This window comes from Scardinius erythrophthalmus (assembly GCF_964197995.2).
Source record: "Scardinius erythrophthalmus genome assembly, chromosome: 3".
NCBI classification, from domain to species: domain Eukaryota; kingdom Metazoa; phylum Chordata; class Actinopteri; order Cypriniformes; family Leuciscidae; genus Scardinius; species Scardinius erythrophthalmus.
Genome location: NC_138223.1, coordinates 8,716,154 through 8,788,242, shown reverse-complemented (window position 1 = coordinate 8,788,242; position 72,089 = coordinate 8,716,154). Strand labels below are relative to the sequence as shown.

Sequence of the window (72,089 nt, the reverse complement as noted above, 5' to 3'; positions counted from 1 at the left end):
AAGTAGAACAAATTTCTGTGTGATCCTATAGAACTGCCGTGATTATGTGATGGATAAGCTGTGATGTGGCTAGTCTTGCTCTACAGATTGTACCTTATATTGCCAGTGTACTACATGTTGCTTAAATGGGCCAACCTGATGATGACAAACATTTTTCTCCCTTTAAATCCTAGTATAATTACAGTATATGTCTGGGCTTCAAAGTCCTGGTGCTCTAAATGGCCAGTCTGTGTGTGTATGTGCGTGTTTGCAGGCCCATTTCATATGGATGCTGTCTGGTTGGCTTTTGACAGTTTACAAAGTGTTCATTTCACAAGAGCTTTGTATACAGTTGAAGAGGCGGGTAGGAGTAGAGACGGGGTGAAAAGAGGGTTCTGTGGCGTGAATCTTTCATAGCGTTCAAACTGTTGAATGTGCTCTCACTGTCACAGTACGCTGTGTACCTCGTCTGCAAACAAATCACTTTTCCAATACGTACCCTTCTCATACCAGCTATTTAAGTAGAGAGAATAAGTCTCACATGTTGTGTTTTACTTTGCTAGGTATTGTGTGAACACACTTAAGCACATATCGACACATTCAAAGCTGTATCTGTTATATCATTGTTTGACTTTTTTTTTTTTTGAATAATGGCGAAATGTATACAAATAAGATATAAATATCCCACATTTCTTTAGATTACAAAATAGCAAACCAAATGGCATTTGCAAAGAATTTCTAAACAATTTTGAACAGTACACTGTTATAAAATTATAGGTTTTTGTGGCAGCAATGCCACAGAATTACTATTTTGGGTTTCCCACCAAAAAACTTTCATAGAACAATTCTTAAAAGAACTATTTTCTTCTTGATGTGAAGAACAATTTAATTATCTAAAAAAAAAGATTTTTTTTTTTTTTTTTTTTACAAAATAATGTGCTTTCCCTTTGTTTCTTTAAAATAAATGCCATTTGGTTCAATGATATTCATATATTTGTAAGTGTATGGTGTAAGTTTTTTGTGGCCACTGCAGCTGTCTAGGACACACACAATTTAATCCATAGAGACATTTATACTATAAATGTGTCTGTACTTGATAAACTGGGCATTCGGCAAATGCATAATGCATTTCAGGATGAATAGTTCGAGGCGGCATTTTTTTAAAATGCATGCTAAATATGTAATCTGAAATATTTGTTGTGAATGTTTCAGACAGCTTTATTACTGATACACCATGTTTGAATCACATTAAACTGTTTTAACAGTGCAGTAGTCATGAGAACAAGACTTTGACTCAGTCAGTTGCCCCAAAACACTTAACCTGCATGTCAAACTGTTCATAAACTTCAAAGGAAATTGCTTATTGCTTTATGAACCAACTTGATGCACTTCTGCACAGCAAAAGAGCATTCAAGCAGTCAGACTAACATTCAGTACTGTATGCGAGAGGAAGGGATTTGTGTGTGTGTGTGTGTGTGTGTGTGTGTGTGTGTGTGTGTGTGTGTGTGTGTGTGTGTGTGTGTGTGTGTGTGTGTGGTTGAATGTAGTTGCTTGTGGCTTAAAATAACACTCCCTTTTTATGATCAATAAACAACTGTGTGACTCTGTGACATTAGATTAAGCCACTAGCTCTGGGCAAACATAAGAGAAGCAGTTATCCCCATAAATTTTCTTTCTCTCTCCCTAGCTTCTACTTTTCTAAACAGAAATCCCGGAATCTCAGGTTTCTGGATGCAGTTTGTGATATTGGAGACATTAATCTTCTAAAAGTAAACAGACTGGAAACATGTCAAGATGCATCAAAGTGACATGAAGTGATTAATGTAATATGACATTCATTTACACATTAATGAATTACGGCATCAGATATGGAATAGAGGATAAGCGTATAAAACATAAGATTATATATCTTAGTTTACATATCAGATATATGCACTGCTTATTCAGAAGGTTTTTTATATTTAGTGGTGCTTGCTAAGGCAAATTTCATTACTAATTTTTGCTCAATCATTAACATGTATTAATATTTAATGTATTTTTTTAATACATGTAACTCAATAAATGATATCTGAAGCCATGCAGCTTGTTAAGTAGACTGTGCTTCTATTTTTCTGTTATTAGAGTGATAAGACTACGATTGGACATACAATTTTTAGTGCCACTTAAAAATAAGATTCAATTAATTTTGAGTGTATTCATTAAAAAATTAAAATGTAAATAAATAAATAATTGCCAAAATAAAGATGATCTTTTTTTTTTTTTTTTTTTTTGTAATGCTATAGCTCAGTTTTACTTGTCCCAAACTATAGAGTGCAACAATCAGGTTCCGTAAGTAAAAACATTAATTAGTTAATTTATGATATTTACGTCAGCTGAAGCTGTCAGCCTGCATTATTTCAGCTTATTTTAGCTTATTTTTAAAAGAATCGTATTTAACAGCGCCATTTTGTCGCTTAATTTTTTTTGCTTCTAATCAAAGTTTGTAAGCTTATAACTCTTTAACAACGACTATTTTAAAATCCCTATAGGAAAAAAATAATGGAAAAAATACTTCCGGAACCTGTGCCTCTGAAAAGGGGGGCACTGTGATGTCAGCAACGCAATGCATTCTGGGACTTTAGGACATAGACACTACAGCACAGACTGAGTAGTAGTGGTAGGTAGATGTTAAAAGTTATATTATACAGGTTAAAATAAATTAGAACTGTGAACGCTTGCTGTGAACTGCCATAGCCGCTCTCACAAATATGGCAACCACTAATGATGTAGATTCCCACTCTTTATTGGTCTGATTAAAAACACAACATGGTCATGTTCCATTAGGCAAGATGTTACTGTGGCTTTCAAGGGATGCAAAACACAATTCTCCAGAGGAAAAAAACAAAACAAAGGACAGGAACAAACAGCACTAATACAATTCTTTACAGTATAAGCACTCAGGAAATAACTTAAAACATCTTCCTCTGTGGCCTCATATGGGTGCTCTGATTGATCGGGCCAATCGTTATCGGCCGATTATAGATTTATATAGTTTGATCAGGGGTCTCTTTAAAGGCAGATCAGATGACGCAAAACTCGCAGCTAAAACTGCTTCACTACATTCACCGGTCTGGCAGTTCTACCAGGTGTCTGAAAAGGACGATACATTTGCAACTTCTTTGCGGAGAGCGGAGTGATTTCACTGATGGCAACCCTACAGCAATGACAGAAAGACACTGGACTGTGATCCTTCACCTTCCTTCACAGCAGTGCACTTTCTTTTCTCAATAAAAGCCAAAACTTGATGTCCAATCAGCTAGATCAGTGATTGTCGTAAAATAAAGTCTGTTGCTAAACGATAATAAAAAGAGTTATTAAAACTGCATTAAGCGGCGAAAGTGATACTCTTCCCCAATCGGCTTTCTGTGCGTGTGTATTCCGAGACCGAAACGAACAAGCAAAGTGAACTTTGAGCTTCGGGTTTGCGCCTAAATGGTTAAAAACACAGAAATGTGTAAAAAAAAAAAAAAAAAAACGGCTAGGTGAGTATTCACTTAAATACCATCGGTTATGTCTAAAGTGAACATAAACAGTGGGCAAATATGTTGCATGTGTATCGGTATATTAGATCTGTGCTTTCTGTCTTAAAGTGACAGCATCCTAATATTCCAACGCATTCTCATCCTTGGGCGTCAGAGCTTTGTTCGGTTATGGGTAGGTTTAGGTCTGGGGTAGGGTTAGGGTTAGACCGCTAGGAGGCGCCTTCTGGCCCATATCTATCTGTGTCTCATATTGATGCTAAAGGGTGCCATGTGCGTTCGATGTAGACGAAATGTCAAAAGCGTCAGTATATGACGCCTTGGGATGAGAACGGGCTGAATATTCCTGCTGCCGTCTGTGTCATTAAAAGTTGTATCAGCGATTTCAGGCCCAAACATAAATGATCACATTCATCGAATCTTTCCTAACGATCCGCTGGCTGCCCGCCTCATAAGCAAGCGGTCAAAAAAACGCGTCTCTGTATGCAGCCTAAGCTCTGTGATCTGCACACAAAAACAATTGGTTTTACCACCACTCAAAACCAAAATAAATTCAGGTGCTGGTCATATAATTAGAATATCATCAAAAAGTTGATTTATTTCAGTAATTCCGTTAAAAAAGTGAAACTTGTATATTATATAGACTCATTACATGCACAGTGAGATATCTCAAGCCTTTATTTGTTATAATTTTGATGATTATGGCTTACAGCTTGTGAAAACCACAAAATCTAAATCTCAGAAAATTAGAATATTACATGAAATCACACAGTAATTACACAGTAATCCCATGGTCATTGAACCATGATTTGGTTATTTTGGCAGTGTGGGCAGGTGCAAATCCTGCTGGAAAATGAAGGAAGCATGAAGTGCTCTGAAAATGTCCTGGTAGATGGCTGCGTTGACTGTGGATTTAATAAAGCACAGTGGACCAAAGTCCTCTTTTCTGATGAGAGCAAATTTTGCATCTCATTTGGAAACCAAGGTCCCAGAGTCTGGAGGGAGAATGGAGAGGCACACAATCCAAGATGCTGGAAGTCCAGTGTGAAGTTTCCACAGTCTGTGTTGGTTTGGGAAGCCATGTCATCGGCTGGTGTTGGTCCACTGTGCTGTCCACTCAACGCAGCCATCTACCAGGACATTTCCAGAGCACTTCATGCTTCCTTCAGCAGACAAGCTTTATGGAGATGCTTCCTTCATTTTCCAGCAGGATTTTGCACCTGCCCACACTGCCAAAATAACCAAAACCTGGTTCAATGACCATGGTGTCATTGTGTAATTACTGTGTGATTTCATGTAATATTCTAATTTTCTGAGATTTTGATTTTGTGGTTTTCACAAGCTGTAAGCCATAATCATCAAAATTATAACAAATAAAGGCTTGAAATATCTCACTTTGCATGTGAGAATGTCAGTCTATATAATATACAAGTTTCACTTTTTGAACGGAAGAACTGAAATAAATCAACTTTTTGATGATATTCTAATTATATGACCAGCACCTGTAGTGTTCCAACCAATCACCGACAGGGGGAGGGTGTTGTGAGGTTTTGCGCTCATGCATGGCTGCCTATGACGGCTGCACGCTTATAGCAGATCGTTAGGAAAGATTAGATGAATGTGATCATTTATGTTTGGCCCTGAAATCGCTGATACAACCTTTTAATGTTAATCAAACAACAAAAGACAAAGAGAAAATCACTCACTGCTTTTTAGTAGATTTAGTAGGATTAATCTCTATTTAATTTATACAGTGAAGACAATGCAGTGTTATTTAACATTTAATTACTTCCTGTTGATAAAGACTTTTTACTTATTTACATCACAGGAATGCTTTATTTGTTGCTTGCCAATAAATAGAGTTGTCAGTACTTTCTCATCTCTTATTTTTTTATGCTTAAAGGTGCCCTAGAATTTGAAATTGAATTTATCTTGGCATAGTTAAATAACAAGAGTTCAGTACATGGACATGACATACAGTGAGTCTCAAACACCATTGGTTTCTCCTTCTTATTTAAATCTCGTTTTGAAAAACGCCCCTGAAAAATAGGCGAATCTCCACATTACACCGACTGTGACGTAACAGTCGGGATCATTAATATATACGCCTTCAAAAATTTGCATATGCCAGCCCATGTTCAAGGCCAGGCAGAACTGCGCAGCCGAATCATCGTCCGAGTCATTTTTCTTCGAGAGACATCATGGCTTGCAAACGAGCGAAGCATGGCATTTTTTTAGTTCCTTCATCCGAGCCTCTGAAGAACCAGTGGGTTATGTGAATGTCTGATGTGTAATTGTTCAAGTTCAGACAGATAATTTTTCTCTCAAAGTCGTTCAATACTGTTTATGCATCAGTAAATCAAGCCAGCGACTAAACGATCAACTTCACGTCGTTTCTCTTAGTAGGATGAAAATAATCTTACTTAAACTGTGATTAATATACAGATAGCGATCAAAGAACAATCCCTTTCCAGTCGCCCAAGCTGTCAATCACACAGCGCGAGTTTATCTGGACACTTGCCAAAACTCTTTATGAAATCAATGACGCTGTTACACTGCACAACGAAGCTCTTACTGTACGTACATCATGTTTGCATTGGTGAAATCATTAGTGAGAGTGCAGAAACTACGTTGCAATGATAAGATCTTCATTCATGTGATCGACAGGTTTACACTGAAGTCTCACAGCAGCCAATCACAGCAGTGGGCGTTTACACTGAAGTCTCACACAGACACGCCCCTTCAAACAGAGCGTTCAAATCAGAGGCTAAAATCAGGCTAGGAAAAATGCCTTTTATTTCTAAATTATAACAAATTTTGATCTAAAAAACATACTAACATTATAAGGGCACCCCAGGAAACATTCTAAAATAATAAAATAATCCATGCAATGGCACCTTTAAAACACATTGCTGTTAAGAATAGATCAGGGCACCCTTACTCAAAGGTCGGATAAACACTACAGGGTGCGGCACAAACGGGCAGTGGCTAATTTGTTTTTGTGTAGATGTGCACTGGAGTGTGTTTGTAGAGCTGAAATAATTGTGTAATGGCCGTTGTTTAGTGAGTGGGTGTTCAGTGACACATAATTGGACAGGGTTCAGGTCGCACAGTAAACACACACACTGTGGTTCACATCTGCTGAGCTATCGAAACACCCAAGGGGAAGCCTTTTTTGTGTGCCAATTCATCTCTGTCCTTATCTGATTAAGAAAACAAGAGAAATCCGAATGTTTCAGTGAATCAGGGAATGCTTTTGAAAGACATGGTATAGGGGCCTACTTGTCCACGGGGACCGTCTCCATGGTTACCCTGCTTCTGGTGACAGGCGGTGCTACCCATAGGGCTATCTGATTTGCACAGTTATGATTAGACTGAAACTACAGATGGCACGGAACTTCCTACCTAGTCAACAATGGAGACAGAAGACGAACGTGAAGCAGTGGCGCGTTGTAGACGTGATTGGGCATGCATGTATGTAGCATGCATGAACCGTGGGAAGGAAGAACAGGTTTATGGACTGGTGTGGCTTGTTCGCACCTCACAATACAAGCGCTCTCTTTGACCTCCACATGGATGGGTGATTTTACAAGGTTGCTAGGTAGCAAGAAAGTAGGAATTATACACAATGGTAAAAGCACACAAGAAAGGTAAGACATTTGAGCTTAGAACAGAACAAGGTTTTCAGAACAAGATTTTTTCTCATAAAAAGCTAGTTTTCTGTTTGTTCTTAGAGTTGTCTTTTCATGCAGTAGGCTAGATTTATCTTCATCTCATTGTGTCCGAGAAATTAAATCTTTACAATGATTACCCAAAAAGAGAGGAGATACACTTCGGTTGCGATCCCTCTGGTAAAACTTCATGAATCTACCCAAGCATAAGATCAGTCTCTCTTCCATCTTTTGATTTTTAAGCAACACCACCCATTTAATGATGCTTGTCTGATATTTATTTGCTTGCTTTCAGGGTGGGAAAAACCCCTTGACCTGCGCACAACACTGCATTGAGGGTTGCTTCGCTCCATATAGTTTGCTGCTTAGGAATTGTTGACCTGCATGCTGTTCTCATGCACTTCATGCTGCAGATGAAGAACGTAATTACTTGTGAGAATAACCGCCATCACTTGGGTGTGAATGTTTTTCTTCTTCTTCTATGCTTTCTTCTGTATGCCGTGTGTGGTGTGGTTATGCACTCATACTAGGAGATTAGACTGTACATTGGCTCAGAGTAAAAGTGTCAGGTCTTTTCACTGCCAACTTTGAGAAAGCTGCATAAATTTGCACGTCTTTCCACAGCATGGAGCTATTTTTGAACTTGGCAGCCATTGATATAGAGTTTATCCTTAAACAAGAGAGGGGGGAAAACAGAAGACATGACATACAAAGTGCAGATTGTGCAAGACCAAACATCTTTCCTGATGAGACCACCAAGGATTCACTGAAGCCTAGCCATATAACTTTAAAGAGAGAGTTCACCCCAAACTGAAATATGCCATCATGTACTATAAATGCGTGTTGTAATCTTTTGCAATTTTCAGTACATGCAACGTGCAATGTCATTTATTTATGAATTTGCATTAATTAACACGGATGATTTACTATGTAGGGCATATTCTTTCACTTCATGTGAAGTCAAATATTGTGTAAATGTTGTCTGTTTTATTAATATGTAGCATGAACTGCCTCGCAGATTAGAGATGTGAAGCGCACTGGATTAAAGCGTCACTTTATTGTAGATGTCGAGTGAGGGTGATAAGCATATGAATATGGCCCTGGGAAATTTTGATGCTTAATGGTGTTTCTACACACTCCAGAAATCTGTTCCATTGCTTTTGCAGAGCACAGATCATGAACACAGGAAAAAACTAATATTACATTTCAAAAACATCCTGTTACAAATGGGCAACTGAAGCTGCAAGGAAAGGGAATCTGATGATTATTTGGGGACATGTGAAACCGAGCTAGTATTTTATTAACATAATTTATATATACAATTTTTAATCATATGCACTTTTATAGGTTCATTTAGTTTGTTCTAGTAATTTTATTTAATTTTTATTCATTTCAGCTCATGTTTTTTAATTAAAAAAATACTTTTTATTTCAGTTTTAGCAGTTTTACTACTTCAGCTTAAACTTATTTCAGTTAGTTGCCAAGGCAAATTTTCGTTGAAGTTTTTAAAGTTTGTTTTTCATTTAATATAAATTTATATATTTTTTACAATTACTGAAAACTATTTTTAATAGTTTTAGTTAACAATAACAACAGTCATGTACAGTGTCCTTTACTAATATTGGTACTCTGGGTAAATATGAGCAAAGGCATCAGTGAAAAAAAATCTGCACTGTTTATCCTTTGATCTTTCATTCAAAAAATTCACAAAAGTCTATTCTTTCATTGAATTAAAACAAGGGGGATATCACATTATGAAATAAATGTTTTCTTCAATGCATGCTGGCCACAATTATTGGCACCCCAAGGAATTATAATGAGCAAAATATCTTTGAAGCATTCCCATTCATATTTACATTGTTTAGCACACCAGGGTGACTAGGAACATGAAATTGTCCAGCCATGACTTCCTGTTTCACTGGAGTATAAATATGAGAAACACAAAAGCCAGATGGTGGAGGTCCTGGACATCTTGTTCAGATATATGGTTTCATAGATTCTAGCAAATACCAACAGATAAAAACCGGACAGCTTCTGCTAGAAATCTCATAATGGGCCATGGTTGGATCTTCCATCAGGACAAGGATCCAAAATCAACACAAAAAAGGGTCACTGAGCAAAAAATGAAGCTTCTGCCATGGCCGCCCCGGTCCCCAAAACCCTATAGGAAATGAGTGAGTGAACTGAAGAGAAGAAGTGCCAACATGGAACTGGGAATCTGAAGGATCTGGAGATTCTGTATGAAGGAATGGTCTCTGATTGTCAGGTGTTCTCCAAACTCATCAGGCATTATAGGAGAAAACTCTGAGCTGTTATCTCGGCAAAAGTAAGTTGCAATAATTGGGTGCCAATAATTGTGGCCAACATGAACTAGTGAAAAACATGTATTTCATAATGCGAGTTTCCCCCCACTTTCAATTCTTTAATGAAGGGCTAGAATTTTTTGAATGAAGGATCAAAAGATCCAATTTATTTTCACAGCCGCCTTTGCTCATATTTACCAAGGGTGCCAATATTAGTGGAGGGCACTGTATGTAGTAGCTATGCAGCTAGGGTGTTCTGGTGGTTATCAAGGTGTTTTCAGTGGTTTGGTATTTTTTACATATCGGCATCAGCTAATATGTTTTTCTGTTTGGCCAATGTGACGGAAGCAGGACTTATTTTGACGACGTTGTGGTTGACACAAACTTACCCGATTACAGAGTGCCCTTTATGTTACAGTGCTCACTTCCTTTTTTTAATAATATCTTTATTTGTAAAAAAGATTACACAATCAAGAGGTTGCCATCTGAAGTACAAGTCTGTTTATTTATTATTTTTAAATTGATTTTCAAATTCATTATTTATAATTTTTGGTCAAGATCTTTGATTGAGAATGCAAGAGTCCAGCACTCTGTAAAGTCTCCTCCAGAACATCCCAAAGACTTTCAATGAATTTAAGATCTGGACTCAGAGATGCCAATTCATGTGTGAAAATGATTCTTCATGCTCCCTCAACCATTCTCTCACAGTTTGAGCCTGATTAATCTTGACATTGTCATCCTGGAATATGGCCATGATGTGTCTTCCTACGTGGTTGTTTAAGAAATGAAAAGCCACACACTCCATCAATTAGGGTTAGAAGAACTCTGGACAAACATATAACATGATAGAAACATGATAATCACTGCAATAATAATCCAATCATAGACTCTTAAGCATTTGCCTATTTAAATCCAATATATATCAGCCGCCATGCTCTCTAAGATATCGGCATCGTCCATCAATCAATCAATATCGGTTAACCACTAGTTGTGATGTGATTGATTGGTAGTGTTCTGAGTGGTTGTGATCGCTAGGATGTGCTTTGCTAAGGTGTTCTGGTTACAAGCTGCTTGCTGTGGTATTCTGAGTGGGTTTTGGGTAGTTGCATACTGTGGCCCAAGTCAAAAAGCTTATATTCTCTATGTTTTTTTGGTTTGTATGGCTTGATCCGCTTTAACAGTAGTAGCACCACCTCTCCTCAACAAGCCACATTATGGATTCCACTGTTTTTAAAATACATCTCAGGGAGAATTGAAAGAAAACTTTGTTGCACTTGGTATGTCGCTAATAAACACGGCAAACAATCATACTGAATAAACCCTCAATTTCTCTCAGCACTTTCAGTCGGAATGGAGAGCTGGAACGGTGCGTTTTATAATGTTGAGTGGAGTGTGTTTAGGGTGCTGCGTAATACCTGAAGTAAAGTTTTCTTGGTGTGTGCTGATATTGCATGCTGATGCTGTTTAGATTCCCCACTGACTCTTTCTCAGCTGGACCTCACAGTGATGGCAGCTTCCCCCCCGCCAGCATCTCATTAAAGCAGAATACATTACCTATAATGAGTAAGAAAGTGTGTGTGTGTGTTATCATGGAAGATTTAGACTGCATGCATAAGTGTATATTAAAAGTTTGTGTTTGACTGTTCAAGGATGTGTATAAGGATGCTGTCTCAGAATACAGTGTATCAGTGTTTGAAGAAGATAATCAGTAGGAAACGAGTTAAACTGTGTGCGATCGCGTGCAGGAGAGGGTAGCGGGGCTCAACACTCGATATTTTGGCAGTGTGGATATATTTACTGAAGGATATGAATGCTTGCTGTAATTTGGCTTTTGTGTAAATCTCAACTGTTGTTACAAGCTGACTGCATTTGCTGTCTGTTAATACTGTCTGTATTCTTGTTGCCTGCATTGAAAGACCCAGATGGATTTTCTTCATATTTGCTGTGCTGTTTTGGGGAGAAAATCTGTGTAATTCTGCAGAATCATTATTTAAACACAAAACATAATGTGTTGAACTGATTAGTCTTTTCGGTATCTGAGAACATCAAATTAACCAAGGTATTTAATAAACAAACACACACGGGTTGTACTGTAAATGCATGTTGGATGCTCATTGTCTCTGAATACTATTTTTTTTCTTCTCTCTTTTAAAAAGTGGGATGTGAATTACACGGATAATGTGTTCGCTCGCTGCCTGATAAAAATGTGTTAAAGTTACATTGCACTCAAATGGGTTTTTTTCTTCTCTCCACCAGCTTAGAAAGTTTAATATGATATAAGTGTAATCATTTGTTATTAACAATAAATATTTTTTCCCTGTGTTCAGGATATTTACAGAGCAAAATATGACAGTGTAAAGGTAAGATTTTTGGGAAAAGTATTTAATGATCACCAAGGCTGCATTTATTTGATCAAAAATAGAGTAAAACAGTAATATTGTGAAATGTTATTACAATTTAAAATGTAATTTATTCCTGTGATCAAAGCTGAATTTTCAGCATCATTACTCCAGTCTTCAGTGTCACATGATCCTTCAGAAATCATTCTAATATGATGATTTGCAGCTCAGGAAACATTTCTTATTATTAGCATGAATATTGTGCTGCTTATTATAAAAAAATTGGAAACGGTTATACATTTCTTTCCTTTTTTAATTCTTTAATTAAAGGAGACATATCATGCTTTTAAATCGTTCCTTTTTACATGTAAATCATACATTTGTAGTCTATATAAAGCGGAACTGCAATGCTTGGGTCTGAATTCCTCATTATTATATAGCTCCACAGGCCCCTTTTCTACCCCTTTTCTGATGTGCGTCTGAGAGCAACTCGTTTTGGTGCGGTCTCTTTAAATACAACTGAGACACTTCATACCCCGCCCCCTCTCCAGGATGCAGAGGTTCAACTCCACCCCGTTCGGCCATTTTTGTAGTTTGATAGCAGAGATACGATTATCTAGCGGCACAGAAACTTTTTATTAACACGTTGTTAACAAAATGTCAACAACGGAAGACTTGTCCAGCCAGCCTTACATGTTCAAGCCAGAGTCGGAGCCGGAGCGAGATGAAAATGAAGACGACGAACCTGCAGAACAACGTCTTCATATGGATGTATCGCAATGGTGTGTTACTGTATTTACACAAGAAACTTTGGTCTTCCGACCTTTTACCACCGTGTCGATTTATTTTGATTAATATGTGCGAGGGAGAGAGAGCAAGACAGCGTCTAGTTTGGAGACGGTGTCTTGTTTACATTTTCGCCTGGCTCCGAAGAGAGAGAGTGCGCGCGCGCGCGAACGGGTCTCTCTCTCTGCTCGTTCTTTCAGTTCATCTACATTAGACGGTGTAATGAAGCGTGTGGGTTACTACATACAACAACCGAGCATTTTAACTTACCCTCTCGTAACTTCTGCATCTTTTAGCTTGGACTACAAAATTCCAGCGAGAAATAAAAATGGCGGATTGCTCGAAGTGTTGGGCTGGAAGTCAACGTCCTTATTTGGCAGTTCCGCTGCAAATACTGTGACGTAATAGTTCACAAAACGTCATAGATAACAGAAAAATCGGAACAGGTTGAAAAATAAGGCCAAAACAGAATATAAAGATATCAACGAAGCACCTGAAGAGAATAATTTCAACTTTTCTGTACTTCTAAACACTCCAAATATACAACAAAATGCATTTAAGGGCTAAAAAAGTGGATTTAGCATGATATGTCCCCTTTAATAAAAAAGTTCAAAAGAACAGCATTTATTTGAAATAGAAATCTTTTCTGATATAATGTGTCTTTCTTTTTTAATCTTACTGACCCCAATTTTTTTTAACGGTAGTGTATGAAAAATGTCTTATAAATGTGCAAAAAAATATAAACAAAAACTATCATTTAAAATTATAATGTTATATTACACATAAAATTACACATTTTAAAGATTTTCAATCAGCGTTAATTTCCTAATTCAAATAGACCTGACTTTTCATGAAGCCACCCAAACATGTTATAATTCATTTGGCTTTGCAGCAAGTTTTGCTCAAGCAAAAGCCACTCACATTTATTTCAGAACGTCTATTTAAACCCTTTCAGCAAGACATCCATTCTATCATTTAAGTAAGATGGAGGAACATGTATGTTATTTAAGAACCCTATTAAGAAAAAGAAAAAAAAACATGGTATTTTATCCTCAGCTGCCTAATGAATCCATTATGTGTACCGTGAGACTGAGCAATACTGCTATTAGGAACAAGGACCAAACATGGTCTAAAAAGAAAAGTGCAAGATTTTAAGGTTTTAGAAGTACTCAAACATCTTCCTCTTTCCCTTTTTATACTCAAAGACACACATCTAAAGCATAAGAGCTGACAGCATCTCTCTTTATAAACACGCACAAAACCTGCAAACGAAAAGATTTCTCATATCCTCTTCCCCTGGGGTCTGCAGGGCTCTTGACACCTGGGCAATGGGCATCATGACATTAGCCATTTAGCTGCTCAGCAGCACAAGCCAGATGAGAATGTGTTTAAAAGACCAGAGACTAACTGACAAGATAATAGAGAATAGATGAGGGTTTTGTAAAATCATAAGCACAAACACACACACTCTGTCTCTGTCTCTTTAATGCCCTTCGCTTCAGCTCTCTGCTGTGTTAGACTTTTTAAAGCTTATAGAAGTTTTAAGAGGACGTGTTTTAATAAAGAAAAATGCAGAGACAGCTCAGGGGGACATTTAAATGAAACTTCAAACCTCTTTTATTTTTTCAATTGAACAAAAAAAGGAATTTTTAAAGAATATTCGCGTCTTTTCCTTATAACTGCACATAGTGACCAAGGTCTGCCAAATGAAAAGTAATATCTGAACATGCAATAGGCTATATCAAAAGAAGGACCAGAACCTCTGCTTAAAAATATTCTATCTTCATGCATTCTTTTTTTTAATCAACTCTTGAATGTGGGTATTAGAGTTCATAAAAACAAAACAATAAAGTAATACTTTTAAGCAAGGATGCATTAAATTGATTAAAAATACAGACCTTTCACATTGTTACAAAAAATGCATTCTAATATTCATCAAATAATCCTGAAAATAATGTACCATGGTTTCCCCCAAAATAGTAAGCAGCACAACTGTTTTCAACATTAATAGTTAATGCTTCCGAAGCAGCAAATCAGCATATTAGAGTGATTTCTGAAGGATCATGTGACACTGAAGACTGGAGGAATGATGCTGAAAATTCAGCTTTAACATCATAGGAATAAATTACATTTTAAAATACAGTATGTTACAACAGAAAGCTGTAACTTTAAATTGTGATAATATTTGAAACAGTATTGCTGTTTTTATTGTATTATCATCAGATAAATGCAGCTTCTTTCAAAAACATCAACAAAAAAAATAATGAACTAAACCTAAACATAGTGTAAATATCATGTATATGAATAATATAATGAATAATCTCAGCTGAACATTACTTTTTTTTTTTTTTTTTTTACATTTTAAAAGAATTTCATACTATTTGAATATAGCATTGATTGATCCAGTAATGATAAGCAGCAGTGTGAATGAGGAGGAGGATGAAGCTCAGTGTTCTGTGTTAAACAGCAGAGAGAATGTTGTTGTCAGGCTATGATCTCCTCTTGATCTTCTGCCTGTTAGTTTCTTTTCTTTCTTTTATTTATTTAGTTTTCTTGTTGAGTGTAATTTGACTCCTCACTGGCTGTTGTGGTTTCGGTGTTCTTATTGGATTCCTTTATCTTCTCTTATTATTATAGCCTGCTTGAGCAACCACAAGCAGGCTATAACAATGCTATTATTTATTTTTGCTTTTATTGTTATAGTGCTCTAGGCAGAAACCTCATGGCTTAACCTTCCTGTTAGTCTCAATATGTAATATTCCCCATCCTAATGCTGCGCTCCAAACTACACCCGTGACCTCACTGCCAACATGGAGAGAACATAATTACAGCAAATTCAGCAGTAAAGACATGAGCTGAATAGATGAGAAGAGATGCCGTCCGCTGTGCAGTGCTCAAGGCTTTCATACAGCACAATCAACCTGTTAGGAAAGCAGGGAATAAGCTCATTTTAATATTTGATTCTCTGCTCAGAGGGGCTCCTTTTTGACCCTGCTTCCAGATCTCCAAAGCAAGTCCTTCTTGGCCATTCTTGGCCAAAGAATGCCCATTTGACAGGTAAATATATATATCAAAATGTAATAATAAATTATTACGTTTATTCTGCTAGGGGCAATTAAATCAATCCAAAGTCTTTCTATTCATCAAAAGAAAAAAGTTTCCACAAAAATAACTGTTTTCAACATTGATGATGATAATAATAATAAATCTTTCTTGAGCACCGAATCAGCATATTAGAATGATTTCTAAAGGACCATGTGACACTCTTATTTTAAATTATGAAAATTTAAATTGTAATTTTTTTTTACTGTATTTTTTATCAAATAAATGCAGCCTTGATGGGCATATACTTAGTGTTATTATTAAAGTATTTTTATTTTTATTTAATTATATAAATATATAATTCTTTTATAAATTGAAGTATATACATATACAAATTTATACAAAACTACAAGCTTTCGATTCTGTCAGCTAATGAAATGTAAAGCAATGAGTATGTTTACATGCATGTAATCTTTAGCCCTTATTCTTGTTATCTTCACATTGAAAATGTGTAATGTGGGACATTAAAACACCTTAAACTGTAACGGTAAACAGTTTAAGCAAAATCCATTATTTTCGCCCATGATTTTGCTCCATATGTAAACAATTTTACTATCATATTCATGGCTTATTCAACATGCCCAAGTGTGTTCAAACTGTATTTTGACTCTGCTGAAAAACTGCTACAAAAATTCAACATTGAGCTGATTTTTGATATTTATATATTTTTTTTAAATGCAAAGTTTGGTTGATCAAACATTATTAGTTTTCTACTTTATTTTTTTCTGAAACACTGGCAAAGATCATTGCATACAGTTAGTGTATTTAAAGCTGCAGTCCGTAACTATTTTGGGTTAAAAGTATCCAAAATAAATTTTTGAGCAAGTACATAACCAGCCAGTGTCTCCGCTTGCCGTAGCTCGATTAAAAACGGTAAGCTTGTAATAATGTTTTTAATTCCAGTGGTACTGCTGGATTTCCGTGGGAATGTCTTTGCATCATTACGTCACATCTGTGCACATACAGTAAAGAAGATTCTCGGCTAGTAGGCTATGTTGCGTGTGAGGATGTTGGAGGTGGAGATTTATAGCCTTTTCTCACAGCACTTGATATAATTAAACTTTTCAATTTGATGGCAGATCCAGAAAGGTTCAAACGGCAATCACCAGTGACAACTGGAGATTCACCCGTTGTAAAATGAAAAAGACATCGGAGTGGCTACAGGAAAAAAAAGAGACTGCAACCGGGCCCGTGCGAAAACAAGGATAAATATCGGAAGGGCTTTTAAAGTTGGCGTGAACACCGTTGTTTTGAAGGGGTTCAAAACGGATGCAGAGATGGCTTTTTTTTTTTCCTGCTGGACAGGTAAGACTTTTCAATGGTTCAATTATGTAACAGTAGTGCACTTGTTCGCTTAATTCATACAGTTACGGAGTAGGCTAATGAACTACAGGTAGCCCTAATACACATTAAATGTAGTCACGCAGTGCTGATGTTGTTAACATTAACAACTTGAGAACAAAGTATAATTTGCACGGTGACATGATATGATAAGCGATCGTTAGATTTAATCAGCGTGATTTACTGCAATGCTTTTTTTCCCTTAGATCAGGGTTCACCAATCTCGGTCCTGGAGGGCCGCTGTCCTGCAGAGTTTAGCTCCAACCCCAATTAAACACACCTGAACCAGCTAATCAAGGTCTCACTAGGCATACTAGAAACTTTCAAACAGGTGTGTTGGAGCTGGTTGGAGCTAAACTCTGCAGGACAGTGGCCCTCCAGGACCGAGACTGGTGAACCCTGTCTTAGATGATGTTACATGTTACTTGTTCATTTGACATTTTCCGGTGAAAATTCTTATGTCGGTCATACTTCCAAAAAGTAGAATCTGTGATTGCGAATGACAGCATCCACACCGGCGCGGTTACTGACAGCCGCACATTCTCCTCAAAACATTGGATTAGATCCGCGCTGTGCCGTGCCGAGGCACAACCCACGTAAAGTTGATAATTCCGCGAATAACTGCAATTGCAGATTTCGAACAGAGATGGCGACAAAGAGGAAAAACTACGGACTGCAGCTTTAAAATGTAATTGAAGTGTGTGAGAATGATGCAATAACAGCTTCCAGATCCAAATCCACAGGTTCTGGATCTTGTTCTTGCACAAATTAAGCCCTTTGCTTAAATAAATGCCTGAGATATATTGGATGTATGTTTTCACTTGGATCTGCATAGATTTACGTTGGGATAGAGCCAAAGCAAGCCTTAAGCCTTAAGCTTAAACATCTATCACCAGCTGATCCTCCTCATTATACGGCTTCACTGATATGGGCCATCATTCCCTTAAAAACATACAGCCATCGTAACCGACCTGTTGTGTCCCGTCTCATGACGTCAGGGTTCAACACGACCTTTTGATAGATCATGTTTACTTTTGAATGAAAATTGATAGGCAAACTGTACACCCCTCGACGGAGGTGAGTAAATTCTTGCTGGGTTTCTATTAGCTGTGTTAAGGGGGGATTATGTTGTCTTGAGGGAGTCAAAGCTTTGTAAGCGAATGAATCCCAAACCTCTAAATCCTATTAGCTGCATACAGAGGTGAGGGAACACAGAGCCATGGCTTAACCTTAAGAATGACAGACGCACAATTGTGTTTTATTGCATCTGTTTGTCCTCCCTCTTTCAACAAACACAGCCCAGCATAATAGAAATTGTCTGAGGTCTCTATAAACCTGATTCATAAAGGTTTTGTTGCTTTTCTGAGTAAATGTTCCTTTCTCTTCGGTTTCTCCATCACTATCTAATCTGAAACATATTCTGTTGTCACAGGCAGTAGGAAGTCTTCAAGACACGTCTGAATTCAATGTTTGAATAACATCCTGTTATTTGAAGACAGCATAGATATTTCCTTCACTGTCGGTGGTTTGTGTGTGTGTGTGTGTGTGTGTGTGTGTGTGTGTGTGTGTGTGTGTGTGTGTGTGTGTGTTTTTCAACTTGACTCAGTTTCTACTAAGAAATAAGCATTGTAGTCACTATATCTTTGCTTTTTATTTTCTAAAGTGGAATGTCTATTGTATATTATCAGACATGGCATCTTGTGCCTTTGAAGTCTGTCTAAATCCAGTCCAAAAGATTGGGGTTGGTAAGATTTATTTTTTTATTTTTTTAGGCCTATGTCTCTTATGCTCACCGAGGCTGCATAAAAAAGTGCAATTTATACATGCAATTTTACAGCGCTGTTAATATATTTTAAAATGTAATTTATTCCTGTGATGCAAAGCTGAATTTTCAGCATCATTCCTCCAGTCTCCAGTGTCACATGATCCTTCAGAAATCATTCTAATATGATGATTTGCTGCTCAATAAACATTTCTTATTATCAATGTTGGAAAAACAGCATTTAATTGAAAATTAAAACTTTTTACTGTCACTTTTGATCAATTAAATGTGTCCTTGCAAAACAAAAATGTTCTTTCCCTACCATTGATGTAATTTTCCGTCTTTCCGTGTTTTCACTGTTATACGGTGTGTGGCGTATATTACACATCTTCTGAAAGAGTACTGAATCTCCAGATAAAAACTGACAAAAAACTAGCAGAAACAAGCGATGAAACAAAAAGCATTGCTTATGAACCTTGTAGTCTTTGAATAAACAACAACATGATTTTCTCAGCTTTTTGTTCAAAATATTGCTTTTTTAAATGAAACTTACCCACATTCAAGTGTTGATAAACAAGAATGCATGAAGCTAGAATAAAATGTTTATATATGTATATTGCATGTTCAGATATTCATACAACAAAATATTCTGGGGGCCATGAAATGTTTGTGAAAATTATCAAAAAGGCTGGCGGTGTATGGCAACTTAAAAAATAAAATAAGAAAAAAACATTGGCGGGAAAAGAGTAAAAAAAAAAAATCTTACTGACCCCAAACTTTTGAACAGTGTAGTGCAGATTTTTACACAATTGTACCTGGTTTCAGCTTTTTGATAGTCTTAATCTAACAAATAAGCTCCATTTTTTCATTAATGACATTGGATTTCTTGAAAAATAATTATTCCTTCTTGTCTGTATGAACTTTAAAAATGGTGGACAAAAAGAAATAACTCTTGTTCAAGGGGCATGATTTTCTTTTCTTTTTACTTTCACAAAAATGTACTGCTGTATTGTCATGATTGTTATACCACGGTATTCTCTGGTAATATGGTAATCATACAGTACCATGGTATTACCATCTGGTACCGCCACAGAACTTTTTGTGAGGGTATTAAATATGTAACAATATTCAGTGCACTATACACTTCCATTTTACACTTGATCTTTTCCCAAATATTAGTCTGAATTCCCTGCATTATTAAGTATCTCTGCCATTGTCATATTAGTTAACGCCTCAAGCATCTAGGTAACCTTTACCATTCATTTCTTGTTCATAGATTTTGTGATGTTTTAAATGTAATTTTATTAGCCAAAAGCCTTTTATACCCTATACCCAATTGGTTAGACTTTCTAGTAAACACACAACAGATCATTATATATGTAATGGAGTATAAAAGTCTGAGACCACCTTGAAAACCAGTTACATTTTGTATCAACTTGAAACCATGAAAAAGGCAAGCATTTTCACTACTGGACTCTGAACTAAATAGACGTTTGGACCCACTATATATGTTGCAGAAGCACACGTGTCTGTGTGAGAGTTTATACACAAGGAAAAGAGAACAATGAAAAGGAATTTCTTTTCCTGTCCATTTTTCTTTCTCCAACCACGTAATGAATCTGCCGTTCTGTTAGAAAAAAAGAAAAAGAAAATAAACTTTTACTGGCGAAGGAGAAACAGGCTGGTTGGAGGAGAGGAGGAAAAGAGGAATGGATAAAGATATGCATTAGTCAGAGGACGGGAGTGCAGGAGAAAGCCCATGAATCTCAATCTAACTTTATTCAGCTGGGACCAGGAAAGAGCAAGCTAGCAAGGTCATCTGAGACAGAGTGACGCAACAATTACATTGCCTCTGCCAGGCCCATTGTGATTGGTCCTCTTGCTCTTTGATGATCCGTTTTCTTTTTCTTTTCTTTTTTAGCATTTCAAGATTTCTGTCCACCTTTAACTCTCAATAGTTTGGCAAGTATAGCAAGTATAACTTACAATCTGAGCTATGATGTAGGTGTCAACATTCATTATATATGAGGGATTTTCATTACAGAGGGCTTGTCAAAAGAAATTATGTTGTGATGGGGTGTGGAAAATTACAGTGGGTTTTTCCCAGTGTTAGAATATGGCATTATATGGTAACACTTTACAAAAAGGTTCATTAGTTAACATTAGTTTACTACATTAGTTAGCATGCACTAATAATGAACTGCACTTCTACAGCATTTATTAATCTTTGTTAGTGTTAATTTCAACATTTACTAATACATTATTAAAATCTTGTTAACATTAGTTAATGCACTGTGAACTAACAGGAACAAACAATGAACGGCTGTATTTTTATTAACTAACGCTAACAAAGATGAACAAATAGGTTAGTTAAAACATTAACTAATGAACCGTATTGTAAAGTGTTATCCATTATATTTAGCAGAAAATGTTTCAATGCAAAAGTTTGGGGTCAGTAAGGTTTTTGTTCAAATAATAAAAATGATGATTTTATTCAGCAAGGATGCATTAAATGAGAGAGCATTCATTTATCAATATAGACTTTATTGTCATAATACTTTGCCTATTCTCGTAATTTTGAGTTTATTCTCAAAATATTATGACTCATTTAATCTCGTTTTATTACGACTTTATTCTTTATTATTTGTCCTAGTCATTTTTTTTATGTGGCCTTAAAACGCTGTCGTACTGAGGTGTTCCTGACAGTTTTTATAACATTTCTTTCTGCTGCTTGTTTCCTAAAGTAGAATGGACAAACCCCTTGGCAGCCTTATCACATGGCATTTAAAACAGTCACCAGGGGTTTGTATATTTTGTCTGTGAAGGACAGTCCATTGCTGTGGAGTGTTTGAACATCAAGTGCCTGACTGGACGATATAGTAAATGTTTTCAGTTCCAGAACATTCTGTCCCGAAATCAAAGCTTTGAGTGAAAGTCCACATCACCCAGGGGTGCAGTGCAGAGGGAGACCATCGGAATGAAGCAGATGTTGAGTCCTGACCTCGGTGTCAGCTGTATCATCACAGCAAAACTAAGAGACATTACTGTACATCTGACCCTTTGGCCTTGGCTCAACTCTATTGACTATGTGTGTTTGGATTTGGTGGCATTACTTTCTTTATGTGTTTTCAGTTTACAAAAGCAGATTTAGCAAAATACCAGTGTATACTTGTTAGCAAAGAAAGAAGATGTACCTCCAGTAGCTTTCCTCATTTGCAGTGTCTACTACAGCAAATGAGATGGAAACAGAATGAAGTATCTCTTTTGCACCCTATTGTATTTTTACTTTGGTCATCATTTATCAAATGTGCTCATTAAGTCATAACTAGTCATAACTAAATCATGTATTTGTGTAGATGTGGATGTCCTACCCACACAGCTGCAGAGATCTGATTGGTGCTCCCAGTTTCTCAAGTATCCAATCAGAGGTCCTTTGAGAAAATCTGCAAACACACAGATATAAGACTTTAGTCATAAGTTTCAGACATGAAGATTGATTCAAAGCACTCCCATTCATCAAACATGAATTATAGCCCTAACCTTTTTGTTTGTTTTTGCATGGCTGACAAAAATCGTTTACACCCTCGAATTTCCTCATCACTTTTCTTTTTTGCATGAAGGCAGAGTGAAATACTATAGACTTGTATTGAAGCCAGGACCTGAGCCATATCTATGGACCAGAAGGCACTCCAAAATATTTAGGCCTAAATTTAAGACTTATGTATTTGAATCGCATATAAAGTTATAGTTTTATCATAAACAAACTAACAAACTTAATGTGTTGCGTACTTGTCAGTCATATGAATGTCTTTTAAATACACAATAACCATGTTTATAAATATGTTTTATTTATATATTTATTAGAACCATTATAGAAATCTTGCCTGTTTCTTATCCGTTTTATTAATTTATGGCTTAATTATGTGCTGTATGCTTTTCTTCAGAAATTGTAAAAATGTAATCTGACATTGATCCACAGGTTTGAATATATCACAAGGATTAAAACGTCTTCAAAAAGGCCTTTATCCAAATGCTTGCCCTTCTCATTTTCTAGACAAGTACGGATATCACTGCTTTATCATAATAGAATTATTTGACATGAACAGAATTGGGCATTTGGCGTACATAAATGCATTGGATTTCCATCATAGTGAATGCTTTTTATTTATTTCCTACATATGGATTTCTTTGAAGTGGCTGCCGGAGATCTTAACAGTACACACACAATGTCTATTACCAACTATTCATCATCATTGTGGATTTCTGATTAAATGAACAGCCATATAACAGGAATCACTTCCCTTGCATGCTTTTTTAAAAGCCTTGGTAGAAAAATCTACTGCATGCTGTGGAGCAGACTCTGTTCCTTCATTATGTCCACATTTGATGAGATGATAACGCTCCATGTGCAATATTTAACAAATTCAAGAGTGGTCACGTGCACCAGAAGGCTTTCCGTGGCCTCTCAGATCTAAATATTACATTGCCTCTGCAATGAGTTCAAAAAGACAACCTGCCAAGAAACTGTTCACCTCATTCATCAAAGTTCTGGAAGCGTTCCATCCTAAAAAAATATTCTCCCATTTAGATTTTGTACGGCAACAACGTTACAACTGAATATTCTTGTTCCTCTAATCGCTGTTCAATATGGAATAATTTGGTAATGACTTACTGTAGCGGCATCTTCTAAGAAACACGTACTTGACATTAATTTATGTATTTATTTGCCTTTTGACAAGGAAAAAGCTCTGATCCACCCATCTGTGTGGCCTACATAGAGAACCTACTGTTCCTGAAATCTGCTCTATTAAGTCACACTGACCCAGGATTGAGAGGCCTCCGAGGAATATGCCCTGTGGCAATCTCTCTCTCTGTCTCCACAACTTGACACCTTTACAGTCAGACTCACAAAATAGGCATCCGAGATATCACAAATCTGAGATAGCAGCCATTTCAATAGATTTCAAAAGCATGTCTCTGACAGCATCACAGCAGACTGCGTTGATGGGAAACTAGACCATTTTTTCTTTCTAAGTGGCTGTTTTCATATGCATTTGCAAGAATATTGTGTGATTGATAGCTGTTTTTTTTTACATTTACATTTATGCATTTGGCAGACGCTTTTATACAAAGCAACTTACATTGCATTTCAAGATACACATTTTACATTCTTATCAGTTCTCAGTTCTTGCTTTCCCTGAGAATCGAACCCAATGACCTTGGCATTGCAAGCGCCAACGCTCTTTAAATGGCACAGGCATTTAAAAGTACTGTAGTTGTTTAAGTTCATGCTTGCAATGCATTGGACACGCATGCACATCTGCATACAGTATTCATATTTGTATCGAATATGTGATGACATCTGTGAATGGAGCGATACAAATGAATCAAGAATGTCTTAATCTTATTTTCCTTCTCAGGAAAATGTAATTTTTTAAAGGATGTTTAGAGGACTTTATTTTACTAAAAAAGTTCTAAACAAATGTTCTTCAGTAATGTAAGTTTAAAGTTATCTGGTCTTTAATAACACTCTCACAACACATGGGTTAGACATGCAACAGGAGTGAGAGCAAATTTTTTCAGAGAAACAAGTATATGAACTTAGAATGTTTCCTAAATATCTGTAAATATATACAGTAATGGTATTTAATGATTTAGTGCAGTCAACAACAAATACGGTACATACAGCATGCACCTTTAAAACTTGTAAATTGTTTTAAATTGATTAACGACATTGTTGTATTGCAATATACGCAAACCTGCATCTTTGTAGCTGTTAAAAATTTGAAATTATGAAATATGAGCTTGTTCTGCATTTTTTTTTTATAAACAAAACAGATATTGTGGATATTGTAACAAATATATTACAAATAGAAAGTGAGTCTTCAGTCTTCTCTAAAAGAGTTTCCTTTTCCTTTTCATGCACATTAGAGATGAAAGTTTATTACAAACAGAATTCTTAAAAAAGACAGAAAAGTGTTGGTGATGTCTGGGAAATTTGAGGGAGTAAACGTTTCAATGCACTGAAATGCTTTGACAGTGGGACAGCCCTAGACATGTCTGACTATGAACTATGAGGCGGATTGATACTAATTAGGAATTTGATATTTTGTTGTCTTTCATTCCAACCATCCATTATTGAGTGTCAGATTCAGATCAGTCAAAGATGTAATATCGTATTATCGAGAGCCGTCTCACTTTCGCACCTCTCTCTCTCTCTCTCTCTCTCTCTCTCTCTCTCTCTCTCTCTCCATTCAGTGACTGTTCTTTTGTCCTTTTAACTGGTGGTAATTAAATGAACAGGGTGCTTATGGAGAGGTGTCTTTCTGTTCAATTAACTTGACATACTGTGGTACATTACTGCCATCTTTGCTGTGACCTTATATAGTGTAGATAAACTTTGTTCAAATTAATTGCCAGGTTAATGAGTTCACAGCTGGTTGTGCATTTCAGCAAATGGTTTCTGTGCCAGCAGGAAGGGAATGTATGTGTCTATTTGCTGAAAAGAAAGGTTTTATCTTTGTGTTCACTTTTTTTTTTTTCATTCTTAATAACTTTTACATTATTGCATTTGGCCCCATTTTGAAGAATGTTCACATAAATCCTTTCCAAGGATCAGGCAAATCTATCATGTGGCTTCAGAGTATAGTGTACAAGTCGTGTGAACTACTTTTATGGTGTTTTGATTGTGTTTTTTTGTCCTTTTTGGAGCTTGACAGCCTGTGGTCATTGTGTAGAAAAGATCTATGTGAAGGTTGGCTCATTGGAAAAACAAGCCTTTTGCAAACTCCAAAGACTTACATATAAATATAAATACAATTCACTGCAGTTTCAAACTGGAATGAACACCAGTAACAGTAAAACACCAACAACTTTGATTTCTATTCACACATTTTTATGTGATTATAGGGTATATGATCAATAAATAAAGACTTATTTTTGCATGGTTCCTTGCACAATACCTCAAAACACTTAGAACATAGTGCATGATTTGTAAACGAATACATTTTGACTTCTGCATCTCCAAACCAGATCCATATGGCTTTTCAGCCCGTTCTCATCCTAGGGCATCATATATTGACGCTTTTGACATTTCGTCTACATCGAACGCACATGGCACCCTTTAGCGTCAATATGAGACGCAGATAGAAATGGGCCAGAAGGCGCCTCCTAGCAGTCTAACCGTAACCCTACACCACCAGACCTAAACCTACCCATAACCGAACAAAGCTCTGTGCGTCTCATATTGACGCTAAAGGGTGCCATGTGCGTTCGATGTAGACGAAATGTCAAAAGCGTCAGTATATGACGCCCAAGGATGAGAATGCGTTGGCTTTTCTGACATAGGGGTGAATTCAGGTTAACTGAAACACTTTTCCTCAGTCATCGCAATAGCAAATGTCCCAATTAACCTGAATTCGCCTTGTAAACTTGCTCGGTAGCTCACCTGATACAGCACAGCACGCTCGGCTACAAGTCCCTTGAAACACGAGTCACAAAGAGCTCAAAGACTTGTAGAAGCCAGCTAACTGGCAGAGCTGTTTTAGCAAATGTGCTTTTATCTCACGTCCGCCTTAATGTACGCGGTACGTTATTTTTTTTGATGGCAAGGGGAAAGAGGAAAGAAAAGGGAATGACATAGAATACGAGGATATAAGGGATTGGCAAGGACAGGAGTGGATGCATTTACATTTCTAAGCAGAGCAGCATGTCTGAATCAGTATAAAATGTGGGTGCATTTATTCCACGTTTGTAGGTCATTTGTGATAGGTATACAATCTGTGTAAGCTTCTTACTGTATTTTTACTCATATATTCTCTCACACACTCATATGTATTCATTGCATTACATTGCAGTGACCCAGAAAAGCATAAAATTGCCACAAATCAGTAAGCCACAAATCATCAAATCCAGTTTCAATAACCTTGCAGAACACAGGGATAGCACACGTTTAGAACAGGTGCTGTAACTGTGCCAACAGTGTGCGTATGCTTTGTTTCCAGGCGTATGTGTTTGTTTTGTGTGAGCGATACTTCACAGAGTGTTCTACAATTTCTTTCAAGGACCTCCTGGTTGCATCACCTGTTTCAGAAATCAATGGGTGAATAACCAAACACTTATATATTCATTTGTATTCCAGTCACAGTACGGTACAGTGAGCACCACCCTCTGGGGTAGCAACTGAGGAAATACTTCAGCAAGAAAATACTGGGAAAGGGGCATGTTGTTTTCAATTCAAATCAAATGTATACAATTTACTATATTTGCTCAATTTGTTGGCCAAATAGTTTGATCATTTTGTTAGTTTTCTCATAAATAAACTTAACTTATTTATTTGAAACCAGCCCGCTCATTCTGATTTAAACAAATGTTCTAATTTTCTTGAGTTGTACATTGCATTTTTGATTTGCTTTATATTTGCAAAAAAATATGAAAATGCATCAACATTTATGTGAAATCTGCCCACTCGTTTCGACTGCATGGCACACAAAAAAGATGACACAATGTTCTGGTAAACAGCACATGGAGAAGCATCAGATCTGTTGAATACAAAAAAAACGAAGCATTCACCACCCGCCCCCAACCAATTTTACGCCACTTGGAACCCTCCACACACCAGCAGAATCTTAATCAACAGAGGTTACTGCAGATCATGCCGCTTTAATTGATAGCTAGGGATGCCAGCTGAATTTCAAGCTCATAGGTGATAGTATCACATCACCGAAAATGAGTGATACCTCATTATTTCGAGATATCAGCAGGAGAAAGTAGAAGTACAGAAAAGAGATTAACATGAAATGCAAAATTAATGATGGCATGCAGAGGGTTCTCCCAAAGAGAATTACATAAATAATATACTCACTTCAAAAATGAGTTTCTTAATCAGTATTTTTGACTTATTTTCCCTTTAAAATACTTAAAACAAGATACAGTATGTAAATGAGAAACAAAACTGCATAAGATATTAAGAATTGTATCTTATATGAAATTTATTCATCTTGCCCCACTCTCCGACTGCTTTCTTAAAGCATAAATTTCAATAAACTTGGTCAGATTTATGCTTAAAGCAAGAAAAACAATTGCAGGGAAGGTAATTTGCCTAAATCCAAGATATATTACATGAAAACAAGCCTTAATGTCTTATGCAATTTTCTCTTCTCAAGTAAATTAATCTTTTTTTTTTTTTTTTTTTTTTTAAGGATGTTCAGATGTTGTTTACTGGAATACATAAATACTGATTAAGGAAATGATTCTATTTCTGATAATTATTCTAAATTATCAGAATTAGAAGAATTTTACAAGCACTCACAACTTCCACAAGGCATTCATACTATTGCAGTCTGATTTAAATGACTCTTTTTGTGGCGTATGGCAGTTCCATTAAGTTGTGTGAAACTGGGGCTGAAAAAGGTTTTCACCGTGTGTTTTCTAATCATAAATAATGCAGCCTAATTATGCTTATTGAATTTGTATGTGAAAAGAGAGAGAGAAAAAAATACATTTTATGTTTGACCATCACTATAAGACGATGAGGTCACAAAAATTAAAATGGTATGACTTCACATATATATATAAAAATCATAATAATGATAGCATATGGAAAAAATGGATACACTTTTTCAAAGGATAGTTGCTAAATGACATTGAAGTACAGGCTCAAACATTATCACACAAGTAAAAATCACTGAAACTTTATTGACAGAGGTCCAGGGTGCAAATTTGACTTTTATATCTAAATTAATTTTCTCTCTTTCTGTATGATCAATAGATGTGTCAGGCTTTCCCATGAAACGATCTCATTCACTTTACAAACATACATGAACTGAGTTGAATAATGGAGCTGTTTCATTCAAAACGCTGATATGAATGTAAATGCATGTAATAACTACTGATCTGCAGACAAGTAGTGAATGGACTCGCTACAGTCCTTTTATGTAACCAGAACCATATCCTGTAAATCTGTCATATCACTCAAAAACCCAACAGGGGGAGGTGCCCCGGGCACTTTTGTTCAAAAAAGAACATAGTATGTTTTTTTGGCTGAAGGAAAAAAACTTGTTTAAAAAGCTGCAGGACAGAGTTGTTTGGACGTTGTGGTAGTTTTCTTCTCGCGCAACCGGTGAGTTCTCATGTTGATTTCTAATAGGCTACATAAATGAGAGCAGGTGTTTAAAGTTTTGCCTAAACGTGGTATGTGTGCTGGTCAGTGGGCGCATGTGAATTCAATAGTTTTTTTTTTTTTTTTTTGCATTGCCTGGAGTCGTGCAAGGTGTTAGTTATTTCAGATTGCGCTGCTTTGGTTTTTAGTTCGTGAAAGCATCGATGGTTTTAAATGAATCTTTGAATTGAACGAATCGTACTCGTGTGTAGGCTACTGCACTCGCTCGTAGGCTATCTTTCGTTTGCCGCAGCCTTTCCTTTTCAACCGCTTTCCTGTTTTGTTTCAAAAGAATGACTTTAGCATGAACTAATGCATTCTTTACGACTGTGGTGGTTAGTGGAACGTTTGGACAAAACTACTGAACGAACGTCACGTGAATCAGTCATAAGCGAGGAAACGAAGGAAGAATTATGTGCAAATGTAGGCTAACTAGCCTACTGTACAGTTGAATTCTCTGTTGTGTTTGTGGGGAAAACACTAAACACACTTAGGGTCCTATCTTGCACCCAGCGCAATTGACTTAGTACACCGACGCATGTTTCATTCCTATTTTGCATCCGGACTTTTCCCTCGGCAGACGCACGTCGGTAAATTAGGAAATTAACTTCCGCTCCGGTTCAGCGAAAAGAGGAGGCGTGTTCCGGCGCAAACGTTCCCTGGTGCTATTTTCCAGTTCCAGAAAACAATTCCCAGACATCCCAAGTCTCCCGGAAGTTTCGGGAGTCTCACGCATATTGATAGCGGCTCCATGATGCCCGCAAATCAGTTAAAATCTCCCGGAAGCAAGAGCGCGCAAGCGTAGCGCGCGCACGGCAGAGAGAGGGAGCGAGAGACCTTGCGTGTGTGTGCTAGTGTACCTCGGGATTTTATCTCTACTCTCGAACCGAATTAATCATTATTTGGGTGGGTTTCTCCCATTCCCAATGTCACTTCTCTGTCTTCTACTTGCCCTGATGAGAATGTCGGTCTCCTCGGCTGTGAACAGCTCCTGGCCTGCGCCTGGCAAATCCACCGTTATAATAGCAATCCGCCATGGAACAAGCGCACCTGCTTTTAAAGGGAATGTGAGATGACGCTCTGATTGGTTTATTGGAAACCACACATGAGTAATGTAGCTACTTCAGACCAACCCATTTGTGCACATGCTACATTGATTATGGCCAAGCATGTCCCCTTAAAATAGCATATGAATAACATGCGCAACACGCCACTGACTTTAGACTAGGTTTTTCCTGGTCAATGGCGGAATTGTTTTCTAAACCTGCAAAATAGCAGCAGGGAACTTTTGCGCCGTAACATGCCTCCTCATTTCGCTGATCCGCCCCCGGGAGCACAAGTTCATTCCCTAATTTACCGATGTGCGTCTGTGGAGGGAAAAGTCCGCTGTGCGCGGGTGCAAAATATGAATGATACATGCGTCGGTGTACAAAGTCAATTGCGCTGGGTGCAAGATAGGGCCCTTTGATTCGATTGTTTTAAACTCACTCATAACACTCAAAAACACTTGCTGCCACCAACTGGTGTAACTAAGTAACCAACACGAATCGGGTTGATTTATTTAAGTGAACAAAATGGAATTAAACTTTTTAGCGAAAATCAAGAGATTGTATTCACTGGAATTGATCAAAATCCCCACCAATGCGCTGTTCAAAATATCTAGCTAGCTGTAACAGATATGTAAAGTTGCAAACCTTTTAATACCACATTTAAACTGTAAAACGGAAGAAGTGAATAGGGAAGAGGTGACAGTGTTCTTATTATAGTGTTTAAAAAAAATTATGATTGATGGTTGGAAAATGGTTGTTTCCAGAGGCATCTGGTACTTTTCAGAAACAAGCAAGCACAGATGATTGCTATGCTATCAATGGCAAAAAGTGTACTTTATTATTTTGTTTGCCTATAATGTTATTATTTAGGTGTCTATAATGTTCTTCCAAAGCAGCTGCCCAACTATCAAGTCTACTACTCAACTTGACCAAGCTGTATATTTGCACAGTTTTAAACATGCTAAAGGTAAAAGACGAAATTATAAACTAAAGATCTGCTAAAGACATGCTTTAACTCCCTTGGCTGTTTGCTCCTATTGGGCACACTGAATACATCAAAAAGTACTTTGAAATATTACTCCATATCTCTAGTTAAATACCCTTTGGCCTTTTGAAAACATGAACTTTCACTCACACACTGCAGTATGCATGTACAACAGCATGTACTGTTGTGGGAGTGAACAAAAGGACTTGTGACTTATTTTGCAACTTAACCATGATTTAGCATGTCACATTTTCATGAGTCTGTTTTCTGAGAGAAAAAATAATAAAACTGGGCAGACTTCCAGTCAAGGTTAAAAAAAAAAATCTTACGGAAAATCTTCCAGGCCAAAGTGTCATCTGCCATGGGATACCAATCCTTTACTCTCATCATCAAAAGTAAAATAAAAAATAGGGAATTTAACTCATCATCAAAAGTAAAAATAAAATAAAAAAAGGAATTTATTGCATTTTATTGCAGTTAGTATAAGCTGGGATATAGGCTACTTTCTGCTTGGGTATTATTTTCATATTATAGTGAAAAGGTATTTAATTTTGTAATGCTATTTATTTATTCATTCATTTATTTATTACATGTATTCAGTAGAACAGAGCAACAGGAGAGCGTGGCACAAGCAACAGCAAGGTCATGGGTACAATTCCCAGGTAATGCATGAACTGATAAATATATACCTTTAATACAAGTCACTTTGAATAAAAGCTTCTGCCAAATGTACAAATGTAAATGTTAAGTAGAAATACTTTAATTTGATAGAACTGGGGCAGAGATGAAGATGAAGGAGTTCTGAATCTGATACTGTCCCACAGTTGTAAAGTTGAATGGTAGCTCATTAACTAGACCTCTGCATGGAAATGCTCTTTTCACCTTTAAAGACTGAATGACCCTTCACTCACATACTATAGTATTTATGTGTCTTGTCATGCACTTTGAGGTTGAAAGAGAGTAAGCTGTGCTTGTACTTCTTTGACTTATCTTACACTCAACAAAGTGGTTCTGGTAATGTTTTGTAGTCTACATTTTCATGGGTAAGAACATGTTTCTTGGTATGGAACAGCATATGGATCAAAGGAGCAATAACTCCTAATGTTGACCAGACTTATTCTTTGACTGTCAAATATGAAATGGTTAAGTCTTTCTTTAAATTGTTTGTACAAATATAATGTGACATACTCAAGTCTTTCAGTGGATCACTCTTGTTCCCTTGCTTTACCACAGGTGCCATGAACAAACAGATTTTTCAGTCATGTGGCCAAATCTGGATAGTCCTTCTACTGGCGACTGTCCCAGTTGTTCAGAGCGGGAGGGTTCTTGTCTTTCCTGTGGATGGCAGTCACTGGGTCAACATGAACATCTTGATTGAAGCACTTCATGCCAAGGGTCACAATGTTACAGTCATTCGGACGTCAGACAGCTGGTACATCAAAGAATTCTCTCCTCACTACACATCAATTCCCATAAGTTCCCCTGGAGGATTTGATGAAGAATTCTTCGAGACGTTTGCATTCAGACTCATGAAAATTCAGAGGGAAGGTTCCACCTGGGCTCGTCTGAAGGTGGAGATAGAGATGTGGGCAAGTTCTTTTGAGATGACGAAAATAGAAAGTGAGATGATAAACAGTATGATGGAAGACCAGCAGCTAATGCAGTCCTTTATGGATGCCAAGTATGATTTGCTCCTTACAGATCCACTCTTGTTTGGAGGGGTCCTTTTGGGCCATTTCCTGAAACTGCCCATTGTCTACAATGTCCGTTGGACAATGTATAGTGAAGGTCATTTTGCAATAGCTCCTTCTCCACTTTCTTATATTCCTTTTCCAATGGTGGAGTTATCAGACCGCATGAGCTTTTTTCAAAGAGTGAAGAATGTAGTAATGTACACTGTAGCTGAAGCACAAGGCGCTTTCCTGTTTGCGCCACATTATAATGCACTTTGTGAACGGTTCATTGGCCCAGGAGTGTCCTTCCTTACCTTAGTTCAGGGTGCTGATCTGTGGCTCCATAGAGTTGATTTTATCTTTGAATTCCCGCGTCCTACTATGCCAAACATCGTTTACATGGGAGGTTTTCAGTGCAAGCCATCAAAGCCTCTTCCACAAGATCTGGAGGACTTTGTGCAGAGCTCTGGGGAGCATGGTGTCATCATCATGTCTCTGGGCACTCTCATTGGTCAGCTTCCTGATGATGTGGCAGAGGCAGTTGCTGAAGCTTTTGCAGAACTTCCACAGAAGATCATCTGGAGGTACAAAGGAAAGAGACCATCCGCACTAGGGAACAACACCTTAATGATGGACTGGATGCCTCAGAATGATCTTCTGGGTCATCCTAAGACCAGAGCCTTTGTGGCACATGGAGGGACCAATGGAATTCAAGAAGCCATCTACCACGGCGTACCAATCATTGGATTTGGGCTGATTTTTGACCAGCCTGATAATCTTTCTAAAATGAGAGTAAAGGGTGTAGCCAAGAATGTAGACTTTGCCACAGTGGATAAGGACTCCTTCCTTAAAACTGTCAAAGAGGTCCTTTATGAGCCCTCTTATCGGGAGAACATGCAGAGGCTCTCAAGGCTTCACAAGGACGTCCCAGTGAAGCCTCTGGACAACGCCATCTTCTGGATTGAGTTTGTTATGAGGCACAAAGGTGCCGCTCACCTGCGCACAGACTCTTACAAAATGCCCTGGTACTCTTATCACTCTGTTGATGTCATTCTGTTCCTGCTTTCTGCTGTGTCACTCATAATCCTGATTATATATGCGGTTATCAAGTATTTCTGCTGCAGAATATGCATGAGAAAAACAAAAAACAAAAGTGAATGACTTGACTTTTTTATTTTTACTCAGATATTAAGCAACTTCAGGTCAGACATTACCAGTATATTAACGACCAAAGCTTTCAATCATTATGATATTCATTTCAAATGGTGATCTATAGATGTTGATTTATTGGTTTGTGCACGTTTCTAGTTGTGTTATTGTTTTAGAACCTATTCTATATTTCATATATGAATGATGTCAGCTCTATCATGCTTTCTATTTCTATAAACTCATGTTTGATTTTATTATCATTTAAGTTGTCCTTTTCTTTTACTTTGTTATTATTTCACCATCTCCATGCATTTGATTGTAATGTTGTTTGTTAGTGTTTCTGTTTCATATTTATGTGCTGAACAAATGAATTAAACTTTCGGATTGAAAGATAAAATTTGGACAATCATATATAATGTATATAAACAAAACTTTTAAAAACTGTACATAATTGTTTCTTAGTCACTAGTCAGATGTTTTAATGCCTTGCGTCCATTTAGCAGGTGAGTAGCAAGTAATATTATGACCCCTGACTGAGTGCTGACTTGGGTCCACCCATATCTGTTAAATGGCAACGTGAAGTTTAGGCTATAAGATATTGAAGTTTATGATGTGGACAGGAAAACACCACTCACATATTTATCCTCAGAACGATCTCAAAGTAAAAAGAGGTGCTAAAGTCTGATTTTGTGGTGGCTGTGCTTTAAAATTTACAGTTGAATGATTTACAGTTGAAAACATTGGTTAGAAATTTAGAAAAGCATTCAAATATAATCAGTTACATTAATTTAATAAAGTAATTGAAATAGTTACACTACTTAGATTACATTTTAAATAGGGTAACTTGTAATCTGTAACCTATTACATTTTCAAAGTAACCTTCCCAACACTGCTAACTGTATTTACAACACAAAACATACAGCATGACCAGCTTTATTCATTTATCGAAGAATGACTCTTATGAGCCGATTCTTTATAGTGAATCAAAACATAAAGCACTGTATCCCTCTTTCTGAACAAATGCCTGTTATGAGTCGGTTTAGTGAATCAAATGCTGAGTTCATAACCGGATACTAGCAAACTCTTACTATTTTTACCATATCGTTATATGACAGGAATTCAGCAAAACACAGCGCCACAGTCGATTCTTCTTATGCTCTATGAGTCGATTCTTTTAGTCAGTCAATAACATACATTGTGTGACTGACCAATGTATTCCAGATGAGTCTCACACAAATGACTCCTTGGAGCCATTTCTTCTAAGTGAATCACACAGATACAGTTTGCGACTTAGACTACTGTGTTATGTTGTACTCAATACACATTAAGTTTAAATAGGTTACTGTATTATCTTTGAATGACAGTATTAACTTAAAACCTATGAGGTATGAATTTTGTCAGCATGCAGATATTTTATAAAAAAAATGATCGACTGAAATAATTCACATTTTGTGATTTAGTTTGATAAATAAAAAAAGATTAAAAATGTTTTTTATGTAATACTATATAGCAACAATTAAATGCATATTGCTGTGCATATTAGGTGTGCACAAAGTACTTCGAGCGAGCAGAGACACCGGAGAGCGGTTGTATCAAGCACACACTTCTAGAATGTCCTCACTCTTAAGAAGCTTTGAGTAGTTCAAGTCATTTTGCTGAATCAGTTTGATTCAATTTCATATGGGGCATTTTACATGTTCTTTTTTCTGTACTGAAAATAAAATACTATTTTTTTGTTACAGTAAGTGCTGTTGTTTTCCATTAGGCTATATTTTCGATCTCTTGAATGTCTTTGTGCCAAAGACATTCTGGTGTTTCTTGTCAAATGCACTAAATGTAGTAGAAAATCAGTATTGGTCATTTCAGTATAGCTTCAGTGAACTTAGTCAGTACTAAGATAAAATTACAAGTACAATTTTAAATGGTAGCTTATTAACTTGGGCTGTGCAGGTAAATGCCCTTTGCCCTGTTAAAGACTGTTAAAAGACTGTATCAGCATGCACAACGAGACCAAAACAGAGTAAATGTTTGTAGTGTTGTTAGTTAAGCTACATTCCAGGCCGATCTGCTAAATATTCATAGGTAAGAATATATTTTTTTATAATGAACAGCATAGAGATCACAAGGAACAATAGTACTTAATATTACAAGTAGATATGTTTGCTTTTTCCACACCAATTAGAAAAATGAGAACGTTTGAAATTTTCATTTGACATTTGCCTTGTGAAAGCTGTTTTTTTTGTTCATATGGGTGATTTTTTTTCCCCTTTATTACAGGTTTGAATGACATCTAGTTAACAAACCAAGTGAGTATATGTTATTGGTTACCAGAACTAAATGTTGTGTCTTGACAAAAAATTCAATATTGCTTCTTTTTTTTTTCTTTGATTCTATAAGACAATCATCTTAAGGCTGGAATACACTACATGATTTAAAACCTGAACAGATTTTGAAAACCCTGCATCATACTTGCATCATACACTAAACAACGGAGTATTATACACAGAGACTTTCAAAATGTTCTGAACAGCAAGGCTTGTGTTTTCAATGAGAACGGCACATTTTTTATAACGTCAGCAGCGTGACGAGACGCTGAGCGTCTATTTCACGCTGAGCGCTCGCCATTTTTTTCTGGTCGCAGAGTTGAAGAATGTTCAACTTTGGGTGAAACGCAGGCTCATCATTGTCTCTTTTTACCCAGCCGTCCAAGCAAAGTGAAGGAAGGGCGGGACAAATCCCACATCAACCAACCATCACATCCTCTTTGTATTACGGCAACAGACGACAACAAGAAGCACAACAACGGAACAAAATCATTGAAAACAAGAGCCAGAGCAAGTACTTTATATTCTATTGACATTTTTATATTAAGAAAACACTACTAGTGATACTAATACTAGCAACACTTTCGATATTCCGTATCAGCACATATAGCGTCTTAAAGGGGTCATATAATGGTACATGCACTTTTACAAGTTGATTGTACTGAAATGTGTGTTGGGAGTGCCTGTACACAACCATCATATGATAAAAATCCATCCAGTGTTTTTTTTTTTAAATCTCCTAATATGTTTTCCCCTGTCTCAAATCGAGCCGTCTGACTGTGTGACGTCACACGGTCGGACGCCCCTCCCACGATTGTTAATTGACAGCAGCGTTTCAACACAGACCCGCCCTGAGCGAGCTGTCATCATAGTCCGCCATTGTTGATACACTGGAGCAGAATGGCGTCTACGCGATTGTGGTGTTCTGCTCTTGGGTGCAATAAAGAACACAACAGTCATTTTGATGTTCCCAAATCCAAACCGCTGAAGACGCAGTGGCTGAGTTTTGTTTTCGAAGGGAATTCCCCACGATCAACGTCAATGCTTTCATGTTTGCGCGAATCATTTCACACACCAGACTGCTTTATAAACGAGAACATTGAAAAAGGTATTAGCTCCTGTCTGAGTATGTGTTGTTTATGTGCCTAATGCCTGTCATAGTCTCACAGACTGGTTATTTTTTAAACAGATCAGTAAAATTTTAGTGCTTCAGCCCTGACAGTTGTACCTAACAACACTGCATAGATAACGTTACTCATCACGGACAAGCCTACATTTACCGAAAAAAAGTTTTTCATGACTATTAGCTGTAACATCAATCTGTCAATGAACTAACATATACATCAGTAAACACATACCTGTAGCGTTCATATCTCCCTACTCTACCCTGCCAGTGCACACAAAGATAGATCAAAGTGACGTTACGTTAACCAACCATTCAGAAACGTCATGTTCGAGCCTTAATTGTCGAACTTCTTCGGGGCCGTCATCTTGTTCCGGGTCCGACTCCGGTTCAAATTGATACGGTTGCACAAATGTGTCCTCAGAGACTCCCGCTGCCATTCTTTCTCCAAAATATACCCTCAACTGTTGTCAAGGCAACACTCCACATGTGTTGTGTCAAAACGCCCCACAGAAACAGAGGGGCGGGGAGCAAAGCTCATTATCATTTAAGGACACATACACTTAAATGGTGTGCTGAAAACAGAGCTGTTTTTGACCAGGTAAAATTAGTGTTTTCTTACAATACTAATGAGAATTTTTAATTAAAGTATATTACAAATTTTTTATGTAGACCCTAAAGAATCATATTAACAAAAATGGCATTATATGACCCCTTTAACTGAAAAAAGACACCGTGCCGAAGTGTTCTCAAGCGCCTGCAACAAGATGTTTTCAGTGGAACGCTGGCTTTTTCAGCTGTGGCTAAAACGCTTTGGTGGACTCACAACCTAAAAAACTCACACAGAAACATGCAGCTTGTCATAACAAATGAAAACAATGTGTGCTCTAAAATCGGCTAAAAAAATTCAAACATGTTTGATGTCTTCCTACTAAATAGAATCATAGTCTGAAAAAAAAAAAAATCTGTGCCCATACTACACGATTTTTTTCAAAAATCTGTCAGCTCCGAAGGCGTAAAATCTGCAGACTGGCTCTGACTTTCGGTAACTAGTGTTGACGCGTCTAGACTACAAATAGTAGCAAAAAAATGCAAAAGTTGTGTAGTGGCTTGGCTCCTTTCAGTGCAGTTGCCCTGCCGCAAAGTTTGCTAGCATTTCACTTTACAATCTGTTAAAAAATTTCACATTTTCAGATGCAATGTGGAATGAACAATTTACACTTCACTAATATAACAACTTGACATGTTCAACTGGTTCCAAAAGTCTGTCAGAACATTATTGTTACTCTGTTGCTTTACAGCAGGTGCCATGAACAGACAGATTTTTCAGATATGTGGTCAAATCACATTAACCCTCCTGCTGACGACTGTCCCAGTTGTTCAGAGCGGGAAGGTTCTTGTCTTTCCTGTGGATGGCAGTCACTGGGTCAACATGAACATCTTAATTGAAGCACTTCATGCCAAAGGTCACAATGTTACAGTCGTTCGGATGGCAGACAGCTGGTACATCAAAGAATTCTCTCCTCACTACTCATCAATCAATCTCAAATCTGAAGGAGGATTTGGTGAAGAATTCCTGGATATGTTTGTATCCAGACTTATGGAGATTCATAGGAAGGGTTCCACATGGGCTCGTCTGAAGCTGGAGATAGAGATGTGGGAAAGTTCTTTGAAGATGATGAAAACAGAAAGTGAGATGATAGTCAACATGTTTGAAGACCAGCAGCTGATGCAGTCCTTAAAAGAAGCCAAATATGATTTGATTCTTACAGATCCCGTCATGTTTGGAGGGGTCATATTGGGTCATTATCTCAAACTGCCCATTGTCTACAATGTCCGTTGGACAGTTTACAGTGAGGCTCATTTTGCAATAGCTCCTTCTCCACTTTCTTATATTCCTTTACCAATGCTGGAGTTATCAGACCGCATGAGTTTTTTGGAAAGAGTGAAGAATGTAGTAATGTACATCATAACTGAAGCACAAGTTGCTTTCATGATTGCTCCAACTTATAATCCACTTTGTGAACGCTTTATTGGTCCCCGCGTATCTTTCTTTTCTTTAATTCAGGGTGCTGATCTGTGGCTCCATAGAGTTGATTTTATCTTTGAATTCCCGCGTCCCACTATGCCAAACATCGTCTACATGGGAGGTTTTCAGTGCAAGCCATCAAAGCCTCTTCCACAAGATCTGGAGGACTTTGTGCAGAGCTCTGGGGAGCATGGTGTCATCATCATGTCTCTGGGCACTCTCATTGGTCAGCTTCCTGATGATGTGGCAGAGGCAGTTGCTGAAGCTTTTGCAGAACTTCCACAGAAGATCATCTGGAGGTACAAAGGAAAGAGACCATCCGCACTAGGGAACAACACCTTAATGATGGACTGGATGCCTCAGAATGATCTTCTGGGTCATCCTAAGACCAGAGCCTTTGTGGCACATGGAGGAACCAATGGAATTCAAGAAGCCATCTACCACGGGGTACCAATCATTGGATTTGGGCTGATTTTTGACCAGCCTGATAATCTTTCTAAGATGAGAGTAAAGGGTGTAGCCAAGAATGTAGACTTTGCCACAGTGGATAAGGACTCCTTCCTTAAAACTGTCAAAGAGGTCCTTTATGAGCCCTCTTATCGGGAGAACATGCAGAGGCTCTCAAGGCTTCACAAGGACGTCCCAGTGAAGCCTCTGGACAACGCCATCTTCTGGATTGAGTTTGTTATGAGGCACAAAGGTGCCGCTCACCTGCGCACAGACTCTTACAAAATGCCCTGGTACTCTTATCACTCTGTTGATGTCATTCTGTTCCTGCTTTCTGCTGTGTCACTCATAATCCTGACTATATATGCGGTTATCAAGTATTTCTGCTGCAGAATATGCATGAGAAAAACAAAAAGCAAAAGTGAATGATTTTTAATGAAATTGACACAATGTGTTTTTACTAAAAGACCTGAGTCTCAGTAGCTGTATTGCTTCTGTTAGACTATATTCAAACCTGTTTTCAGTAAATAATCAGTTTGATCTCTTAATTAAAATTACATTTTATATGGTGATTTTATAAATTTGTATTAATTCTAATCATATTTTTATGCATTACGCTATAATCTTTACTCACTATAGCTACAAATCTTGTACAAATATGTCATTGTATGCAGTGTATCACCACATTCAGTGGTCAGATATTTCCTAATATTCACCATCTTGTGTCTCAGTTAAACCAGGATATATTTTTTAGGGTTATTTGATGAATAGAAAGTTCAAAAGAACAATTTATTTGAAATAGAAATCTTTGTAACATTATAAATGTTTTTACTGTCACTTTTGATCAATTAAATGCATCCTTGCTGAATAAAAGCATTAATTTCTTAAAATAAAAAATAAAAGTTCTGACCTACTTGAACAATTTATAGATTCCAATTATAGTGCAGTGTATTAATTAATAATATATCCATCCATCCATCCATCCATCCATCTTCTACCGCTTATCCGGGGCCGGGTCGCGGGGGCAGCAGTCTAAGCAGGGATGCCCAGACTTCCCTCTCCCCAGACACTTCCTCCAGCTCTTCCGGGGGGACATGCCTGGAACACCTTCCCGGGAAGGCGTCCAGGAGGCATCCGGAAAAGATGCCCGAGCCACCTCAACTGACCCCTCTCGATGTGGAGGAGCAGCGGCTCTACTCTGAGCTCCTCCCGAGTGACCGAGCTTCTCACGCTATCTCTAAGGGATCGCCCAGCCACCCTGCGGAGAAAGCTCATTTCGGCCGCTTGTATCCGGGATCTTGTCCTTTCGGTCATGACCCACAGCTCATGACCATAGGTGAGAGTAGGAACGTAGATTGACTGGTAAATCGAGAGCTTCGCCTTGCGGCTCAGCTCCTTCTTCACCACGACAGAACGGTACAGGGACCGCATTACTGCAGAAGCTGCACCGATCCACCTGTCAATCTCCCGTTCCATCCTTCCCTCACTCGTGAACAAGACCCCAAGATACTTGAACTCCTCCACTTGAGGCAGGAACTCTCCACCAACCTGAAGCGGGCAAACCACCCTTTTCCGACTGAGAACCATGGCCTCGGATTTGGAGGTGCTGATTTTCATCCCAGCCGCTTCACACTCGGCTGCAAACCATCCCAGTGCATGCTGGAGGTCCTGGTTTGATGAGGCCAACACGACAACATCATCCGCAAAGAGCAGAGATGAAATCGTGTGGTCCCCAAACCTTACCCCCTCCGGCCCCTGGCTGTGCCTAGAAATTCTGTCCATAAAAATTATGAACAGAACCGGCGACAAAGGGCAGCCCTGCCGGAGTCCAACACGCACCGGGAACAAGTCTGACTTACTGCTGGCAATACGAACCAAGCTCCTGCTCCGGTCGTACAGGGACCGGATAGCCCTTAGCAAAGGGCCCCGGACCCCATACTCCCGGAGCACCCTCCACAGGCCGCCGCGAGGGACACAGTCGAATGCTTTCTCCAAATCCACAAAGCACATGTGGATTGGTTGGGCAAGCTCCCATGAGCCCTCCAGCACCCTGTAGAGGGTATAGAGCTGGTCCAGTGTTCCACGACCGGGACGAAAACCACACTCTTCCTCCTGAATCCGAGGTTCTACTATTGGCCAGATTCTCCTCTCCAGTACCCTGGCATAGACTTTCCCAGGGAGGCTGAGAAGTGTGATCCCCCTATAGTTGGAGCACACCCTCCGATCCCCCTTCTTGAAAAGAGGGACCACCACCCCGGTCTGCCAGTCCAAAGGTACTGTCCCTGACCGCCACGCGATGTTGCAGAGGCGTGTCAGCCAAGACAGCCCTACAACATCCAGAAACTTGAGGTACTTGCCACCGAGGACTTTCTTGACTACCTCGGTGACTTCAGCTTGGGTGACGGACGAGTCCGCCTCCGAGCCCTCAGCGTCTGCTTCCTCAATGGAAGACATGACGGCGGGATTGAGGAGATCCTCGAAGTATTCCTTCCACCATCCGTTGATATCCCCAGTCGAGGTCAACAGCTACCCACCTCCACTGTAAACAGCGTTGGTAGGGCACTGCTTCCCCCTCCTGAGGCGCCGGACGGTTTGCCAGAATCTCTTCGAGGCCGACCGATAGTCCTTCTCCATGGCCTCACCTAACTCCTCCCAGGCCCGAGTTTTTGCCTCCACAACCACCAGGGCTGTAGTCCGCTTGGCCCGTCGGTACCCATGAGCTGCCTCAGGAGTCCCACAAGCCAGCCAGGCCCGATAGGACTCCTTCTTCAGCTTGACGGCATCCCTTACTTCCGGTGTCCACCACCGGGTTCGGGATTGCCGCCTCGACAGGCACCGGAGACCTTACGGCCACAGCTCCGAGTGGCCGCGTTGACAATGGAGGTGGAGAACATGGTCCACTCGGACTCAATATGTCCAGACTCCCTCGGGATCTGGTCGAAGCTCTGCCGGAGGTGGGAGTTGAAGATCTCTACTGATAGGAGATTCGGCCAAACATTCCCAACAGACCCTCACAGTACGTTTGGGTCTGCCGAGTCTGTCCAGCTTCCTCCCCCGCCATCGGATCCAACTCACCACCAGGTGGTGATCAGTTGACAGTTCTCTTCACCCGAGTGTCCAAGACATACGGCCGGAGGTCGGATGAAACGACCACAAAGTCGATCATCGACCTCCGGCCTAGGGTGTCCTGGTGCCATGTGCACTGATGGACACCCTTATGCTTGAACATGGTGTTCGTTATGGACAAGCTGTAACTAGCACAGAAGTCCAATAACAGAACACCACTCGGGTTCAGATCAGGGGGGCCGTTCCTCCCAATCACGCCCCTCCAGGTGTCACTGTCGCTGCCCACGTGGGCGTTGAAGTCCCCCAGTAGAACGACGGAGTCCCCAGTCGGAGCACTTTCCAGCACCCCTCCCAGAGACTCCAAGAAGGCCGGGTACTCTACACTGCCGTTCGGCCCGTAAGCACAAACGACAGTGAGAGACCTATCCCCGTCCCGAAGGCGTAGGGAAGCGACCCTCTCGTTCACCGGGGTGAACTCCAACACATGGCGGCTGAGCTGGGGGGCTATAAGCAAACCCACACCAGCCCGCCGCCTCTCACCATGGGCAACTCCAGAGTGGTGAAGAGTCCATCCTCTCTCGAGGAGTGTGGTTCCAGAGCCCAAGCCGTGCGTAGAGGTGATCCCAACTATCTCTAGTCGGAATCTCTGAACCTCACGCACAACCTCAGGCTCCTTCCCCGCCAGAGAGGTGACATTCCACGTCCCTAGAGCTAGATTCCGCGTCCAGGAATCGGGTTGTCTAGGCCCCCACCTTCGACTGCCGCCCGATCCACTTAGCACCGGCCCCTTACGGTCCCTCCTGCAGGTGGTGGGTCCACGGGAGGGTGGCCCCATGTCGCTCCTTCGGGCTGAGCCCGGCCGGACCCCATGGGGGGAGGCCCGACCACCAGGCGCTCGCATACGAGCCCCAACCCCGGGCCTGGCTCCAGGGTGGGGCCCCGGCTGCGCCATACCGGGCGACGTCACGGTCCTCGTTTTTTTTGGCATCATAAGGGTTTTTGAACCACTCTTAGTCTGACCCGTCGCCTAGGACCTGTTTGCCTTGGGAGACCCTACCAGGGGCATATAGCCCCAGACAACATAGCTCCTAGATTCATTCGGGTACTCAAACCCCTCCACCACGGTAAGGTGGCAGTTCAAGGAGGGGTAATAATATATTGTTCATTAAATTGGGTAGCCAGATCACAGAGCACAGTGCCTGTTGTCCCTTTCACATTATGTTGTGAGAGCAGAGTAAAAAGAAAAGGCCAACTACCCATAATCCAGCACTTGATAGAACAAAAAGAGCTCTTGTCACAAGAGTTCTTATTATATCAATGTCACTTTAAAAATTCAGAGCATTATTGTAAATTATAAAGCTTAAAAACAGAGCATGACAGGAAATTTACCCAGTCCATCAAAGTAACGGATAAGAACGATTTGCAGTGCAACCACTGGCTTAGCCAGATCTATGGTGTGTTTAGCAGTCTTATAAACAGACATGATTGCAGCAAAAAAGTTGTTATTAAAGTATTGTGTTTTTTTTATTATTATTTTTTAATCTGGACTCAACATTATGCTAAATTGTTAAAATTCTATATCTAAATAGTTGGGGATTTTATGGCTTTCGATTTTTGTTGCAACTTGACAAAATCTTTGTTTAAATAGATCACATGGCTGTGACTTTAGTTTTTCTTCTATTATTCTCATTGTGATAAATTTACTGACTGCAATATCCACTTCTTTGTTCTTACTGAATTACAAAAAGAAACATGACTTCTACAACTGTACAAGCACAGTAGTTAACTAACTAAGCAAGTTCAATTGAAGTGGACTCTTTGCAGCCTAGTATGTCATCGCTTACAGTAAAAATATATATAGAAGAATGCATTTTTATATAAGCAACAAAAATAAATATTAACACCCTCGGATACAAAATAATGTAATTTTAAAAAAGTATTATTATTGTGAAAATTGTGTAAAACATCTGGCCCAAAAAATAGGTGATAAATTAACTTCTTCTTTTTTCTTTTTTGTGGTACAGCTAAATTCTAGCTGTCCTTAAATTATGCACATATGCAACTAATTTAAAAATGTGCTTGTTCTCTTTTTTGCGACAGGAACTATGAATGGACAGGTTTTTCAGGTGCTTGGGCCAATCATGTTAACCCTCCTGCTGACGACTGTCCCAGTTGTTCAGAGCGGGAAGGTTCTTGTCTTTCCTGTGGATGGCAGTCACTGGGTCAACATGAACATCTTGATTGAAGCACTTCATGCCAAAGGTCACAATGTTACAGTCATTCGGATGTCAAACAGCTGGTACATCAAAGAATTCTCTCCTCACTACACATCACTAAATCTCAAGTCTGAAGGAGGATTTAGTGAAGAATTCCTGGATATGTTTGTATCCAGACTTATGGAGATTCATAGGAAGGGTTCCACATGGGCTCGTCTGAAGCTGGAGATAGAGATGTGGGAAAGTTCTTTGAAGATGATGAAAACAGAAAGTGAGATGATAGTCAACATGTTTGAAGACCAGCAGCTGATGCAGTCCTTAAAAGAAGCCAAATATGATTTGATTCTTACAGATCCAGCCATGTTTGGAGGGGTCATATTGGGTCATTATCTCAAACTGCCCATTGTCTTCAATGTCCGTTGGACATTGTATGGTGAAGGTCATTTTGCAATAGCTCCTTCTCCACTTTCTTATGTTCCTTTTCCAATGCTGGAGTTATCAGACCGCATGAGCTTTTTTCAAAGAGTGAAGAATGTAGTGATGTACATCATAACTGAAGCACAAGGCGCTTTCCTGTTTGCTCCAACTTTTAATGCACTTTGTGAACGGTTCATTGGCCCAGGAACATCCTACTTTCCTTTAATTCAGGGCGCCGATCTGTGGCTCCATAGAGTTGATTTTATCTTTGAATTCCCGCGTCCCACTATGCCAAACATCGTCTACATGGGAGGTTTTCAGTGCAAGCCATCAAAACCTCTTCCACAAGATCTGGAGGACTTTGTGCAGAGCTCTGGGGAGCATGGTGTCATCATCATGTCTCTGGGCACTCTCATTGGTCAGCTTCCTGATGATGTGGCAGAGGCAGTTGCTGAAGCTTTTGCAGAACTTCCACAGAAGATCATCTGGAGGTACAAAGGAAAGAGACCATCCGCACTAGGGAACAACACCTTAATGATGGACTGGATGCCTCAGAATGATCTTCTGGGTCATCCTAAGACCAGAGCCTTTGTGGCACATGGAGGAACCAATGGAATTCAAGAAGCCATCTACCACGGGGTACCAATCATTGGATTTGGGCTGATTTTTGACCAGCCTGATAATCTTTCTAAAATGAGAGTAAAGGGTGTAGCCAAGAATGTAGACTTTGCCACAGTGGATAAGGACTCCTTCCTTAAAACTGTCATAGAGGTCCTTTATGAGCCCTCTTATCGGGAGAACATGCAGAGGCTCTCAAGGCTTCACAAGGACGTCCCAGTGAAGCCTCTGGACAACGCCATCTTCTGGATTGAGTTTGTTATGAGGCACAAAGGTGCCGCTCACCTGCGCACAGACTCTTACAAAATGCCCTGGTACTCTTATCACTCTGTTGATGTCATTCTGTTCCTGCTTTCTGCTGTGTCACTCATAATCCTGACTATATATGCGGTTATCAAGTATTTCTGCTGCAGAATATGCATGAGAAAAGCCAAAAACAAGCATGAATGACTTTACGTTTTTATTTTTACTCAGATATTAAGCAACTTAAGTCAGACATTTCCAGTATATTAACGACCAAAGCTTTCAATCATTATGATATTCATTTCAAATGGTGATCTACTGTAGATGTTGATTTATTGGTTTGTGCACATGTTTTTAGTTGTGTTCATTGTTTTAGAACCTATTCTATATTTAATTTCTGAATTATGTCAGCTCTATCTTGCTTTCTATTTCTATAAACTCACCTTTTCTTTTACTTTATGTTATTATTTCACCATCTCTATGCATTTGATTGTAATGTTGTTTGTTAGTGTTTCTGTTTCATATTTATGTGCTGAACAAATTAATTAAACTTTTGAATTGAAACAGAAAATTTGGACAATCATATACAGCGGGGGAAATAAGTATTGAACACGTCATAATTTTTCTCAGTAAATATATTTCCAAAGGTGCTATTGACATGAAATTTTCACCAGATGTTGGTAACAACCCAAGTAAGCCATACATACAAAGAAACAATCAAAAATAAGTTAAGAAATTAAGTTATGTGTAATAATGTGAAATAACACAGGGAAAAGTATTTAACACATGAAGAAAGGGAGGTGCAAAAAGGCATTGAAAGCCAAGACAACTGCTGAAAACTTACAGTAATTAAAAAGCAATCCAGCCCCCTGTCAGTGGAAATTAATAACAGCTGGTTCAGTCCCAAATGATGGCCTACAAAAAGGTCTCATTGCAAGGTGTCACACAAGACACATCTCATGATGGGTAAAAGCGAAGAGCTGTCTCAAGACCTTCGCAACCTAATTGTTGCAAAACATAATGATGGCATTGGTTATAGGTGTCATTCTAAGCTTCTGAATGGTCCAGTGAGCACTTTTGGGGCCATAATACGGAAGTGGAAAGACAATAATTTCACCATAAATTTGCCTCGACCAGTGCTCCTCGCAAGATTTCTGATAGAGGAGTGAAAAGAATAATCAGTTATACAATAATTGTTTCTTAGGGTGCTTTCACATCTGTAGTTCGAATAATTTGTTCCTGACCAAGGGTATAGCATTTTTCAGCCGTTTTGGTTCCTTTTCACACCACACCGATTGCTCTGGTCTGAATCAGCTGACGAGTAACACAAACCAAAATTCAGTCCACATCACTTCTCTTCTTCTTCTGGCGTTTTATGGCGGTTGGAAAACAAACAACAGATGTGTTCCCTCCACCTACTGGGCTGGAGAGTGGACCATTGATGGAATAGGAAGAACTAAATAAATAAATAAATAAATAAATGAAAAAAAAAAGATTACTTTCTAAATCCCATTAAACAGATATACCTTTCTTAAGTATCTCATGGATGCATTATATGTTTTATGATGATTCAAGCCATTATTCAGCAGTGTTTTATGTCTAAGATTTCCTATCCCCATTTCTCTTAATTCTTCCAACAGAAATACCCTCTCATGTTCATAAGCAGTAGGCTACAATATATTAGTACATGCTCTACTGTTTCTGCAGATCCACATAAACCACAATTCACAGACCCATGTTTGCTCATATAGAGAGAATAATTGAGAGCTGTGTGCCCAAGTCGAAGTATCCAAATTACTCATTGAACAGATGTGTCTTTGAACCAGGGGGGCAGTGTTTCGGAAAACATTGAAGCTTCCCCGGGCGCCGCCATTGATTAGCAGACCCCCACCTGCTATTAGCATTCCATTGACTCCCATTCATTTTGGCGTCACTTTGACAGCGAATGAATTTACATCTGAGGCGTTTAAAGACTCCATTTGTCCACTATTTATTTCTAAAGAAACACAAAAATGTATAAAAGGTTCCATTACCTTGTATCTTACGTTATGGCCCCGTAGATGCAGTTTTTGTAAAAATAGGCTAACGATTGCGTCATAACCACACGACTCTCTGTCGCACAGTAGAGAAATCACCGTATGGGCAGGAGGAGAAGCTCGTGGGCAATCGGGGGGACGTGGAGGCAAAATGACAAAGTAATTAATCAGAATACTTAGCAAAAGTTGCTCCTGCTCCTAGCTCATGGACACCTCCTACTCACACTCTCCGTCTCTGCAAGTTTCGGAAGGGAATGATTCAGATTTCTCTTGGCACAGCTACTAGAAGACAGACAGTTTGCTCACGTCACATCTACGTCGTCAAGCTCAGTTTGAGTCTGCGCAGTGCGGTCAGCCATCAGGAAGTGAGAGCTTCTAATTGACTTCACTTTTCTCCGTTGAAACCAATGGGGTCGCTGTGTCCAGTTTATATACTGTCTATGCTTTGAACGCATTTCTTAAAGGGGTCATATAATGGTATATGCACTTTTACAAGTTGATTGCACTGAAATGTCTGTTGGCAGTGCCTGTACACAACCATCCTATCATGATAAAAATCCATCCAGTGGTTTTGTTTTAATCCTTATATGTTTTCCCCTGTCTCAAATCAAGCCGTTCGATATTGTGACGTCACAATATCCAACGCCCCTCCCGCGATTGTTGAGTGACAGCCGTGTTTCAACACAAGACCCGCCCTGAGCAAGCTGTGACAGCTGTTGTCATAGTAGTCCGCCATTGTTGATATGCTGGATCAGAATGGTGTCTAAGCGATTGTGGTGTTCTGTTCTTAGATGTATTAAGGAACACAGCAGTCATTTGGATGTTCCTAAATCCGAGCCGTTGAAGACGCAGTGGCCGAGTTTTGTTTTTGAAGCGATATGCCCAAAGGATTGACGCGGGGATTCCCTCACGGGGATTCCCCACGATCTCTGTGCTTTCATGTTTGCGAGAATCATTTCACACCAGACAGCTTTACAAACGAGAAAAAACGGATCGGTACCAACGTGTTACTGCTGAACCTCCAGAAGATGTGAGTGTAATGTTTTATTAACCTTTATATTAGTATTTATATTCATCTTTGCAAAATTTGCAAACCTTGCTGCAGGCTTCACGATGAATGCGTCTAAGGTGTACACTCAGGGTACATTACGGCATGTTTTCTATGTACGACATTCTCAATATAATTCATAATCCCACGTTTATAATTAACAACGTGTGGTTATTGTGTTAGAAACGGTGTACGCACAGAACAGAGGGGCGGGGTGAGCAAAGCTCATTATCATTTAAAGACACATGCACTGAAACGGCGTGCTGAAAACAGAGCTGTTTTTGACCAGGTAAAATTTGTGTTTTCTTACAATACTAATGAGAATTTTTAATTAAAGTATATTACAAACTTTTAATTTAGACCCTAAAGAATCATATTAGCTTGTACAAAAATGGCATTATATGACCCCTTTTAAACTACTCCTCGATTGGTCAGAATTAACGTGCGGGAATATTCCAACGGAAATCCCAGAAGTAAACAAAGAGAGGAGGAAAAAACCCAGCAGACAACACGCCACTTTTGTGGGTCATACATGGAGAGACGACTGCGGGCTGATTGTATCCCTGGTCATCATGCATACACCACTTTAGGCAAACTATACATTTCAAGAATGAAGCACGAATGCGGCTGGAAAATGTGCTGCAAACGGCGAAAGCCTCGTTGACCTGTCTAATAAAAATGCGTTCTAGACAGTGCTGGAAATTTTTTAATTATTTCATCCAGGAATCTGTATTTAACCTCAGAACGATCTCAAAGTAAAGAGAGGTGCTAAAGTCTGATTTTGTGGTGGCTGTGCTTTCAAATTACATTATTATAATTAATTTAAGTGATGAAGGATTTTGAATGTCTGACAGTAATCATTGTTGAGTACTACTGTAAGGTTAACCCTGCCTTGTTTAAATGATTGAAAATGATAAACTAATGTTACAGTAAAAAGTAGCCTAATCAAATCTAATCAGTTACATTACTTCAATAAAGTAATTGAAATAGTTACACTACTTATTACATTTTAAATAGGGTAACTTGAAGTCTGTAACCTCTTTCATTATCAAAGTAACCTTCCCAACACTGCTAACTGTATTTACAACACAAAACATACAGCATGACCAGCTTTATTCGCTTATTGAAAGAATGACTATTATGAGCCGATTCTTTATAGTAAATCAAAACATAAAGCACTGTATCCCGCTTTCTGAACAAATGACTGTTACATGGCAGGAATTCAGAAAAACACATACAGTTGATTCTTTGAGCCCTAATGAGTCGATTCTTTTTAGTCAATCAATAACATACATTGTGTGACCAATGTATTCCAAATGATTTTCGCACGAATGACTCCATGGAGCCATTTCTTTGAATCACACATACAGTTTGCAACTTAGACTACTTTGTTATTATGTTGTATTCAAGACACATTAAGTTTAAATAGGTTACTGTATGATGTTTGAATGACAGTATAAGCTTAAAACTTATGAGGTATGAATTTTGTCAGCAGTACTGTAGCTATTTTTTAAAAAATGATCGACTCAAATATTTCACATTTTTCCGATTGTTTAGTTTGATAAAAAAGTAATGTTTTTATGTATAATATTGTATAATACTATATATTATATCACAAAAGTGAATGATTTTTAATTAAATTGACACAATGTGTTTTTACTTAAAGACCTGAGTCTCAGTAGCTGTATTGTTTCTGTTAGATATTCAAACCTGTTTTCAGTAAATAATCAGTTTGATCTCTTAATTAAAATTACATTTTATATGGTGATTTTATCCATTTGTATTAATTCTAATCATATTTTTATGCACTACGCTATAATCTTTCCTCACTATAGCTACAAATCTTGTACAAATATGTCATTGTATGCAGTGTATCACAGCATTCAGTTGTCAGATACTGTATTTCCTAATATTCACCATCTTGCGTCTCAGTTATTGACTGTATCGATCGAAGCTGAATTTTCAGCATCTTTCCTCCAGTCTTCAGTGTCACATGATCCTTAAATTATAAAGCATAAAAACAGAGCATGACAGGAAATTTACAACCCAGTCCATCAAAGTAACGGATAAGAACGATTTGCACTGCAACCACTGGCTTAGCCAGATCTATGGTGCGTTTAGCAGTCTTATAAACAGACAGGATTATAGCAAAAATATCTCCCGAAGTTGTTATTAAAGTATTGTGGGATTTTTTTATTTTTTTTTATCTGGACTTAACATTGTGCTAAATTGTTCAAATTCTAATATCTAAATAGTTGGGGATTTTATGGCTTTCACTTTTTGTTGCAACTTGACAAAATCTTTGTTTAAATAGATCACATGGCTGTGACTTTAGTTTTTCTTCTATTATTCTCATTGTGATAAATTTATTGAATGCAATATCCACTTCTTTGTTCTTACTGAATTAGAAAAAGAAACATGACTTCTACAACTGTACAAGCACAATAGTTAACTAACTAAGCAAGTTCAATTGAAGTGGACTCTTTGCAGCCTAGTATGTCATCGCTTACAGTAAAAATACAGAAGAATGCATTTTTATATAAGCAACAAAAATAAATATTAACACCCTCGAATACAAAATAATGTAATTTTAAAAAAGTATTATTATTGTGAAAATCGTGTAAAACATCTGACGAAAAAAATAGGTGATAAATTAACTTCTTCTTTTTTCTTTTTTGTGGTACAGCTTGTCGACAGGAACTATGAATGGACAGGTTTTTCAGGTGCTTGGGCCAATCATGTTAACCCTCCTGCTGACGACTGTCCCAGTTGTTCAGAGCGGGAAGGTTCTTGTCTTTCCTGTGGATGGCAGTCACTGGGTCAACATGAACATCTTGATTGAAGCACTTCATGCCAAAGGTCACAATGTTACAGTCATTCGGATGGCAGACAGCTGGTACATCAAAGAATTCTCTCCTCACTACACATCAATCAATCTCAAGTCTGAAGGAGGATTTAGTGAAGAATTCCTGGATATGTTTGTATCCAGACTTATGGAGATTCATAGGAAGGGTTCCACATGGGCTCGTCTGAAGCTGGAGATAGAGATGTGGGAAAGTTCTTTGAAGATGATGAAAACAGAAAGTGAGATGATAGTCAACATGTTTGAAGACCAGCAGCTTCGTTGTACATTCATCATACAATGTCCGTTGGACATTGTATGATGAAGGTCATTTTGCAATAGCTCCTTCTCCACTTTCTTATGTTCCTTTACCAATGCTGGAGTTATCAGACCACATGAGCTTTTTTCAAAGAGTGAAGAATGTAGTGATGTACATCATAACTGAAGCACAAGGCGCTTTCCTGTTTGCTCCAACTTTTAATGCACTTTGTGAACGGTTCATTGGCCCAGGAACATCCTACTTTCCTTTAATTCAGGGCGCCGATCTGTGGCTCCATAGAGTTGATTATATCTTTGAATTCCCGCGTCCCACTATGCCAAACATCGTCTACATGGGAGGTTTTCAGTGCAAGCCATCAAAGCCTCTTCCACAAGATCTGGAGGACTTTGTGCAGAGCTCTGGGGAGCATGGTGTCATCATCATGTCTCTGGGCACTCTCATTGGTCAGCTTCCTGATGATGTGGCAGAGGCAGTTGCTGAAGCTTTTGCAGAACTTCCACAGAAGATCATCTGGAGGTACAAAGGAAAGAGACCATCTGCACTAGGGAACAACACCATAATGATGAACTGGATGCCTCAGAATGATCTTCTGGGTCATCCTAAGACCAGAGCCTTTGTGGCACATGGAGGGACCAATGGAATTCAAGAAGCCATCTACCACGGGGTACCAATCATTGGATTTGGGCTGATTTTTGACCAGCCTGATAATCTTTCTAAAATGAGAGTAAAGGGTGTAGCCAAGAATGTAGACTTTGCCACAGTGGATAAGGACTCCTTCCTTAAAACTGTCAAAGAGGTCCTTTATGAGCCCTCTTATCAGGAGAACATGCAGAGGCTCTCAAGGCTTCACAAGGACGTCCCAGTGAAGCCTCTGGACAACGCCATCTTCTGGATTGAGTTTGTTATGAGGCACAAAGGTGCCGCTCACCTGCGCACAGACTCTTACAAAATGCCCTGGTACTCTTATCACTCTGTTGATGTCATTCTGTTCCTGCTTTCTGCTGTGTCACTCATAATCCTGATTATATATGCGGTTATCAAGTATTTCTGCTGCAGAATATGCATGAGAAAAACAAAACTGAATGACTTGACTTTTTTATTTTTACTCAGATATTAAGCAACTTAAGTCAGACATTACCAGTATATTAAAGCTTTCAATCATTATGATATTCATTTCAAATGGTAATCTGTTGATTTATTGGTTTGTGCACATGTTTTTAGTTGTGCTACTGTTTTAGAACCTATTCTATATTTCATATATGAATTAAGTCAGTTCTATCTTGCTTTCTATAAACTCATGTTTGATTTTATTATCATTTAAGTTGTCCTTTTCTTTTACTGTAAGTTATAGAGAGCCTAAGTCCCGCCCCGCCGCTTCCGGCTCATGGGACCTTAGTTCGGAAAAAATATGTATGGAAGTCAATGGCGAGAGATAACTTATCTTTTTATTCCGTCTGAACTGTGCCCTGAACAACACATATGATGTTTGTCAATTTAAAAGGTAATTATGAAAGTCAAGAAAGTCGCAGTTTGTCATAAAACAGAAGAGTAACGTTTAGTTTTATGTGAAAATCGCTCAATGAACTACATCTCTCGTCTCGCACTATGTACGTCACAAGATCCGTTGCTCGTATGTGTGTATTCTGGCTCAAAACACTCAGGCATGACGGCGTAACGTTACGATTATAATGTAAGACTATAGAAAAAATGACAGACGTTAGCTTCAGTAAAGTTAGCTTCATTCATTGAGAGAAAAGGTATGACGTCGCATGTGCGCCTTCTGGGTTTGTAGTCTTTCTAATTACGTATTTTCACAGTCTTATACCTCAGCAGTTTTACATCAAGCTGCGACTTTCTTGACTTTAAAATGTATCTTTTAAATTGACAAACATCATATGTGTAAATCAGGGCACAATTCAAACGAGATCAAAATATTTGTTGTCTCTCGCCATTGACTACCATACAATATTTTTCCGAAATAAGGTCCCATGGTGGTCGACCGGAAGGGGAGGGACTTAGGCTCTCTATTATTTCACCATCTCCATGCATTTGATTGTAATGTTGTTTGTTGTTTCTGTTTCATATTTATGTGCTGAACAAATGAATTAAACTTTCGAATTGAAAGATAAAATTTGGACAATCATATACAATGTAGGGCTGAACGATATATCGTTATCGTATCTATATCGAGATATGAACTTTCAAGATATTACTATCGAAAAAAGCAACGATATAGACGATATAGATTTCCCCTCTCCGCGCTCGCCCTGCATACAACTCTGGCAGTCATAACAAACATCAGTTTTACGAGTGCCCTTGAATGCACCGCTAAAGCCCTTCTATACTCTTTGGCTAAAGCCAGCGCGCACACACCAGGGACGTGGAGGGGGGCGGCGTTTCCATGGTGACGCGTCATTGCTTGTCACGTGACACACAGCAGCAGCAACAGCGCTGAATGAATGATGATCTGCTTTTATGTCATTTTCCTTTTTTATTCAGAATATTCACAAATGTGTTAGCTATGGCATGAAATATCTGATATTCCGATTGTCAAATACATGCAAGTGGAAGTATATTGTTGTTTAAACACCTTTATAACGATCGCGTTAGTTGAGCTGTATGCGCGATGGGCGCCGCCGTGTTAGTTTGTGCCGCAGACGCAGTTCAGAGAATCGGATCTGTTGGATTTACAACCTCTATGTTTACAACACGTGAATTCATCCACTTCTCCCGAAATACTTAAAAGTAAGTGGCTGGTGAACTGGGAATAGAATAGAGTAAACACTGAAGTTACACAATGCGATATGAATAAAACGTGTCGAATTATAATGGAAAGGATTATTAGTACCTCTTCCATAGACATCAGTGTGTATTTTACAAACTCTAAATGTATTGTTTTTTTAGTTCTTACGTAGTCATATCGTATTGTATCGATATCGAGATATCAGGCATGAAAATCGAGATATGAAATTTTGTCCATATCGTTCAGCCCTAATACAATGTATATAAACAAAACTTTTAAAAACTACATAATTGTTTCATAATTGTTTCTTAGTCACTAGTCAGATGTTTTAATGCCTTGCCTTCCATTTAACAGGTGAGTAACAAGTAATACTATGACCCCTGACTGTAGTGCTGACTTGGGTCCATCCATATCCATTAAATGGCAATGTGAAGTTTAGGCTATAAGATATTGAAGTATATGATGTGTACAGGAAAACACCACTCACATATTTATAATAAAATGCAAAAATTTAGTTTTTCTTCTACTGTTGCAAGAATTGTATACCAGGTGACATAACTGTTCCACATCATGCTTGTTATTTGCAACAACACTGCTAACTTAACTACAGCTACACAGATTGGCCTACTGCCAGTGTTGGGGAGTAACTAGTTACATGTAACAGTGTTACGTAATTTAATTACAAAATAAATTTAACTGTAATCTATTACAGTTACTGGGCAAAAATGTGTAATTCAGTTATAGTTATTTATGAAAATGTTAACGATAAAATAGGGGGTAACATCTGAATATTTTCTGTAAAAAGCTAGGATATGCTGAATAATTTTAATTTGTTGTATTGCCTGTTTTTGATGTGCACGATGCCTCCTGCCATTTAAAGGTCATTTAGTAATGATGCTATTCTGATGCTTTTGTTTCTCTCTCTTGTCTTGTCTCTCTTGTATTCAGTCTTTAAAGGTGAAAAGAAAATTTCCATGCAGAGGTCAAATCTCCTGTCTGAGATTTGCCATCATGGCGTGTGATAAAAATGCGTCCTGCTGGAAATTTTAAAATCATTTCATTCAGAAATCTGTATTTAACCTCAGAATGATCTCAAAGTAAAGAGAGGTGCTAAAGTCTCATTTTGTGGTGGCTGGCTGTGCTTTAAAATTAAATTATTATAATTAATTTAAGTGATGAAGGATTTTGAAAGTGTGACAGTAATCAGTGTTGAGTACTACTGTAAGGTTAACCATGCCTTGTTTAAATGTTTGAAAATGATTTACAGTTGAAAACATTGGTTAGAAATTTAGAAAAGTATTCAAATGTAATCAGTTACATTACTTTAATAAAGTAATTGAAATAGTTACACTACTTATTACATTTTAAATAGGGTAATTTGAAGTCTGTAACTTATTACATTTTCAAAGTAACCTTCCCAACACTGCTAACTGTATTTACAACACAAAACATACAGCATGACCAGCTTTATTCGCTTATCGAAAGAATGACTCTTATGAGCCGATTCTTTATAGTGAATCAAAACATAAAGCACTGTATCCCGCTTTCTGAACAAATGACTGTTATGAGTCGGTTTAGTGAATCAAATGCTGAATTCATAACCGGGTACTAGCAAACTCTTACTATTTTTACCATATCGTTATATGGCAGGAATTCAGCAAAACACAGCGCCACAGTCGATTCTTCTTATGCTCTATGAGTCGATTCTTTTTAGTCAGTCAATAACATACAGAGTGTGAATGACCAATGTATTCCAAATGATTCTCACACAAATGACTCCTTGGAGCCATTTCTTTTAAGTGAATCACACAGATACAGTTTGCAACTTAGACTACTGTCTTATGTTGTACTCAAGATGCATTAAGTTTAAATAGGTTACTGTATTATCTTTGAATGACAGTATTAACTTAAAACCTATGAGGTATGAATTTTGTCAGCAAGCAGATATTTTATTTAAAAAAATTATCGACTGAAATAATTCACATTTTGTGATTTAGTTTGATAAAAAAATATATATTTAAAATATTTTTATGTAATACTATATAGCAACAATTAAATGCATATTGCTGTGCATATTAGGTGTTCACAAAGTACTTCGAGCGAGCAGAGACACCGGAGAGCGGTTGTATCAAGCACACACTTCTAGAATGTCCTCACTCTTAAGAAGCTTTGAGTAGTTCAAGTCATTTTGCTGAATCAGTTTGATTCAATTTCATATGGGGCATTTTACATGTTCTTTTTTCTGTACTGAAAATAAAATACTATTTTTTTGTTACAGTAAGTGCTGTTGTTTTCCATTAGGCTATATTTTCGATCTCTTGAATGTGTTTGTGCCAAAGACATTCTGGTGTTTCTTGTCAAGTGCACTAAATGTAGTAGAAAATCATTTTTTTTCATTTCAGTATAGCTTCAGTGAACTTAGTCAGTACTAAGATAAATTTACAAGTACAATTTTAAATAGTAGCTTATTAACTTGGGCTGTGCAGGTAAATGCCCTTTGCCCTGTTAAAGACTGTTAAATGAATGTATCAGCATGCACAACGAGACCAAAACAGAGTAAATGCTTGTAGTGTTGTTAGTTAAGCTACATTCCAGGCCGATCTGCTACATATTCATAGGTAAGAATATATTTTTCATATAATGAACAGCATAGAGATCACAAGGAACAAATTACAAGTAGATATGTTTGCTGTTTCCACACCAATTAGAAAAATGAGAACGTTTGAGATTTTCATTTGACATTTGCCTTGTGAAAGCTGTTTTTTTTATGTTCATATGGGTGATTTTTTTTCCCCCTTTATTACAGGTTTGAATGCCATCTAGTTAACAAACCAAGTGAGTATATGTTATTGGTTACCAGAACTAAATGTTGTGTCTTGACAAAAAATTCAATATTGCTTCTTTTTTTTTTCTTTGATTCTATAAGACAATCATCTTAAGGCTGGAATACACTACATGATTTAAAACCTGAACAGATTTTGAAAACCCTGCATCATACTTGCATCATACACTAAACAACAGAGTATTATACACAGAGACTTTCAAAATGTTCTGAACACCAAGGCTTGTGTTTTCAATGAGAACGGCACATTTTTTATAACGTCAGCAGCATGACGAGACGCTGAGAGTTGAAGAATGTTCAACTTTGGGTGAAACGCAGGCTCATCATTGTCTCTTTTTCCAAGCCGTCCAAGCAAAGTGAAGGAAGGGCGGGACGAATCCCACATCGACAAAATAATTGAAAACAAGAGCCAGAGCAAGTACTTTATATTCTATTGACATTTTTATATTAAGAAACACTACTAGTGATACTAATACTAGCAACACTTTCGATATTCCGTATCGATATAGCATCTTAACTGAAAAAAGACACCGTGCCGAAGTGTTCTCAAGCGCCTGCAACAAGGCGTTTTCAGTGGAACGCTGGCATTTTCAGCTGGCTAAACACGCTTTGGACACACAACCTAACAAACTCACGCAGAAACATACAGCTTGTCATAACAAATGAAAACAATGTGTGCTCTAAAATCGGCTAAAACATTTCAAACATGTTTGATGTCTTCCTACTAAATAGAATCATAGTCTGAAAAAAAAGTAAATCTGTGCCCATACTACACGATTTTTTTCAGAAATCTGTCAGCTCCGAAGGCGTAAAATCTGCAGACTGGCTCTGACTTTCGGTAACTAGTGTTGACGCGTCTAGACTACAAATAGTAGCAAAAAAATGCAAAAGTTGTGTAGTGGCTTGGCTCCTTTCAGTGCAGCTGCCCTGCCGCAAAGTTTGCTAGCATTTCACTTTACAATCTGTTAAAAAATTTCACATTTTCAGATGCAATGTCGAATGAATAATTTACACTTCACTAATATTACAACTTTATATATTCAACTGATTCCAAAAGTCTGTCAGAACATTATTGTTACTCTGTTGCTTTACAGCAGGTGCCATGAACAGACAGATTTTTCAGATATGTGGTCAAATCACATTAACCCTCCTGCTGACGACTGTCCCAGTTGTTCAGAGTGGGAAGGTTCTTGTCTTTCCTGTGGATGGCAGTCACTGGGTCAACATGAACATCTTAATTGAAGCACTTCATGCCAAAGGTCACAATGTTACAGTCATTCGGATGGCAGACAGCTGGTACATCAAAGAATTCTCTCCTCACTACACATCAATCACTCTGAATTCCCCTGGAGGATTTGATGAAGAATTCATTGAAGGATTTGCATTCAAACTTATGGAGATTCTGAGGAAGGGTTCCACATGGGCTCGTCTGAAGCTGGAGATAGAGATGTGGGAAAATATTTTAAAGATGCATAAAACAGAAAGTGAGTTTATAGTCAACATGTTTGAAGACCAGCAGCTGATGCAGTCTTTAAAAAAAGCCAAATATGATTTGATTCTAACAGATCCCGTCAACTTTGGAGGTGTACTATTGAGTCATTATCTCAAACTGCCCATTGTCTACAATGTCCGTTGGACAGTTTACAGTGAGGCTCATTTTGCAATAGCTCCTTCTCCACTTTCTTATATTCCTTTACCAATGCTGGAGTTATCAGACCGCATGAGTTTTTTGGAAAGAGTGAAGAATGTAGTAATGTACATCATAACTGAAGCACAAGTTGCTTTCATGATTGCTCCAACTTATAATCCACTTTGTGAACGCTTTATTGGTCCCCGCGTATCTTTCTTTTCTTTAATTCAGGGTGCTGATCTGTGGCTCCATAGAGTTGATTTTATCTTTGAATTCCCGCGTCCCACTATGCCAAACATCGTCTACATGGGAGGTTTTCAGTGCAAGCCATCAAAGCCTCTTCCACAAGATCTGGAGGACTTTGTGCAGAGCTCTGGGGAGCATGGTGTCATCATCATGTCTCTGGGCACTCTCATTGGTCAGCTTCCTGATGATGTGGCAGAGGCAGTTGCTGAAGCTTTTGCAGAACTTCCACAGAAGATCATCTGAAGGTACAAAGGAAAGAGACCATCCGCACTAGGGAACAACACCTTAATGATGGACTGGATGCCTCAGAATGATCTTCTGGGTCATCCTAAGACCAGAGCCTTTGTGGCACATGGAGGAACCAATGGAATTCAAGAAGCCATCTACCACGGGGTACCAATCATTGGATTTGGGCTGATTTTTGACCAGCCTGATAATCTTTCTAAGATGAGAGTAAAGGGTGTAGCCAAGAATGTAGACTTTGCCACAGTGGATAAGGACTCCTTCCTTAAAACTGTCAAAGAGGTCCTTTATGAGCCCTCTTATCGGGAGAACATGCAGAGGCTCTCAAGGCTTCACAAGGACGTCCCAGTGAAGCCTCTGGACAACGCCATCTTCTGGATTGAGTTTGTTATGAGGCACAAAGGTGCCGCTCACCTGCGCACAGACTCTTACAAAATGCCCTGGTACTCTTATCACTCTGTTGATGTCATTCTGTTCCTGCTTTCTGCTGTGTCACTCATAATCCTGATTATATATGCGGTTATCAAGTATTTCTGCTGCAGAATATGCATGAGAAAAACTAAAAACAAAAGTGAATGACTTTACGTTTTTATTTTTACTCAGATATTAAGCAACTTAAGTCAGACATTACCAGTATATTAACGACCAAAGCTTTCAATCATTATGATATTCATTTCAAATGGTGATCTATAGATGTTGATTTATTGGTTTGTGCACATGTTTTTAATTGTGTTCATTGTTTTAGAACCTATTCTATATTTCATTTCTGAATTATGTCAGCTCTATCATGCTTTCTATTTCTATAAACTCACCTTTTCTTTTACTTTGTTATTATTTCACCATCTCTATGCATTTGATTGTAATGTTGTTTGTTAGTGTTTCTGTTTCATATTTATGTGCTGAACAAATTAATTAAACTTTTGAATTGAAATAGAAAATTTGGACAATCATTTATAATGCATACAATAATTGTTTCTTAGGGTCCTTTCACATCTGTAGTTCAGTTAATTTGTTCCTGACCAAGGGTATAGCATTTTTCAGCCGTTTTGGTTCCTTTTCACACCACACTGATTGCTCTGGTCTGAATCAGCTGACGAGTAACACAAACCAAAATTCAGTTACCTGACAAAATCCACATCACTCCTCTTCTTCTTCTGGCGTTTTATGGCGGTTGGAAAACAAACAATTGATGTGTTCCTGCCACCTACTGGGCTGGAGTGTGGATCATTGATGGAATAGGAAGAACTAAATAAATAAATAAATGAATGAAAATTAAAAAAAAAAAATTGATTACCTTCTAAATCCCATTAAACAGATATACCTTTCTTAAGTATCTCATGGATGCATTATATGTTTTATGATGATTCAAGCCATTATTCAGCAGTATTTTAAGTCTAAGATTTCCTATCCCCATTTCTCTTAATTCTTCCAACAGAAATACCCTCTCATGTTCATAAGCAGTAGGCTACAATATATTAGTACATGCTCTACTTTTTCTGCAGATCCACATAAACCACAATTCACAGACCCATGTTTGCTCATATAGAGAGAATAATTGAGAGCTGTGTGCCCAAGTCGAAGTATCCAAATTACTCGTTGACCAGATGTGTCTTTGAACCGGGGGGCAGTATTTCGGAAAACATTGAAGCTTCCCCGGGCGCCGCCATTGATTAGCAGACCCCCACCTGCTATTAGCATTCCATTGACTCCCATTCATTTTGGCGTCACTTTGACAGCGAATAACTTTACATCTGAGGCGTTTAAAGGGGTCATATAATGGTACATGCACTTTTACAAGTTGATTGCACTGATATGTCTGTTGGCAGTGCCTGTACACAACCATCCTATCATGATAAAAATCCATCCAGTGGTTTTGTTTTAATCTCCTTATATGTTTGACCATCTCTGAAATCAAGCCGTTCGATATTGTGACGTCATAAGATCATACGCCCCTCCCGCTATTGTGATTGACAGCCGTGTTTCAACACAAGACCCGCCCTGAGCAAACTGTGACAGCCGTCGTCATAGTAGTCCGCCATTGTTGATATGCTGGAGTAGAATGGCGTCTAAGCGATTGTGGTGTTCAGTTCTTAGATGTAATAAGGAACACAGCAGTCATTTGGATGTTCCTAAATCCGAGCCGTTGAAGAAACAGTGGCTGAGTTTTGTTTTTGAAGCGATATGCCCAAAGGATTGACGCGGGGATTCCCTCACGGGGATTCCCCACGATCGTCTGTGCTTTCATGTTTGCGCGAATCATTTCACACCAGACAGCTTCACAAACGAGAAAAAACGGATCGGTACCAACGTGTTCCTGCTGAACCTCCAGAAGATGTGAGTGTAATGTTTTATTAACCTTTATATTAGTATTTATATTAATCTTTGCAAATTTGCAAACCTTGCTGCAGGCTTCACAATGAATGCGTCTAAGGTTTACACTCAGGGTACATTACGGCATGTTTTCTATGTACGACGTTCTCAATATAATTCATAATCCCACGTTTATAACTAATAACACGTGGTTATTGTGTTAGATACGGTCAGAGAATGTCTAATACGGTGTACCCACAGAACAGAGGGGCGGGGTGAGCAAAGCTCATTATCATTTAAAGACACGTGCACTGAAACGGCGTGCTGAAAACAGAGCTGTTTTTGACCAGGTAAAATTTGTGTTTTCTTACAATACTAATGAGAATTTTTAATTAAAGTATATTAGAAACTTTTAATTTAGACCCTAAAGAATCATATTAGCTTGTACAAAAATGGCATTATATGACCCCTTTAAAGACTCCATTTGTCCATTATTTATTTCTAAAGAAACACGAAAATGTATAAAAGGCTCCATTACCTTGTATCAACTGCCCATTGTCTACAATGTCCGTTGGACATTGTATGGTGAAGGTCATTTTGCAATAGCTCCTTCTCCACTTTCTTATATTCCTTTTCCAATGCTGGAGTTATCAGACCGCATGAGCTTTTTTCAAAGAGTGAAGAATGTAGTGATGTACATCATAACTGAAACACAAGGCGCTTTCCTGTTTGCTCCAACTTTTAATGCACTTTGTGAACGGTTCATTGGTCCCGGCGTATCTTTCTTTTCTTTAATTCAGGGTGCTGATCTGTGGCTCCATAGAGTTGATTTTATCTTTGAATTCCCACGTCCCACTATGCCAAACATCCTCTACATGGGAGGTTTTCAGTGCAAGCCATCAAAGCCTCTTCCACAAGATCTGGAGGACTTTGTGCAGAGCTCTGGGGAGCATGGTGTCATCATCATGTCTCTGGGCACTCTCATTGGTCAGCTTCCTGATGATGTGGCAGAGGCAGTTGCTGAAGCTTTTGCAGAACTTCCACAGAAGATCATCTGGAGGTACAAAGGAAAGAGACCATCCGCACTAGGGAACAACACCTTAATGATGGACTGGATGCCTCAGAATGATCTTCTGGGTCATCCTAAGACCAGAGCCTTTGTGGCACATGGAGGAACCAATGGAATTCAAGAAGCCATCTACCACGGTGTACCAATCATTGGATTTGGGCTGATTTTTGACCAGCCTGATAATCTTTCTAAAATGAGAGTAAAGGGTGTAGCCAAGAATGTAGACTTTGCCACAGTGGATAAGGACTCCTTCCTTAAAACTGTCAAAGAGGTCCTTTATGAGCCCTCTTATCGGGAGAACATGCAGAGGCTCTCAAGGCTTCACAAGGACGTCCCAGTGAAGCCTCTGGACAATGCCATCTTCTGGACTGAGTTTGTTATGAAGCACAAAGGTGCCGCTCACCTGCGCACAGACTCTTACAAAATGCCCTGGTACTCTTATCACTCTGTTGATGTCATTCTGTTCCTGCTTTCTGCTGTGTCACTCATAATCCTGACCAGGCCCGGAGTGGGTAATCGGGAGAATCGGGAGTATTCCCGGTGGGCCGCTTCACTTTTGGGCCGGTCGAGGAATTTTTTTTTATTATTTTTTTTACATTTCAATGTCACATTAGTTACATTAGGATACACACGTTCCGCATTCTGCCACCACAGCGCGCAACTCAGCATGGGTTGTACCATGTGAGGGAGTTCTCCCCTCCCCTCCTATAGAAATAGTTGGGTCCATAGCCCGTCTTTTCAAAACGTTTTCTCAGGGAGGCTACCGCGGCTCCGCCGGCGCCTACTGATAGCTGGGCCGGCCGTAACGGTACGCGTCAGGGAGGATGGATGGGAGGAAGAGGCCAGGAGGTAAGCTATGGAAGCTTTGTTTCCGCCACAGAATAAAACATTTTAAAAGATAATTGCGACTTTTTATCTCGAGTTTACATCTGGCAATTCTGACTTTTTTTCTCAGAATTGCGAGATATAAAGTCAGAATTGCCTGAAATAAAGTCGCAATTGCGTGTTAAAAAGTCAGAATTGTGAGATATTAAGTCAGAATTGCCTGAAATAAAGTTGCAATTGCGTGTTATAAAGAATTGTGAGATATAGAGTCAGAATTGCGTGATATAAAGTCGCAATTGCTTCTTATAAAGTCAGAATTGCAAGATGTAAAATCAGAACTGCCTGAAATAAAGTCGCAATTGCTTATAAAGTCAGAACTGCAAGATATAGAGTCAGAATTGTGTGATATAAAGTCATAAAACGTGTTATAAAGTCACAATTGCGAAATATAAAGTCAGAATTGTGTGATATAAAGTCGCAATTGCTTATAAAGTCAGAACTGCCAGATATAGAGTCAGAATTGTGTGATATAAAATCATAAAACGTGTTATAAAGTCAGAATTGCAAATTATAAAGTCAGAATTGTGTGAAATAAAGTCGCAATTGCTTATAAAGTCAGAACTGCAAGATATAAAGTCAGAATTGTGTGATATAAAGTAGCAATTGCGTGTTATAAAGTCAGAATTGCGAAATATAAAGTCAGAATTGCGAAATATAACGTCAGAATTGTGTGAAAAAGTTGCAATTGCTTCTTATAAAGTCTAAGTGAATTATTATTTAACCTTTACATTATTTGTTAACCCATGGTATTAATACTAACTACACAATAGTACGAGCTGAACTGTTGCTTCATTTATCCAATTTTAAAAAAGTGCTAATTTGGAATTCCACCATGGAAAAAGTGGGCCGGTCTTGGGCCTGAAACTCCCGGGCTGAAAAGTGGCCCCACTCCGGCCCTGATCCTGACTATACAGTATATGCGGTTATCAAGTATTTCTGCTGCAGAATATGCATGAGAAAAACTAAAAACAAAAGTGAATGACTTTACTTTTTTACTTTTACTCAGGTATTAAGCAACTTCAGGTCAGACATTTCCTGCAATTAATGACCAAAACTTTCAATCATTATGATATTCATTTCAAATGGTGATCTATAGATGTTTCCTATAGATGAGCGGGAATTTTCTTAGCAATGGTAAAACGCACATCAACCGATCACTTGTTTAGCGTTCATGTAAACACTACATTCAGATTCACCAATTGGAATGAATTCAGTTAGATTGAAACAAAAGGTGTGCATGTAAACAATGAATGGCGACCGCAGAATGCAAAAGCTGAATCCCGGACATTTTGAACGATCTCGACAGCCGGACAAGTCCGGGAAATGGAAGATGGTAACCCCTACTTATTCAGCTTTCTCCACAGAACAAGAGCCTGCTAGCTTAGGCCCCGTCTACACTACTGCGTTTTTTTTTAGAAACGGAAAATTAAAACGAATACGATCTCCGTCCACACCAGCGTTTTTAGCTGCGTATTAGAATTGATCTCCGTCCACATTAAAACGACTGAAAACGCGGATCACGTGACCATTCACCAACACTGGGCATGCGCGTGCCGGTGTAAACAGGAAACGGATTGACTATTCCTCAGATTTGATGAAGAAGAAAGTAGCTAACATTACCGCTGCACACGAGAATCGTCAAACATCGATCGAATTGGCAGTTATAGCATTGTAAAATGCAGAATTTAGGGAAGGAAGGGAAGGATACGCCATGACCGATGACACCCAATCATAGAGCCGAGCGTGAGCTTCTGGGTCATCGTTTCTAAAGTCCTCCGTTTTGACCCGTCCACACTAAAACGCCCTCCGGAGATTCAAAACGAAAAACGGGTCGGCAGCGTTTCTAAACTTCTCCGTTTTGGGTCTCCGTTTTTACCGTTTTAGTGTGGACGGGAGGTGCAAACGTAGCAAAAGTTCTCCGTTTTTAAACGAAAAGGCGTGTGGACGGGGCCTTAGCTTCCAAAGAAAGAAGGCTGATACTGTCTACATTCTGTGAGTGAGATCCAACCCTTTATGGGCGGGCTGAAAACATGCTGAACAACGCCATCTACTAGCTGTAGTCTTTAGCCTCTGGCCAGAAAATCCTCCGATGACGCAAAATGACGATTTTTGCTTCATCGGAGATTTTTTCCAGACAAAAAATACATAAATCTCTTGTCTCAGGCGGATATGAGAGTGGAAAGCATGGTAATTCAAAAATACTACAGGTTTTCTACTAATTAAAAGCTTAATGCTAAATCCTGAAGTATCCCTTTAAGTTTTCCTTTTCTTTTACTGTATGTTATTATTTCACCATCTCCATGCATTTGATTGTAATGTTGTTTGTTAGTGTTTCTGTTTCATATTTATGTGCTGAACAAATGAATTAAACTTTCGAATTGAAACAAAATTTGGACAATCATATATAATGTATATAAACAAAACTTTTAAAAACTGTATATAATTGATTCTTAGTCACTAGTCAGATGTTTTAATGCCTAAGTTGCGTCCAGTTAACAGGTGAGTAACAAGTAATACTGTGACCCCTGACTGTAGTGCTGACTTGGGTCCATCCATATCTGTTAAATGGCAACGTGAAGTTTAGGCTATAAGATATTGAAGTGATGTGTACAGGAAAACACCACTTACATTTTTATCCTCAGAATGATCTCAAAGTAAAGAGAGGTGCTAAAGTCTGATTTTGTGGTGGCTGTGCTTTAAAAAAAATGTTGTACTCAAGATGCATTAAGTTTAAATAGGTTACTGTATGTTCTTTGAATGACAGTATTAACTTAAAACCTATGAGGTATTAATTTTGTCAGCATGCAGATATTTTATTTTAAAAAATTATCGACTGAAATAATTCACATTTTGTGATTTAGTTTGATAAAAAAATATATATTTAAAATATTTTTATGTAATACTATATAGCAACAATAAATGCATATTGCTGTGCATATTAGATGTGCACAAAGTTTTTCAAGCGAGCAGAGACACCGGAGAGCGGTTGCATCAAGCACACACTTCTAGAATGTCCTCACTCTTAAGAAGCTTTGAGTAGTTCAGGTCATTTTGCTGAATCAGTTTGATTCAATTTCATATGGGGCATTTTACATGTTCTTTTTTCTGTACTGAAAATAAAATACTATTTTTTTGTTACAGTAAGTGCTGTTGTTTTCCATTACCCTTACGAAAAAAAAGTATACTTCAAGTTCATTTTATGGAGTATACTTGAGTAATGTTCAAGTATATTTTTAAGTATACTTTATGTTGTAATGTCAATATGTACTAGTAGTAAACTTGTAAGTGTACTATTTTAATACCGTTTGGGACTAAATTGGCCCACTTGAAGTATATAAAAGTATATGTTTAAAGTGTAACAGTAGTAAACTTTAAGTGCACAACTAGTTCATAATTATGTTTCTCATTTGTACTGCAAGTGAACTTATGAGTATACTAGTAGTTTACTATTTTAATACTTGTAGCAACTTTGAAGTATACTCTCAGTAAACTACTAGTTTAGTAGTTTTATACTACAAGTTTTCTTTTAATGTACTCAGTAAACTACTAGTTTAGTGGTTTTATACTACAAGTTTTATTTTAATATACTCTCAGTAAACTACTAGTTTAGTAGTTTTATACTACAAATTTTCTTTAAGTGAACTTAACATCATGCTTATAGTTTACCATTTATATATTATTTTTACTCTTTTAGTAAACTACTAGTTTAGTAGTTTTATACTACAAGTTTACTGAAAGTACACTAAAAGAGTAAAAGTAATATATAAATGGTAAACTATAAGCATGATGTTAAGTTCACTTAAAGAAAACTTGTAACTAGTAGTTTTCACAACTCGATCAAAAGAGTTAACACAACTATAAGCCAAGTATACTTTGAATAATTAAAATTGTAAGTATATCTCAATCAAAAGATTGAGTACAAGTATAGGACAAATATACTTGGACTTTTCTCTCAGTATAAGTCAAGTACACTTAAGTGTAATTAAGTATATTTTTGAGAAGTATATAAAATGTAGACTTGTTCTTTTTAGATGAAAAGAAGTATACTAATAGAACACTTGAATAAACTTATTTTCCATGCTTATTTTATTTACTCTATAAGCTATTCCACCCGAAAGTTTGTTACTATATAAAGCTGAACATGTTAGTTTATAAGACGGTATGTAATATTATGTTTTTAAAAAAAGTATTTAATAAGCTACTCAATCAAAATAGTAAACACAAGTACAAGCCAAGAATACTTAGAATACTTAATTATACTTTTAATTATATCTCATTCAAAAAGTATAGGCCAAATATACTTAGACTTTTCTGTCAGTATGAGTCAAGTATACTTAAGTGCAATTTGAAGTATATTTCTGAGAAGTACATAAAGTATATTTCTGAGAAGTACATAAAGTATATTTCTAAGAAGAATATAAAAAGTAGACTGAAAGTATAGTTTTTTATTTTTAGTTTAAAAGAAGTATACTAATAGAACACTTGAATAAACTTCTTTTTCGTAAGGGTATGCTATATTTTCAATCTTTTGAATGTGTTTGTGCCAAAGACATTCTGGTGTTTCTTGTCAAATGCACTAAATGTAGTAGAAATTCAGTATTGGTCATTTCAGTATAGCTTCAGTGAACTTAGTCAGTACTAAGATTAAATTACAAGTACAATTTTAAATGGTAGCTTATTAACTAGGGCTGTGCAGGTAAATACCCTTTGCCCTGTTAAAGACTGTTAAAAGACTGTATCAGCATGCACAACGAGACCAAAACAGAGTAAATGTTTGTAGTGTTGTTAGTCACGCCAGGGCATATTCATAGGTAAGAATTTTTTTAGTTTTATAATGAACAGCATAGAGATCACAAGGAACAATAGTACTTAATATTACAAGTAGATATGTTTGCTGTTTCCAAACCAATTAGAAAAATGAGAACATTTGAGATTTTGACATTTGCCTTGTGAAAGCTGTTTTTTTATGTTCATATGGGTGATATTTTTCCCTTTTATAACAGGTTTGAATGCCATCTAATTAACAAACCAAGTGAGTATATGTTCTTGGTTACCAGAACTAAATGTTGTGTCTTGTCAAAAAAATTCAATATTGCTTTTTTTTATTATTATTCTATAAGACAATCATCTTAAGGCTGGAATACACTACATGATTTAAAACCTGAATAGATTTTTAAAACACTGCATCATATTTGCATCATACACTAAACAACAGAGTATTATACACAGACTTTCAAAATGTTCTGAACAGCAAGGCTTGTGTTTTCAATGAGAACGGCACATTTTTTATAACGTCAGCAGCGTGACGAGACGCTGAGCATCTATTTCACGCTGAGCGCTCGCCATTTTTTTCTGGTCGCAGAGTTGAAGAATGTTCAACTTTGGGTGAAACGCAGGCTCATCATTGTCTCTTTTTACCCAGCCGTCCAAGCAAAGTGAAGGAAGGGCGGGACACATCCCACATCGACCAACCATCACATCCTCTTTGTATTACGGCAACAGACGACAACAAGAAGCACAACAACGGAACAAAATCATTGAAAACAAGAGCCAGAGCAAGTACTTTATATTCTATTGACATTGACACTAGTGATACTAATACTAGCAACACTTTCGATATTCCATATCAGCACATATAGCGTCTTAAAGGGGTCATATAATGGTACATGCACTTTTACAAGTTGATTGTACTGAAATGTGTGTTGGGAGTGCCTGTACACAACCATCATATGATAAAAATCCATCCAGTGTTTTTTTTTTAAATCTCCTAATATGTTTTCCCCTGTCTCAAATCGAGCCGTCTGACCGTGTGACGTCACACGGTCGGACGTCCCTCCCACGATTGTTAATTGACAGCAGCGTTTCAACACAGACCTGCCCTGAGCGAGCTGTCATCATAGTCCGCCATTGTTGATACACTGGAGCAGAATGGCGTCTAAGCGATTGTGGTGTTCTGTTCTTGGGTGCAATAAGGAACACAGCAGTCATTTTGATGTTCCCAAATCCAAACCGCTGAAGACGCAGTGGCTGAGTTTTGTTTTCGAAGGGAATTCCCCACGATCAACGTCAATGCTTTCATGTTTGCGCGAATCATTTCACACACCAGACTGCTTTATAAACGAGAACATTGAAAAAGGTATTAGCTCCTGTCTGAGTATGTGTTGTTTATGTGCCTAATGCCTGTCATAGTCTCACAGACTGGTTATTTTTTAAACAGATCAGTAAAATTTTAGTGCTTCAGCCCTGACAGTTGTACCTAACACTGCATAGATAACGTTACGCATCACGGACAAGCCTACATTTACCGAAAAAAATTAGCTGTAACATCAATCTGTCAATGAACTAACGTATACATCAGTAAACACAACAAACACAGTGTTCGTATCTCACTACTCTACCCTGCCAGTACACACAAAGATAGATCAAAGTGACATTACGTTAACCAACCATTCAGAAATATCCTGTTTGAGCCTTAAAGGTCCCGTATTATGCCCCTTTTCACAAGATGTAAAATAAGTCTCTGATGTCCCCAGATGTATGTGAAGTTTTAGCTCAAAATACCCAACAGATCATTTTTTACAGCATGTTTAAATTGTCATTTTTTGGGGCTCAGAAAAACGCACTGTTTTAGTGTGTGCCCTTTAAATGCAAATGAGCTGCTGCTGGACGGCACAGGGGGCGGAGCCTCATGAGCTCTCACACAGTCTCTCAGGACAATTTCATCTCACGGAATGATGATAATATCAGAAACTCTCAGTAACGGTGATCAGTTTGAGTCGGACAATAATGCCTACAGAGTCAGAGTGCTGTATAGAGATGAAACAGGTATAGTTTAGTAGTTTAATTACAGTTAAACTTATTTGTCATCTGCTTGTATGTATCCACTATTAATAGCCTACAAGTCTGCTGTTTCGGACCAGGTCCGAATGATGATCAAACATATACTGATGAGTTTAATAAAGTTTATTGTACATCACACAAAAGATGAAGCGTCAGTTTTACTTTAGAAAATCACCGTAAGAGTTGAATAAACACATAAGTTATAAGAAGTGCGCAAGTACATAAACGAATTTCGGTAGAGTTGAGGGAGCATTTTCTTTAAAAACAAAATAATTCCACTTCATCTTCAGCGGCTGCCTCAGATTTCGGGAGTAAATAGAGAGAGCTATGTGGAATAATACATCCAGCCACACAACACCTACAACGCTTGGGAGACATTCTCGTCAGTGCAGCAGCTGTGGACTCGATCAGGGCGGGTCTATGTTAGAACGGCAGTGTCTGTCAACGCTCATGGGCGGGGCCTGTTTTAGTGACGTCACTAAAACAGCATTCTGAAAACAGGTCGTTGGGAGACACTGCTGATGATTTATGGGGATTAATAAAAAAGAAGTGAGTGGATTTTTATCACTCTTGGGTGGTTGTTTACACACACTGCCAACACACATTTATGTCCAAACAGCATGCAAAAGTGAATTTTGCATAATACGGGCAGTACAAAAATGGCATTATATGACCCCTTTAACTGAAAAAAGACACCGTGTCGAAGTGTTCTCAAGCGCCTGCAACAAGACATTTTCAGTGGAACGCTGGCATTTTCAGCTGGCTAAAACGCTTTG

General features: G+C 38.3%; 4 protein-coding genes and 2 pseudogenes across 7 annotated transcripts; all 6 read left to right on the top strand.

Moving 5' to 3' along the window:
- The first annotated feature begins 28,766 nt into the window (after positions 1–28,766).
- Positions 28,767–35,282, top strand: LOC308687698 (UDP-glucuronosyltransferase 2C1-like). Of its 2 annotated transcripts, XM_081360408.1 has the most exons (3): positions 28,797–28,921; positions 31,595–31,656; positions 32,228–34,261. In XM_081360408.1, exon 3 carries the CDS (start codon positions 32,233–32,235, stop codon positions 33,826–33,828), a length of 1,596 nt encoding a protein of 531 aa, XP_081216534.1. In that variant the 5' UTR covers positions 28,797–28,921; positions 31,595–31,656; positions 32,228–32,232; the 3' UTR covers positions 33,829–34,261. The 2 variants fall into 2 exon arrangements, with proteins under 2 accessions (XP_081216533.1, XP_081216534.1); XM_081360407.1 differs by lacking the exon at positions 31,595–31,656 and having other exon boundaries at positions 28,767–28,921; positions 32,228–35,282.
- A 3,290-nt stretch (positions 35,283–38,572) lies between these two features.
- Positions 38,573–40,168, top strand: LOC308687701 (UDP-glucuronosyltransferase 2C1-like; the record flags this gene model as incomplete). The annotated part of the gene is made up of 1 exon (XM_081360411.1): positions 38,573–40,168. The coding sequence occupies one exon, from the start codon at positions 38,573–38,575 to the stop codon at positions 40,166–40,168; it is 1,596 nt and encodes a 531-aa protein (XP_081216537.1).
- A 4,742-nt stretch (positions 40,169–44,910) lies between these two features.
- Positions 44,911–46,854, top strand: LOC308687699 (UDP-glucuronosyltransferase 2C1-like; the record flags this gene model as incomplete). Its single annotated transcript, XM_081360409.1, has 1 exon — positions 44,911–46,854. The coding sequence occupies one exon, from the start codon at positions 44,911–44,913 to the stop codon at positions 46,504–46,506; it is 1,596 nt and encodes a 531-aa protein (XP_081216535.1). The 3' UTR covers positions 46,507–46,854.
- A 5,231-nt stretch (positions 46,855–52,085) lies between these two features.
- LOC308688918 (UDP-glucuronosyltransferase 2A3-like) lies at positions 52,086–53,622 on the top strand (annotated as a pseudogene). The gene has a single exon. The product of its transcript is annotated as a UDP-glucuronosyltransferase 2A3-like (transcript).
- Positions 53,623–59,192: 5,570 nt separating this feature from the next.
- On the top strand, positions 59,193–60,788 carry LOC308688775 (UDP-glucuronosyltransferase 2C1-like; annotated as a pseudogene). The gene has a single exon. The product of its transcript is annotated as a UDP-glucuronosyltransferase 2C1-like (transcript).
- A 951-nt stretch (positions 60,789–61,739) lies between these two features.
- On the top strand, positions 61,740–65,455 carry LOC308688917 (UDP-glucuronosyltransferase 2A2-like; the record flags this gene model as incomplete). Its single annotated transcript, XM_081362354.1, has 3 exons — positions 61,740–61,836; positions 63,027–64,100; positions 65,388–65,455. The coding sequence occupies 3 exons, from the start codon at positions 61,740–61,742 to the stop codon at positions 65,453–65,455; spliced, it is 1,239 nt and encodes a 412-aa protein (XP_081218480.1).
- Positions 65,456–72,089: the final 6,634 nt, after the last annotated feature.

What these genes read in the sequence shown, in the direction of transcription:
- LOC308687698 (XM_081360407.1), top strand. Translation starts at nt 32,233, where the DNA reads ATGAACAAACAGATTTTTCAGTCATGTGGCCAAATCTGGATAGTCCTT.